The 72,089-nt window shown below is 28.9% G+C and overlaps 6 protein-coding genes across 8 annotated transcripts; 4 read left to right on the forward strand and 2 right to left on the reverse strand.

The window, feature by feature from the left end:
* Positions 1-639: 639 nt before the first annotated feature.
* Positions 640-8,695, reverse strand: LOC114178984 (ASC1-like protein). Its single transcript, XM_028065157.2, has 7 exons — positions 8,386-8,695; positions 8,038-8,267; positions 7,760-7,915; positions 7,212-7,397; positions 1,987-2,171; positions 1,424-1,490; positions 640-984 (listed from the first exon to the last, which is right to left on the reverse strand). Exons 1-6 carry the CDS (start codon positions 8,521-8,523, stop codon positions 1,462-1,464), a joined length of 924 nt encoding a protein of 307 aa, XP_027920958.1. The 5' UTR covers positions 8,524-8,695; the 3' UTR covers positions 640-984; positions 1,424-1,461.
* A 2,917-nt stretch (positions 8,696-11,612) lies between these two features.
* LOC146887896 (uncharacterized) lies at positions 11,613-12,758 on the forward strand. The gene has a single exon (XM_085671224.1). It carries the CDS (start codon positions 11,749-11,751, stop codon positions 12,535-12,537), a length of 789 nt encoding a protein of 262 aa, XP_085527350.1. The 5' UTR covers positions 11,613-11,748; the 3' UTR covers positions 12,538-12,758.
* A 9,815-nt stretch (positions 12,759-22,573) lies between these two features.
* Positions 22,574-29,215, forward strand: LOC114177149 (uncharacterized). The gene is made up of 11 exons (XM_028062404.2): positions 22,574-22,837; positions 23,295-24,644; positions 24,762-24,882; positions 24,989-25,071; positions 25,241-25,488; positions 25,634-25,720; positions 26,742-26,841; positions 27,918-28,137; positions 28,240-28,339; positions 28,662-28,731; positions 28,829-29,215. The coding sequence occupies exons 1-11, from the start codon at positions 22,754-22,756 to the stop codon at positions 28,961-28,963; spliced, it is 2,598 nt and encodes an 865-aa protein (XP_027918205.2). The 5' UTR covers positions 22,574-22,753; the 3' UTR covers positions 28,964-29,215.
* Positions 29,216-34,262: 5,047 nt separating this feature from the next.
* LOC114175400 (uncharacterized) lies at positions 34,263-35,318 on the forward strand. The gene is made up of 2 exons (XM_085670458.1): positions 34,263-34,541; positions 34,746-35,318. Exons 1-2 carry the CDS (start codon positions 34,263-34,265, stop codon positions 35,316-35,318), a joined length of 852 nt encoding a protein of 283 aa, XP_085526584.1.
* Positions 35,319-46,210: 10,892 nt separating this feature from the next.
* On the forward strand, positions 46,211-52,063 carry LOC114178767 (agamous-like MADS-box protein AP1). The gene is made up of 8 exons (XM_028064852.2): positions 46,211-46,652; positions 48,560-48,638; positions 49,717-49,781; positions 49,906-50,005; positions 50,132-50,173; positions 50,322-50,363; positions 51,482-51,585; positions 51,713-52,063. Exons 1-8 carry the CDS (start codon positions 46,468-46,470, stop codon positions 51,804-51,806), a joined length of 711 nt encoding a protein of 236 aa, XP_027920653.2. The 5' UTR covers positions 46,211-46,467; the 3' UTR covers positions 51,807-52,063.
* A 3,710-nt stretch (positions 52,064-55,773) lies between these two features.
* Positions 55,774-59,356, reverse strand: ACR5 (ACT domain repeat 5). 3 transcript variants are annotated; one of them, XM_028064851.2, is made up of 8 exons: positions 59,164-59,356; positions 58,394-58,478; positions 58,249-58,294; positions 58,023-58,137; positions 57,823-57,890; positions 57,139-57,720; positions 56,934-57,038; positions 55,774-56,369 (listed from the first exon to the last, which is right to left on the reverse strand). In XM_028064851.2, the coding sequence occupies exons 2-8, from the start codon at positions 58,456-58,458 to the stop codon at positions 56,028-56,030; spliced, it is 1,323 nt and encodes a 440-aa protein (XP_027920652.1). In that variant the 5' UTR covers positions 58,459-58,478; positions 59,164-59,356; the 3' UTR covers positions 55,774-56,027. The 3 variants fall into 3 exon arrangements, with proteins under 3 accessions (XP_027920652.1, XP_027920649.1, XP_027920650.1); XM_028064848.2 differs by having other exon boundaries at positions 58,924-59,355; XM_028064849.2 differs by lacking the exon at positions 59,164-59,356 and adding an exon at positions 58,647-58,814.
* Positions 59,357-72,089: the final 12,733 nt, after the last annotated feature.

Genomic DNA, 72,089 nt, shown 5'->3' on the forward strand with positions numbered 1-72,089 from the left:
ATCAATAAAAAATCTGAACTCAGATCGTTAGTGCCAAGTCCATGCTCTCTTCTCTCAACAATTTGGTCTTCATTGTCATGTACTGTTTCTTCCGCACAACAAGGCCAAAACTTTCTTCTAGCTTCAGGATTTTATCTCTCATTATCATCTTTGTTCACTGGTCATTTTATCAGAAGTTGAAAAGTAAATTTTAATCTAATTCAATTTTACAAAATTAACTTTTATAATAAAATTTGCATCATTTGTATTTGTATAATGAAAATCATTTTTATATTTTTTAATTGATACGAAATCGGATGATGAGATCTACAGTCCAAAATGAAAGAAAACATAGAACATTTGAAGCACCTGTGATGTTTACCCATATTAGGCTTCGTGAATGAGTTTGTAGATAGACTTGGCACTAACTCTAGAGTTTTTAAGCCCCTGACGCAATATTTTATTCATAACTTAAACTCAATCTTTTGGCTCATTTCCCCTTTCCCTGGCAGTCATAAATGAGAAAAAGCATCTAAACAGTATTATCAGAATAAAGTGGGAAAATAATTTATGACAGGCTTTTACTTTTTATTTAATTGTGAATTAAAGCTGAATTCCGTGAATCAACATAACCCAGAACAAGTTCAGAACCACAGCAACTAACACCAATAATTTTCTTCTCCAATAAATGAAAAGCAAGAGGATAACATCTGTGCAGAAAACATTAATGGACACAATACTTGTAATTTGAACGAGGGACAAATAATCATGAAAGTCAAAATGTCTTAACCAAATGTCAGGCAGTACGACCTAAACTTCAGGATGCGCAGTGTAGACCAAGAGTTTAGAAGAATAAAAATTCCCTCCATGTGTTACCCTTTTTATACCAGGTCCGAAGTCTGTACTCCAATCCGTATAGATACAATCCTCTCAAATTTGAATAAGAGTTGAAAATATTAGCGTTGTGGCCAAAGGCACAGAAAACGGTTGAGGCTAATCACACATCTGCAAGAAATAAAACCAAACACCATCTCACTTAATTTAAGGAAAGTAAGTCGTAGCAACCCTTAAAAGATACAGCACTAGTCTTACATTTTTTTATTGCTCTGTATCTCACCTAACAAAGACGAAATTTAAATTCTCTCTTTTTCCACATGAGACAATGCCAGCAAAATATATAATTAAAGAGTTCATAATATGCAATGAGACCGGCAAAGGCTTTAATCATATTTTCCGTGTAGTTTCCTTCTAAGCTTTTGTTACATTGAACTAGAAGAACAAAAAACTTAGAAGTTGATCCTAGTTTACAATATAATTACGGACAAACGCAACCAACTCTTTCTAATAAAATAAAGTATGGACAGTTTAACATAATCAATATATTTACCACAAAAGATGCATTCATATGTAATGTTGTAAAACAATCGTCATTTCAAAAATTCACCTTTGTCCAAAGATTACATTATGCTTTTGCTTCCCTACTCAATCTTCATGTTCGTCTTCATCTGAATCTGCAGAAACAAAATGTGCAGCAGTTTGCAGATAAACAATTAAGGAAATTTCCTGTTAACCAATACACAAATAATAAAAAATGACAGACTAAAGCCAATACCAGAAAGTAAATCAACTTCTAATTAATTGAACAAAAGACATTCAATTTTTATTCTATAGATCAGATCACAAAGATGTGAAGTCATATTCTTTTTGTCAACTTTAGTTTTGGTAAGCCTCTTTTTTCAGTTATTAATAACTTCAGTGTCCACGTGGAATTAGAAGAAAAAACTATAAACTAAGCAAAAGTCAACTAAATAACATTTCTAATCTAGATTCCAGATTCTGTTCATAATAACTCAAAGCTAGAACTTACGTCTACAATCATAATATATTTCTATAGTTGTTTTTCTCTTCTAGTTAAATGCAAACACTAGGCATGGGGAACAAATTTTTCACAAGGTTGCTCAGTTAATAAAAAGTTTACATTTTGCACACAACACAATTTCAACTTACCAGATCGAACATCTTCACTAACTTTCCCTTTTGCTTGGATTTGTTTAACAAGCATCCGAAATATCAGCACCCACCAATAAATATGCATAACAAGCAAGCAGTACAGAAGACTATTGAACAGATAATAATATATTGGACCATCCACTCGGTGCTTTTCCTTATCCAACGTGAGCAGAACTTCATAACTGAAAAGGGGAAAAAAGCAAATGATCAGAGGATCGGAATGACATAAATAAAAGACAATTGTGTATTACTCCTCAAACTGAATTGTTAAAATTCTTATGAAGACTAACAAATTTCTTTTATAGTGTTTACAAGAGAGATTTACTTCGAAACTTGCCCCAGCAGACAAATTTTATTAACAAGACACCTAAAAACTTAACAATGAAAAAGCTAAACGTTTTTGGATAAATTCAATGTAAAACCCATTAGAACACTGAAAACTAATGACCTGAATATCAAATAAGTAAAAATGAAATGGATGGTATAAAACAGAAGAGCATGAAAAACATTTTCAGAATAAGGATCGTTAAAAATCTATATATTCCTAACGCTATATCTTTTTGCCAATAAAAACACCTACACTATATAGAAACTGAAGTCATTTATATTGAAATTTGAAAATGTTAAAGGGACTCTTGAGCTGGGAGGAGTTAAAAACAACAGTGTAGTGATACGGAGGTAAATCTAATGCAGCAAGATAATACATTTTGTTTCTCTAATTTACTATTATAGCACTGACATTACCCAATCAGATTTTGCCACATTCTTAAACAGTCCAAATGACAACAATACTTTTCCAAAATGTTATAGAACAGGACCAGGGTAAGATTAAAAAGAAAGAGAGAATGTAACAAAGGAAGAATGTGTATTTTCACTGGTAATTGCCAGAAAATACACCCAGGTAATTCCAGGAACCTGATGCTCCTCCCCACCAACTCATTGTCTAAAATCTTTCCTGATTCACTCTTTACACCTTTGACCTTTACAAAGTTATGCTCAAATCAGAAGTTAACTTCTTTCTCACTTGCTAACCCTCAAAATAGGGTGAATTTTACTGTTGCTGGAAACTCTAATCTGTAAACAAATGCCCCCACCTACTTAAAACCTTTAAAGTCCACAAAACTTCAGGCTCAACTTTTCATTGGGTCTTTTAGCCAACAATCTCATCATATGGTTGTAACGTCAAAACTCCCCAGTCACCTTCCCAGAAACCACATCTTCTGTGACAGTTGGCATTGTGTCTCATCTCATCTGCTATTATGTTCTTAGAAAACCCTCAAACGGCTCTTGCAGTAGGATATCTTTGTTGAGTCAGCTTATCTACTTTCTCAATCTTGGAAAGGATTTTTGTTCCTTTCAACAATAGAGGGTCCTTCCATACAATACTCCGAAAAGCGACATTGGTGGAGGCATTATAATTGTTATTGAACCAAAACACAGACCAAGCTAGATGCAGCTACCATTGTCATGGTTTTATACCTGTCGATGAGCTCAAATATATTGACTGAGCACTTTAGTTGGCATATCCATTTGTGGATGGCAAGTAACTCATCTGAAGTAGGGTTTCTGCTTTACTAGTTTGTTCCAAAACCAACTCATAAAAAGTTTATCTTTGTCAATCCAATGATTGACAGAAAATCATGCAAATGAACTCTCTGAAATGAACAGTTTTGCAATATCCTTAGCTGAAAAAGGTGTGCAAGTGTAAATAAATCAACAAATTTACCTAGCCTATCCACCACAATAAAACAGTATCCTTGACCCTGGGTAAGGCCCCCACAAAATCCTTAGAAATGTCAACCCAAACCTTTGTTGGAATAGGTAGGGGTTGCAACAGTCTTGCATAGGTGATGATGTGCTCAATTTATTTTGTTGGCAAACTACACATGATGCTACATAAATTCTTATATCTGACCTTGTGCCTTCCCTAAACATAGACCCTGCCACTCTTTATATATAAGTTCTAAAAATTCTGAGATGCAACCCCCTCCTCATCCACTGCAGCTCATCTTCCGAATAAAGTATTCCACCCCCGGGCTAATGAAAGGGAAGCAAAAGATGCACAATGAGGAGTATCTGCAACTGAATTATACTTACCCAATCTATATTGTATATCAAAATCATAACCAACTAATCAACTTAGTGGCCTTTATAATTTTAGCCTTGGTCATTACTATATATTCAGTAAGAAACTTCAAACTTCTCTGATCTATTCTGATATAAAATGCCCACCCAAAGGATAGTGTGTTTACTTCACAGCCAACACAACAACCATCAATTCCCCCTCAAACTGATTTATGTTGCTTTTTTCAAGATAAGATTTGGTTCCATAATGCTAATAGTCTGATGTAACAAAATTGCAGCCAATCTAACCGCTCCCCCTCCCCCCCTGCAGAGTTAGTTCCCATAAAAAATTGTTACTATAAATCCAGAACTTCCAATAAAGGAAAAGTAGTTATAACAGCCTTAAATTTCCCAAAGGCTAGTTACGCCTCTCAATCCCAGTGGCAATGTCTTTTTACAGAAAGAAGTAAACGTTAGTAGCCCCTTACCATACTCATTGATGTATTTCTTGTAATATAAGATCAAGAAATCACCTTAACTCCTTAAAAAAGGCGACAATCATGCTGCCTCTAATTCATTAGGAACAGTTGTCACACCTTATATGTGATAATGTGACCGAGGGACTACAAGCTACTTATCCAGAGATGCACTTCTTTTGATTAACCTTTAAATGAAGTTGCATTTCTATCGGCAAGAGCAACTTTAAGTGCTTCACATGTTCATCCATTGTATTAATATATGTAGGGATATCATCAAAGAATAAAAGGGCATATTTTCTCAAAACAACACATTGATCAAGAGACGATGTTTGCTCCCCCTAAACCAAATATGAAGTTTTACTGAATAACAATATCCTACATCTCAAGCTTGACCCATCAGCACATCCTCATGTACCTTATTTTAAAACAATCACCCTACACCTCAAAATAAGAAAGGGTATCTATCGCCCATAAATTTAGCTGTAACCAATAAAATTGAGAAAGTTAAGTAGCCCACAATTAACTAATACTGCCACCTTGGTTTTTGTCCCCTTCTTCACTCTCCTTTTATATTAGAATTGAGGTTCTAAATTGCATACCATAACACCTGTTGCGGCAGCAACATTGCTGTTGGAGAGCTACCCGCAACCTTGCATTGCAATGTGGATTAAAATTACATTATCACAGTGCATCCACAATAGAGCTGCAATAGGGCTACTAGCAGAACTATTTGCCCTTCCCCCAAGATTGATTCCAAATGTTATTACATCTGGTCATCCTATGTGAAAGCTAAGTTTTCAATTGATCTTCTATGTCTGTATCTTTCATCCTGGTTTTTGTCCCCTTCTTCACCCTCCTTTTATATTAGAATTGAGGTTCTAATTCCATACCACAACACCTGTTGCGGTAGCAACATTGCTATTGGAGAGCTACCTGCAACTGCAACAGCTTGCATTGCGATGTGGATTTAAATTACAGTATCACAGTGCATCCACAATAGAGCTGCAATAGGGTACAAGCATAATTATTTGCCCTTCCCCCAAGATTGATTCCAAATGTTATTACATCTGGCCATCCTATCTTACTCCCTCAGTGGTGTGCGCTTATTCATCAACTACGAAAGACTCTTCCTCTGACAAAATTTTTATTCTTCTTGATCTTCTCCCTTTCCATTTGAAATTCACATCAAATGCTTACTTATATAGCCCTTTCTCTCTCTTGTTAGCCTATGAATTTAGGTGATGGCCATTGCCTGTTCATGTTTCAAGGTTAGAAGAGATTCAAAAGGATCAGCCATAAAGACTGGTGAGAACTTTTCCAACAAGACAGTCTTAAACTCTTCCCAAGATTGATTTGTTCCCAAGTTTGCTACTGTTGCAACCATGACAGCACATCTCCTTCAAGAAAAACCATCACTGCCCCCACGTTTTCTTCGTCACTAGTTCCCCTTAATAAAAAATACTTTTGCAGTCCATCCCAAAGCATCCCTTCGAAGATTTCCTAGACTTTTCCCCTTTTCCAAATTCGAATTGCTCATTCCATTTGGACTCCACTCCATCTTCTATCCCCATCTCGGCCCTGGGGTCTCATGTACTTAAACCTTTTTCAGACATCACAGACACCAACCTCTCCAGTGTCTAATGCACATAATTCATGTATGAATCTTGCTTCAGATATTGCAACCAACCATTATAGGAACTGACTCCAGCTCATTGCCACTTTCTCCAAAGCCTTCACCCAGGACTCCTTCCATGTACTCCCCATAAATATGCTTCTACTCCCCACACACAACTCCTGGATTCAAAGGACAGATACCAATTTGAAATCACAGAAAAGAACACCCATATAATTCAAGGAACTTGGAGCCTCCATTCAACGTCTAAAACTTTCCTTGGCCATCTCTTTAGACCTTTGGCCTTTACATATCCTGACTACAGCCGACCAAGTCAGCAACTAACTCCTGCTAACCTAACTCTTGTCTAGTTAGAGTTACCTAACAGGTCCTTTTTTTTCTCCGTCTCTTATAAACCTGAGCAGAAGAGCATGTTCTACAAGAGATTGAGGTCAGAGACTCTAGACAATCTAACCATTAACTAAGAAAATGGCTTCATCCCTAAAATAGTACTTAAAATTGTTTTCTTTACACTCATGGTTGATCCTGCAATTGAATACAGGTCTAGCCTAGGTAATTTTGTATTACAGGATAACATGCATGCTTTGACATGGATGGGTACTGCAACTGCTCCACAAATGTATCAGTCAATGAATCATTGTCTACATATTCAAAACAACTCAAGCATATAAGCACTAAATTTGTAACAAAGAAACTCGTATGGAGGAATAGTTAACAGTTAATCTGTAATCCACAAAATCAAAGTGACAAACGAAGGAATGAAAATTAAAAAACAAAAAACAAGTACTTTTGTTTTGTTAAGAATGCATGGAGAGAAATGTATATTTTATATAAGATGAAAACTTTTTGAATTTGAAGAGCAACAGGGGGCCATCATCCTTTAGAGTGTATTTCATTAATTCTTTTTTACTCTTAATAAATATAGGTAGGGACATCAGTTTTTTATTCACCTAGATTTTAGGAACACACATAAGAGGCAGGTGAGGACCACAATATATAACAGAGAGAAGAGAAACAGTGTAAATTGGAAACAAAATAATATGAACCTTGTACTCCAGAGAATCCAGAATGGGTAGTAAATGAGGCGCAATATGATCCAGGATAAAACAAATAGAATAAAAGCAAAGCTAGCCACAGTTTCAGCACCACTGTATTTGGACATTTTCCCTATCTCCAGAAACACATCGCTAGCATCATGAATTGCTAACACAACCGATCCAACACGAGCAAACCTGAATATGTTCAGGAAACATAGAACAGAATCACAATCAAATTTCCAAGGGAAAAATACACTAAAATTAAATAGAACAAGTGTGGGAACTAGCTCCATAATTCTCTCTCTGTCTTGTGTGTGTATGTGAGCTAATGAAAAGGTAGTATAAAATTTTGAAATATTATTTTACCGTTTGTTTTCCCTAAAGACCAGTAAGTCAACAAAATTGATTAGTCAAAGTAAATGTATGAAACAGATGAAAAAATTACATCTTATGATAAGGTGCTTGAATTGAAGTCAATTCAGAGAACTCAAATAAGAAAAAACGAACAAAGACTATTAAATTGGAGGTGAAAAAAAAAACCTTGAATGAAAAGATACCTAAAAATGTAAGACAGCACAATGAGAATTACAGTAGCAACGTGATGACTCATGGAGACCCCAAAGTCGGAGCGCCTGGTTTCCCAAAATATTAAAGCAAAAATGGAGTATGAGTAAAACCCAGCAGCATACATATACACCGCCTTCAATTTCAACCTGAAATGGTAAGAGTTAGAAACAAATAAAGGAAAGAAAAAACACCATTCAACATTGGACATTCAACATTGGAGTAAGTAGAGATGATATGCAGAAATAAACAAACAAGCTAACAATCTTACTTGGTCTTTTGATCTGGCCAGACCTGAGACCCTGGCCCCACCCAAAAGTTTCTCGTGTTGGTAAACCAGGGTTCGTCATACGTAACATAGAGAGCCAGAACCTCAGCAGAAAGATAATAAACACATTTCCAAGCTGATTCCTTGAATTTCCTAATCTTTTTTCTTCTCTCATCTGTGTGCAAGTCGAGATTCTCATTCCCCTTTCCGAAAATCAATCGTCTGGCCAGTTTCTGCGCGCGTATGCGATGAAGAATCAAGCAGAGTGCAGAGAAGGTCAAAGCTGAAATTGATTACAACGGAAACGCGTTGAATAATTGGAAGTCAATGCGGAGAGAAAAAGGTTCGAACCTGGAAGAAGAATCGGTCGAGAAAGAAGCGTATGGATGGGAAGAAAAGAGCGAAAAGGGGGAGAAAGTAGAAATCGCGATATGCAGGGTAAGATTCATGGTGCCAGTCCACGTTTTGGAAGAAAGAACTCATCGTCATCGATGACCCTCAATGCTTCTTCGTTGATCCAATCGGAAACTAAACACCTCCTAATTTTTTTGTTTATTATAGAATCATCAAATAATTCAACACCATCATATAATATATAATACTATTCCCAGTTTCCAAAATAAGTCAATTTTCTATCTTTTTCAACTTCAAATTTTGTTTTGCTTTTCACTATTATATTATCATACTCATTAACAAAACAATAATATCACTACATATTTTCCTTAACTAAATCACAACAACAATCTGTTGCTATTTCAACAAAATAAAATCATTAATTTACACATTAATTTTTATTATAATAATAAAAACTATTCTCTTCCACATGTTTTCCATTAGAGTCTGACCCCAATGGTCCTTTCTGCTAACTCCTCCTCTCTCTCAAATTCTTTGTTCTTGAAAGGGACATAACCAAACTCCCAAGACACTTTGCACTTATTTTTCTGGTTCAGTAATTTTTGGAACCAATGTTTTCTTTTTTTTTCAATTTATTCACAGCAAAATTTTAGAGACAGGGTTATTTTTCAATCCAGGAAATTTTGTTTCCAAATAGCATTTGCAAAAGCTAATTTTTAGATCACTCCAATAGGCCAAACCAAACAATGGTTTAAAGTAATAATGTATTAAAATAATGGTAAAATAATATATTAAGAGAACCACTTCTTACAATAAAATAACTATTTTCAAATTGTTTGAATTAATTTTGTAGATCTTTATTTTGCAACTCATAGTTGACTAATATAAAAAAACCATTAACTATAATTGACTCTGATTTTTTTTAATTTGATTTTAGAGATTATTTACGTGTTGAAATCATTAAAGGATATTTTTAGTGTGGTAGGTGATAGCAGAGAGTATATACTCTATTTTCTTTTTCTTGTTATGTGATATGACTTCAAAACAATCGGAAATTTAAAAAAAATTAATATATTTTAAAATATTGAAATAAATGTTTAACAGTGTACGATGAAAAAAGAAATTGTGTAATCTCATTTAAAGTATTTAGTTGTGATTTTATATATTTAATATATACATCAATGTATAACAATAATGAAGTTAACGTAATAAAAGTAAACAGAGATACCAAAGATTGTTAAAATATATAATATGAAAAATATTTTATTAACTATTAACCACAGTTTTTTTTAATCACATTTTAACAACTTTGTTCAAGCGAAGAATATATATTTAATTCTCATATCACCGACAGTGAAGTCACTGTCAGTAACATGAAATTAGAAAAATATAACAAACATATAAACGTTAAATTAAGATAAATAAACTAATATAGTAGAATTACAAACACACTAGCAAAAATTAACACACACATCTTAGAGCCAAACAAGGGGTCAACATTCTTAAGTTTCATTGAAAACATAAAAAAAAAAAAATAGAAAAAGAAGTGTTATCTCTTCACTTTACCTTCTCTCAAACAAAGGTCATGCTGAATATTGATGAAAGAGCAACAAGTTTAGAAGAAAGAATATATGAAGCCAATGAAGAAGTGGAGGTAATAGTAATTTTTTTTACAATGTAACATTTTCTTACCTTTTTAAAAATACAAAAAGATTTTTATACCTATTGTTACATTACACCCTTCTTGTGTTACTATTGTTGATTTAATAAGCTTCCTATTTTTGTACATGTCATTTTAAAATGTTAATTCTTAGCTTTGATAGTTGTTAATGTGTTTGAATGTTTATATCACAGTTCTAAAAATTTCAAAATAAAATTTTGTAAAATTAAAAAATATATAATTATACAAAATAGACTAAGTTAAATTTGATACCCTATAAATGATTTTTTGAAAAGATGTGAAAATTTAAAGAATAATAAATAGATTATTAGTTATACATAAATCAAATAGATGAATTCAATTTATTTATTTTATTTTTATTTTCATAACATGTTATCAGAATAAAAATATATGATAGAAATTTCCCAATTTAATATACACAAATGACCTTCAATGTAAATATTTCATCCGCATATAACATTCATAATATATAATTTTGTAACTTTCTTACAAGGGTTTGGTTGGGTTTTATTTTTCAATATCTCAAAATCTTAAATAAGCAAAAAAAAAATTAAATTTTTAATATATTTGTTCATAACTTTTTTAATTATAATAGTTAATAATAGCTATTTTTTCTTAACTTTGAAAAAAGAAAAAACACCACCAATAATATTTATTAGAAGACTATAAAAATATTCATCAATATTATCTAACATTAATTATATGAATTACTTCTTTAAGTCTTTCATATATATATATATATATATATATATATATATATATATATATATATATATATATATATATATATATATATATATATATATATATATAATATTCTTTCGATGTTTTATTTTTATAAACATAAGGATTAATTTTAGTAAATTATGTCTAAAATAACTAAGAAAAATGAAAAATTACAAGTGTTCTAATATTGTATCAAGATATAGAAGTTAATGAGAAGTGCGTTTATACTTAAAATTAAGATTTAAATAGTAAAATTGTGAAATTTTATAATTTTACATAATATTCATTAGATCCACACAATTTTAATATTGTAGAATTGATAGGATCCTTGAATAAAACTGTAAATCGTAATTTCTTTTGTTATACCGCCTGATAACTATTTTAGGAGAATATATTCCGTTTAAAGAAAACCTAAATTTAATTAATTTAATACAATAAAAAAAATTATAATTATGTGTACTATTTAATTAAAAATAAATATAATTAAAATTCACTTTATTTTTATGTTTGATCTCATTAAAATTTAGTACAATTAAATATTTATTTTATTGATATTATAAGTTGTAACATTACTTAACATTTTGTTGAAATAAATTTCAATTAAAAAAAATTCAATTAAAACTAATAAATGATATTTTAATTAAAATAAATTTTAAATGTAATTAAAAGTGTTATGATTAAAAGTATAAGAAGTTTACTTTCAAAAGTTGATGAAATATGAACAGGAAAATTAAATTTTAATAATTTATCTTATTGTAAAGTATAAAATTTATTATTTATTTCACGATTACAATTTACTAAATAATTTATCTCTTTATTGTAAAATATAAAATATATTATTTATTTCACCATTTACAGTTTACCCTACAGTAGAAAACATTTACCAAGTTCACAATCAACCCCTACCTTTTCCTTTCGATCCTTTCCGTGTTTCCTCGTCCGAGCAAAAATTCATGGACGATTCACGTGACCACTCCCCCTCACTCGCTTCCGCCGAGTCCCCGCCGCACTTCAACTCCATCGTCATGGTGTCGCTGTCCGACTCCCAAGACTCCGTCCCCCAAGACGTTTTCCACACACCGCCGGAGGCTGCCACCGACGGCAACGACCCTTACACGGTTAATCACGCAGCCGATATTGACGCTGGGACGCAGGGGTCCGTCGATTTATGTGACGGGTTGGGGTTTGTTGATTTGGGTAAGGATTCGGAGTTAGGGTTTTCGGAAGTTCAGCTGACGCGGGAAATGGGCGTCGGTGAATGCTCGCACGGAGAACCAAGAGATGTTGTGGGCGAGATTCGTGATGGCCGGTTTGATGAATTTGCGGTTTCCGATAGGGAAGTGTCTCGTTCGGGGGAGCCACCGGCGAAAAAATCAAAACTTTCGGAGGTCGATCTGGGTGTGGATTCTTCAGAGGGTATGGGGCTGGTTTCTGAAGCAGAAAAAGCTTCAGACTGTTCTGCCAAGATTTTAGAAACCGTCGTTGGGAACGTTGGTTTGAGTGAATCAGAGAAAGTGGTGGAAAGTGAGTCAAGTGATGGTGCTGTGGAAGGTTCTGGAACTGGGAAGAAGAGTGATGTGAAACGTGTGAAAATGAATGTGGTTGAGGTGTTAAGATTTCTTACAGAGTTTAGTAAGGAAGAAGAACCAAATTTTGATAATATGAATTTGTTGGAAGTGGCCAAAGCTTGTGGAATGACTTTTCCTCGCCCAAGGTGGCGGCCGGAAGGCTTTGAGGGATGAGGAAAACTGTGAAAAAGTAATCTTTGATCTTCTGGTTATTTGAAAGTTTTTTCATTTGTGTCTTTTGCACTTCGATGCTTAGTGATGATAGAATTGTAGGGTTCTAATTTCTATCTGTTTTGGAATGTTCTCTGTTTGCCTTTTGTAATTCTGGTCCAAACCTTGGATCAGGATCACCAACCTCTTATCTACATGTATATGTTTTATGCTGTGCTTCGTTATATCTTTAGTTTAATTTCGTTTTCTTGGCTTTTTCAAACAGAAAAATGATAATATATTTTTTTAGAAATTATTATAAAAACTAGCAAATTTATTTTAGACAATAGTTGATAATTAGATCCTTTGTATGATTCTCACAGATATTATCCATACTTATGTTGAATTGTATATTTTAGAATACTAAATAATTGAAACTTTCCTTTCAATTTCTAGTTTTCGTTATGTATATCAGTAAAGAATTTTTATAGGTAATTCATGAAAAGTTTAGATGTTTTATCATAAAGTAGGTGATTTTTGGAGCTAAAAAGTTCAGAATACCAACAATTTCAGATACTTTTGCGATGTAATAGGTAAGTAAAAATGCATGACCCCAACGAGTATTCTTCGTTCATAATTTTTCCAGCTTTGTTTTCACATTTCTGCACCCAAGAAGGATGCAATATAAATGACTGTTCTAAACAAAACCAATCCAATGCAAAAATTTGAAAAACTAACTGTAATGGATCGGTTATTGGATCCAAAACTGAAAACTAGACAAAAATTTTATAGATAATACTTTTGGAAGTAATATTTTGCCAAATAAAATTTTATAGGTTTAATTAGTTGGATGGTAATCACTTTTGTTCAGATGTGTCAGTTTGGTATCTGTTTTAAAAAACATATCAATCAAGTTTCAACTTTTGAAAAAAGTGTCTCAATTAGGTTTATTGCTTACAAAAATTGTTAACGTAATTTTATTCATGATTTTTACCACTAAATTTTAATATAAATATCAATACTTAATTTTGTAAGTCATTTTAAATATTAATATCGTTGAGACATATTTTCAAAAATTGAAATTAATTGACACATTTTTAAAGGTGGGTACTAAAATGACACGTCCGAATAGACGTGGATATCTTCTGACTAATTAAACCAATTTTATATTGGACAATGATACTTTAATCTACTTTTTTTAACCTACCACTTCAATCACCATTAGATCATCACATCATTAAAAAAATAGATGATTTAATGGTGATTAAAGTACTGGGTTAAAAATAGGTAAAAAAATATGGGTTAAAATATCATTTTCCATTATATTACTCCATACCTAACGTGCAAAGTCTCCCTGTTCTACCACAAAATCAAGCTTAATTTCTTCTCTTGAATTTGGATATAAAATGCAGGAACGATATGATTGATATTTTATAAATTATATTTAGAATTTAGATATACATTTTGATGTATTTATTTAAACGTGTGTTTAGTGTATACGATATATTTATATGCACTTCCGTATTAAAAAATTAATGAAAAAAATATAATCCAATCCAAATCAATTTAAATTAGATTGGATTTACAATTTAACTCACATTCATCATATAAAATTATAAGAAAACACAAAAAGTAATTATACTAATTTATTAGGAAAAGTACCATGAGCAATTTAGGACCATCTAAGCATACACTTCCAAAGGATCAAGTCTTGAGCTCCTGCAAATTCTATCATAAAAAAATATTTAGTATTAGATGAAAGGATGTTATTGGAGGTAAGAGCAAAGGTAGAGTTTATGGAATTGTAGACTTGGATGTCAACATTCGGCACAAAGTTTCTCACTTAGTACTCTTTATTAGATGTTACTACTTACTATGGTGTTGAGAATGAACTACTTCGTCAAGAGGTCAAGGAAGCAAAAAAACATACTCATGAGGCTAATCAAAAGTGTGATGTCACAATTCAAAAGTACACATAAGTGGAGGAAACATTAAAATTGATGCAACAACAAATGACCATGATGATGAAGCGAAATCTTCGTCATACTTCAACAGATACGAGTCAAATCCACCCTGACTATGTTGACGCTAATGACTAATCACTTTCTTGAAGTTTACCTTCAATGTAATATAAATTATTTCTTATTTAGATAATTTTGTTAACAATTTTGATACTATATTTACATTCTATCTATTGTACTTATTCTAATTATTTTTATTGTTTTTACAACTATTTCACCTTATCGAGAAAGAACTACAATATTGTTTTGTCATAGAGGATTCTTTTGTTTTGCAATGAAGAATCCACTTGTTTTGGTTACTTAATGTAAATGAAATGTTATGTTGTTCTAATGTGCATATCTACTATTTTTGTTATATAGGGACATTGCACCTTTATTCCAATTTTAATCAGACAAAACTTAAATTATATTAGTAGTTTATTGATCTTTGAAAATGTGATTATGTAGTTGGATATAAATTTTAATTGGTATGAGTTGGTCTAGATTTTGAAATTGAATATATATATATATATATATATATATATATATATATATATATATATATATATATATATTTGTTGAATTAGGTTTGTTCAATTTTAGTTTCGATAGTAAATAAATAATAAAGCATTTCAATATTTTTTTTCCCTAACAAGCGTTAACCCAATCGACACAGCATGATAAATCTATTTAAATTTTAATTGCAAGCAAGGGCTAAGGCTGCATTACATATCATATAACAAAAAAATATATTCTAGTTAAAGTGATGGCTTCGATATGCTACCATAAATCATATATTAAAAAATAAATTATTAATTGTGTAGCGAGGGTTTATCTCACGCTACGTTATAAGAAAATGTCTCATTAACAATAAATTTCAGTGATAAAAAGTTGTTCGTCACTATAGAGACCAATTTAGATATCAATTTACAAAATAAAAAATGATTAGTTACTAAAATAGTCAATATTATGAATAAAAAAATATAATTGGTCTCTAAATTGGTTTCTAAAATTTAGCTACTAAGGTTTTAACTATAAAAGAAAATTGGTCACTCAAAATGAGCTACTAAGGTATTTGCTATCAAAGGAATTGGTTTCTAAATTAGTCTCTAATTAATTATTAACTAATTTAACGATCAATTATAATTTTTTATTTTATAAATTGGTATCTAAATTGGTCACTATAGTAACTAATAAATTTTGGTCAATAAATTTTTTTGTTAATGAGATATTTTCTTGTAGTGCTAGTAAAAATATTATTTTAAAAAGTAAAATATGTGTAAGGGCTAAACCTACGCAGGGGATCGTAGTATTATTATAAATAATATATGTAGTGAGGGCTAAACACTCCTAAGAAATAACAAATTTTTAAAAAATAAAATTTAAATGATGACTTAACCCACATAATAAAATAATTCTTTAAAAAAAATAAAACTTTAGAGGATTTTGTCTTTACTATTACTAATATTTTTTTAAAAATAAAACTTTAGCGAGGGCTTAAGCCTCACTACTACTAATATTTTTCTACAAATAAAAATGTGGATGCTGGAGAATGAAGAAAGGGTCTTACCGTCGCTTTTTGTGAGATGATTGTGTCAACCCTCACTCCACTAAACTAGCCACCATGGTATAAGGATGGACTCATTTTCCACACTAACCGAATACATAAAGACGCATAAAAGTCAATTTTCCACCTTTTGAGAGCATTTTGTTGCTACGTTTTTTTTTTTTGCTTTTCTTGTAATGGATATTCTGATGCAGATTTGGGAAGTTGTTCAAACACAGGAAAGAGTACTAATATTTGTTTTGACAGTAGGTGGCACAACATTTAGTTGGATGTCTTGACTTCAAAAAAGCGTCACACTTTCAACCACAAAAGCATAGTACATGGCTATTTCAGAATCATGTAAGCAAATTATTTAGTTGAAAAGTTTTCTCGAGGAGTTGGGCAAGAAGTAGTGTGACAGTGCTCTCTACTCTGATAGTCAGAGTTCCATTCATCTTGCTAAAAATCTTGTGTTCCATGCATAGACAAAGTACATCCAATTGAGATGCCACTTCATTAGAGGATTAATCAGTATTGGTACTTTGTTCTTAGAGAAGATCCATGGGTTAGAGAATATCCCTGGGTCAAACAATCCTTACCAAGGTGGTTACTAGATATCTCCAAGATATTATGATATAATAATTGATTACATAATATCTTTAAGATACAATACTTGATTATTTGTGTTTAATATATTTGTTTACTTATGGCCTAAGAAGCCTATAAATACATGCTATCATAGTAAGTATGAGGATTTGATAATTACTTTACTCTCATATATTCACTTAGCATTTTTTATTGACTTGAGCGTCAAAGAGTGTTTGTAGGTGGACCTCCCCTAGTGACAATTTAAAGTCCGATTACACGTTAGCCATCAAGTTAGTCCACCTTAGAAACTACTCAGCCAAATCCAATAAGAACAATATTCATATAAACAAACCATTAATATAATACTAAAATTAGAAAATATTCGATAAAAAATTGAATTCTATAATATTTATAAAATATATATTTATATGAAATAAAAATTTATAATATATAAAACAATACTAAAAATAAATATATAAAACGAATGAATTAAAACAATAAAACCTCATTCTGGTTATCAAGAAAATCAACTCGACAATAGACTTATAGTATCTTGAAGTCTCAAGTCTCTTTTTCGTTATCAAGTCTCAACTTTTTCACAAACTTGCAGAGTTGTTTATTTTAAGATTAATCATTAATAAATAATTAAAAAAAATTATTGCTCTTCTCAACTAGATAGTAAGATTTTTTTTCCTAAACTTTAATTATCTTTCTATAGAAAACATAACTTTGAATTATGTTCCAATTAATCTATTATCCACCAAAAGATTAAACTGTAATCTAATTAATAGTTTTGTAGAAAAATTCACTTCTTCGTCAAGATATATGCAAAAAAAACTCTTGAAACTTGAAAATCTAAAAGTACCTAGAAACAAAACTTGGCAAAAGAAATATGTTTATAATTCTAATACAAATCCAAAACAGAATAAAAATAACAACAACACAAATAGAAAGAAAAAACATACTAACAAAAAATGAGGATGAAAAAGTTAGTACACACGGACAACATGAGATTCAAGAGATTTAAGGAATGTAATATGTCCAAACCCTGAAAAAAGGACTCTTAGAAGAGAAGAAAGTTAGGAGAGACAAAAGAAGTCACATAGAGATAAAAGAAAAAAAATAGAATCCAACTTGATTATAGAGAACAAAGATAGCTAATCATTTTCTTTCTTGTAAACAAAATCATAATTTACTAAAAACATATTTTAACTCATTAATTATCATTTTACTATCAATAAAAATTAACATACACTAATAATAATTTAATTAAATTTTATTCCCAAACATAAACTTATAATTAATTTAATAGAGCTAGTAATAAAATATTTTTTAAGCCTTTTTTATCTTAAACATAATTTTATAATTATTTTAATAGAAGTATATTAATTAGTACTAAAAAAAATTTGAGGTCTTTTTTTTCTTAAACATAATTTTAAAATTAATTTAATAGAGAAATATTAGTAGTTAAAAAAAATTGAGGACTTCTTCTCCTTGAGGTCTAAAGCGAGTGTTTTACTTCTTTTATTTTTGAGCCGACTATGATTTCCATAGTGATCGTTTATTTATGTTTTTTTTTTCAGGTTAAAAAAAGACACAAGATGACATGAAAATAAATCTCAACCTTATAGTCATGGTATAAGAGTATATATTATATGAACACTAGAAAAATCATAGAACGAAAATCCTATGATTTTGCAGTATGAAATGCAAAAATGACTGGTGCCACAAGCTTTAAGAGGGTAACATCTTCTTGTACAATACAAAGTGGAGTTGTCAAAAAATGTTACCAAATTGGTAAAACCAACATCCTTAAGTGTTTACTGGCATATAACTCATGGGGTAAAGACCTTTTGAGGGTAAATGTTTTGAGTATGATAAAAAAAATGCAAACAATTGTTAAATGTCTTGTTTTTCTCTATGTATTATACTTTAAAAGTATAATTACATGTTTTATTATCACTAATAATAAAAAGTAATTGTTGCCTTTTAAGAAAGAAACGATGTTACAAGTGAGTGACACAAAGTAAGGTAAGAGGTTGAATATTTTAATAGAATTTTAAAATTATTTCTACAAAAAGAGTGTTGAAAAGTTGCATAAACCAACTTGACATCATTTATCTGGACTTCAATTAACAACTATATTAATTTAACCAAAATATTGCACTCTGGTTTAACCAAAGTGTTATCATCTTCGAATTTTTGTTTAGCATGGGTCTCTGTCATGTTCACTTCTCACACAACTCCCATTTGATATAATAGGCATACTGTCAGCTGAGACCCTTACCAAAAAAATTAAATTAAGTAACAAATTATTTCATCTTGTTTAATCAATCAAGTTTGGTCCACATTTAGAAATATATTTATTCTTATGTTATCAATGATGATAATGGATGTAACATATCTTATTTTAATAGTATATTATTACTGATATAAAACATCTCAAAATTAATTTTCAGAAAGGAGATAATTCAAAGTATATTAGAATAGTCATTTAAAAGACAAAACTATAACAAAACTATAATAATATAACCTTTATACATCTCCTATTATTATAACTAAAGCTTTGATGCAAAACTATACAACTCAAGGTCTTCTAACGTCTAACAATTCATATAGTTGTCTCCCAATCCTCCAGAAGTGTCTCTACATATGCATCTTCATCTACTCACACTAATAAGGTGATCGTTGAAAAATAAAGAAACAAACCCAAACAACACCAACAACATACGAGAGTAAGCTATTTTACAAAAGAAATATCATATATCAACGAACATGTTGTATCACAAAGTAATCTCGACATTTATAAAGATATAAGCCATTCTACCAAAGACCCTTCTAAACTCAATTATCCAAATACGTGCATTTGAGTCAGACTCGTGAAGCCATACACTTATGAAGGTAATACACTGATCTACCGAGCTACCACACGTTAGTTCCTATCACGATCATAAGAACCCTAGATGGTTGTCCTTATGACAAGACCTCCTACCACTCTAACCAACTAATCATTCTCCTCTACATGAATGTGAATGGTTAATAGAGTTCAAAATAACTTCACATGATGGAACAATCCTCACTGCAATGCACACCTAGTGATTTACAAACAAGATAGAATTTCCTCCCTGAAAATCACTACATCATCATCACTTTCATACCATGATTTAACAAATTAATATTCATATAACATATCACACGTTCTCATATGAACTTAAATCATCACACCATAACATACAAAGATACTGTATCTTAATCCAAACTCAACATGCATACTTTACATTTTATATCACTCTCTCTCAAGTATATTGCATAACAACTTAACAACACATGTACAGCTGTTTGAGATTTTTGAGATTTAAAAAAATAAAACTACAGCTTTCATAAAAGTTCAAAAGTTAGGTTCTTACATTTAAATTAAATATAATTTAATCAAGAATACAATGCAAATTATAATAAACTCAATTGAGTAACTTTAAACAAAAATTATGCTTCAAACAAACAATAAAAGTCAAAATTATCAATAATCTAAAATATTGGAATATTACGTGAAAAATTGCTCTAATTATAGACTTCCAATCTCCAATCGAACAAGAATAAAAAACTCATTTAAACAACCTTAAATAAAAATGGTCTAAAAAAAATTTTAACTGAAAACTAATTAAACATAAATATTAAAAATAAACCAAACAAACATAAATTTATAGTTAAACTTAACCACATTTATAGTTACGAAGATTAGTGGATCATAGTTAAAAAGTTATATCAGATGAAAAGTAAAAAAGGATTAATAAATGGTTGTTCGGGATATATACACTTCAGTTCATGTGAACCAAATAACAAGAAAATAAAATCATTTATGATTATAAAAAAAATATAATAAGAAAATAAGTTATTGCAGTGACAAATCAACATAAAATGAAGTAAAATTAAGTTAAATTTATTAAGATTAAAAAAATGAAAGCTAATAAAAAACAAATTGCTTAGTGGTCAAAGTATGTAAAAAATTGATTTTTTTCTTTTTTTAGTTTTAAGCGTCTTACCTGACTTTTTTCTATACCGATTTAAGAAATAGTTTTATGATGCATAATTTTGCGTGAAACTTGGAAAAATAATAGCAGAAGTAAGAAATTAATATTTTTTCATTTAAGCTTATGCACAAAAGAAGTAAAATAATTACCCCTATAGTTTGATATGGTCGCTCATTATGATCTTTGACCATAAATTAATTTTCATAAAAGATAATAGCTAATTAATTATTAGGACATATTTAGATTATACTAGTGATCTTGGACTAAACTGATTTTATCAAACTATTTTATATATTTTTACTAGCGTTTATAAAAAAAGTTTTATAACTTTTATATTTTTATAATTTCTTACAAAAAAAAAACAATGTAATTAATCAATCTTGGTCAAATAGTTAAATGTATGGTATTTTTATATACTTGTCTGACATAAAATGTTTTAAATATTTAGTGTGTTTGATAGTGTTTAGTGTTTAATGAATACACAAAATTGTCTTAAATTAACTAAATGTAATGCTAACTCAAATCAAAATATTAAAAATCTTAATGAGATTACCAAATCTATATTATAAAATTTTGATATAAATTTATAAAATAAGTAAATATAAATATAGAGACTGAAAGATTACTAGAGTAGGAGTAAGTTAGTTAACAGATATATTAATGAAGCTTTAATAAGTCCCATGTTTGAATGGTGACTATCAGAGATAATGAACTGAGAATTTGAAGGAAGAGATTAAGTGAGAAGAAATGGAAAGAATTCATTAAACTTTAATTTGATTATTAAAATTTCTAAAATTATTTAGATTATTTTATATAAAGGAACTTATAGAAAAATAGTTACAAAAAAATATAACATGAAAAACTTCAATTAAATTAAATAATTCAGTGTGTAAATAAAATAATTTATTGATATTATATTATAAAATTTATAATTAATCAATTTTTTAATTTGTGTCATACCATGAAAAATGAATTCTTGCATTATTTATACATCAATTTATTTACTGGTATCCCTATTGATAATATAAAATATAGGATATAATATATAATATATAAAATATAAAATGAAAAATAAATATTATTATAAAAATTTTTAATTAGTATGAATAGTGGATTCTTACATTATTTACAAATCAATTTATCTATTTTCACATCCTTATTAATAATAAAATATAAGATAGTTAGGATATATATATATATATATATATATATATATATATATATATATATATATATATATAAACTTAAAAACACAATATAAAATATAATATATAAAGTACACAATATAAAATAGGAATCATATTTTTTTTAATCTTTCTTAATATTCTTTTAGAGTATTTTGTCCTACTTATCTTCTATGTACTTTCCAAAAGATTGAAATTAGAGAAACTTGACAAGTTAATTTTCTATTTATATTGATGAACAATTTTTTAGTAAAATTCAAAAGTTACTTAACGTTATGTATCCAAATATTTTCTTTGTTTGAGATAGACGTGAAGTGAGCAGAGAAACTCTTAGCATATCCAGACAGATATTGTATACATGTTTAATTAACAAATATTCTATTATATACTTAAGACTAATTAAAAAAGCATATTAATTATTTAAAAAGTAAAATTTATTTTAAACCAATAATTAATAGAAAAGATAATAAAATTAATATGAAATAAAAGTGTCAAGACTCAAGAAAGTATTCTAAGAGGAAATATGAAGATGAAAAAAAAATACAAAAAGATGATCATATATAAAAAAAATAAAAATAAATACTTCATGAATATATGTAATAAATTAACATAAAAGTTGGGAGTATTAATTTAATACAAGTAAAAAGATATTTATTATTAAGAAGAGTAGTGTTTTGTTACATAGATTCTGAGATAGTAAGTCCTCAAGCATATCGTCCGTTAAACTTCTTTTTGTTTTATTTTTATTTATTTATTTTTCTTTTTAGCATTTATTATCAAACTTCAAGGTGTCAAAATTCTTGAGCTTCAAGCATTGGAAACATCGCAGAAAACGAAGCGAGAAAGAGAAAAAAAAAACTGTGTTATCTCTTCACCACCTTATCTCTACTGACCATGGAAAATGCTCATGGTTCTATGAGCAACAAGCTTAATGGAAGCCCTGATGAGGGAATATTTCAAATGAATGAAGAGGTGGAGGTAATATCAAATATTTGATAAAGATGTAAAATTTTTTAATTGAATTTTTTGACCTCCAAAAAAAAAACCATAAAAAAATTGTGTTCTACCCGTTGTTACACTTTGTGCATGTGATTTTTGAGTTGTTAATCTGCACCTTTGATAGCTGTTACTGTGTTTGAATGCTTTTAGCTTCATTAAGCATGCCGCCGCTGTTGTTTTTTTATTAAGTTTTGGTCTTTTCCGGTTGATGAGTTTTGGGCGATTCTCAATGTGGTTCATGCAAAAGGTTTTTTAATTTGTGGTTTTGTTTTTGTGCTTACCGATGCATTGTTCTTCTCTTTGTCCCGCATGCAAAGGGTATTTCAAATGAAGATGGTAATGTTTTCTCTTGTGATCACTTTCTCCGAGAGAGTTGAGTTGTTTTGATCTGAGATTTGCATGTGTAGGGATTGAGGATGTTTTGATGTTTTTTCAGGTGAGGTGTGTAGAGGAGGGGTTTCTAGGATCATGGCACCCTGGGATAGTTCTCAAGTGTGGGAAAGTGAAATGCTTTGTGAGATACAAGAATGTTCTAAAAAGCGACGGTTCGGAATATCTTGTGACTGCAGTGAGGGTTTCAAAAGCATCGGAATCTTCAAAGTATAGCATGCGGGGTTTCATTCGGCCACCGCCACCTCTGATTCAGTTTGGGAGATTTAACCTTAACTATGGTTTGTGCGTGGATGTAAACTGTCAGGGAGCTTGGTGGGAAGGAGTGATATTTGATCACTGCGATGGAATGCTGAGAAGGAGCGTGTTTTTTCCAGATTTGGGTGATGAAATGCTGATTGAAATTCATCAAATGCGGATTACTCAGGACTGGAATGAAGTTACACGACAATGGAAACTACGAAGAAACTGGGTGTTTCTGGAATTGCTGGAGGAGTACCAGGATGGGGCATTTAGTGTTTCAGCTAAACAAATATGGTATGATATACTGGTAAAACTGAGATTTGGAATGAGGGGAGAGTGGGCATATAATGAGAAAGAATTGTACAGAGAAGCTGTGAGAATGATAATTTGTGAGTACTCAAGACTCAGAGTGAACAATGTTTTCTCAGTTTTAGACTTTCCACCAGAACAGGAATCGGTTGAACCAATGGCTAGTATTGACTTGAACATGGCCTTGTCTGAGAGAGATAATTTTGTGCAGAAAGAAGCTGGTCCTCGTGTTCAAGAGCTTTTACCTGAGTTTGAAATAGAAATTGACCTTGAAGGTGCTCCTGAAGTAGTGTCTGGTGAGAGATGTGAAAGCTCAAGGGATTCAAAGGGCAAAATATCTATGAGTCAAAGCAGTGGAATGCCTCCACAAAGATCAACAAAGGTGTCTGCTCCTAGTCTTTTACCTCCGGATAAACCTCTAACTATTTTGTCTTGGTTGATCGACAACAAAATGGTGTTTCCAAGATCTACCGTGTATTATTACAACGAAAAAGCTTGGCACCATGCAACTTCTAGTTGGACTAGAGGGAAAGCAACTCGCAGTGGAATCAAGTGTCACTGTTGTGACATAGTTTACAGCTTTGCTGGGTTTGAGCATCATGCCAGTGGAATCAGTACCTGCACACCATCTGCTTGTATTTTTTTGAGAGATGGTAAATCACTCTTAGAATGCCAAACGGAAATAATGCAAAATCGGCTGACAAGAGAAACTAACGAAAACCCAAGCATTAATTTCCCTCTGGACGAGAATGACTTGATTTGTTCCCTTTGCCTCTATGGTGGTGAACTTATCTTATGTGATCAGTGTCCATCTTCATTTCACATGACGTGTCTTGGGTTGGAGGTAGATTAACCATTCTCCTTCTCAATCATTGTTTTTGTTTTTACTGCTATATGTTACTTCCATTTTGTACTTTCGTATCAATGATTAGTTGTTTCCTCCAACTTGTTCTATGTATAGCATATCCCTGATGGTCAATGGCTTTGCCCACAATGTCGTTGCGGTATTTGTTGCCAAAGCAAACTGGATGAAGATGAGGATGGCCATGCTGCACTTACTTGTGTACAGTGTGAACATAAATGTAAGCAACGCTACCATGAACTTTTACTTTAATATTTCATCCATTTCTTGATATCTTTTGAGTGTGTATTTATAAATCCGGAGTTATATTTGTCAAACTTGTGCAGATCATGTTAGGTGCCTGGAAAATGGAGGCATAGATTTATCAAGATGTTCAGAAAACTGGTTCTGTGGAAAAAGCTGCGAAAAGGTACAACAACTCCATCTCCATTCTTTCTTCGAAAACTGTAGCCATCATTTTTGGAAGCATTATTTTACTTTTGACTGATTCTTTTGAAACAAACCTATATTTAGTGCTTCTGCATATGTGATTATGGTGAAGAGTTACTCATGAGGGTTACTGTGTCTACATTTTGCAGATACACGAGGGCCTTCATGGGCTATTAGGAAAGGCAGTTCCAGTGGGTGTGGACAATCTGACATGGACACTGGTGAAGTTTATTGAGCCTGAGTGTGATGATGTTGTTAGAATTAGAGATGATAGCATAGTAGCAGAAAGTTACAGCAAACTCAATCTTGCCCTTTCGGTCATGCATGAATGTTTTGAGTCCCTAGAGCAAAGTTTATCTAGCAGAGATATCATTGAAGATGTTATATTTGGCAGAAGGTCAAATATTGCTATATATCCTTCAAAATAATAATATTTTGTGCTGATCTTTGTATTTCTGTCATCTACTTTATTTACAACTTTGTGTTTCTAATTTTGCTACATTGTTGTTCTTTTGATATATCTGTACTTTGGAACTTTGTAGGTCAGAGCTAAGGCGATTAAATTTCCAGGGTTTCTATACTGTACTACTTGCGAGAAATGAAGAAGTGGTTTCTGTGGCTACTGTTAGGTGAGCTTAAGATCTTTTCACCATCAAATAATAGCCTTTTTTCTTCTTTTTATCATTATCAGAGTCCATTTATGAGCCAGTTTATTCCATTTATCTATTGAAAAAAAAAATGAAGTGTATTAGATGAAATTCATTTACTGAAAAAAAAAAAGATTGCATTACATTGAATTAAACAATTTAATTATGGATGATATATATTGATGATGAACTGTTCACTATTTTCTAAATTCCAACAAATTTGATGATCAATACTTAATGTTTAAATCATTCTTAATCTATTTGTTTCATGCTTAAATCCTTATTGAAAAATAATTAGTTTTTAACGTGTTTTACCTATGCAATATAAAAATATATTTTTTTTGTCCTAAACATAAGAAACATTGAGATTTATAATTTCTTCATGAAGTTTACGTACAATGTTTTTCTTGCATTCATCTTAAACATTGGTATTTATATTAACTATAGTTTTTTAATAAACATCCTATTATTCTAAAAAGATGTTATTTCTTTGATAAACCTTTATAACAATAATAGCTAGGCAACATTAAGAAAATGCTTCCAAATGGTTGAAAAGTATGAGAAGAATTATTGTCATCTTAGAAGGAGAAGTCTAAAATGTACAACTTAATATTTGTTTTATTTTTCGATGTTTGCATAATATATTTGTCTAAATATGTACACTCAAACTTAAAAACACAAGAACATCGTAGATACAAGGATAATGAAGATGAGATAAAATAAACATAAAATTGTAACAAAAGAAGAGCATATTTTTAGTGTGTATGAATAAAAAGATTTTATTATATATCTTCACAGCAAATACTATAAAAAGGTAATGAAATATGTTATCCAAAATAACTGAGTACCACTGTCTCTACTTTTATAGAATGAAAATTGATGAAAATGTTCATCTGGTCAAAATGGATTAGTAAATTATTTTTATATTGAAATAACTGAAATTAAGATTTGTTTGATGCACCAATTTATGAGCCTAATGATATTTTGTGGCAATATATGTAAGGGTCCACGGGAATAAGGTGGCAGAAGTACCTTTTGTTGGTACAAGATTACACTACCGTCAACATGGATTTTGTCGCATTCTGATGAGTGGTCTTGAACAGGTTTTTTTTTTTTATTGTCTTTTTACCTTCATTTGAACCTTTTTATTAATATATTGTATTGTAACTGCATGCGTCATTTTCTGAAGACACACAAACAAAGATTTTTTTCCTCTTTTGATTAAATCTATTGTCATACCCCGTGTTTTATAAACTATCTTCTCATGATTCTAATTTAAATATTGGGGCAATAATTTATTACCGAATATAGTGTGTAATACGCACACATATGCTTTCTATTATTATAATGAAGTACGTTAATGTTATAAAGAAGGAAAATTATTTTTTGATAAATTTTATTTTGACAAACTGACAAAGTTTCCATAAATAATTACCTTTACCTATAAATCTCTAGATATATTCTTCTTCAAGAACATCATTTAGAAAGGTTTATGACAATGTGTACCACTTCAGCCTAAATGGTTTAGGCAAGTCTCTCTCTTTTACCATTGATTTCATCTTCTCCATGACTGTGCAATTCTTCCTTTTCAGACACACCATTTTGATGCGGAAAATATGCAACTCTAAGTTGTTCCTCTATTCCTTCATTTTAACAAAATTTTGTCGAACCCATTTGAGTTAAATTCTTTGCTTCGATCAATTCTTATAACTTACATGTCTACCACTTTGTTTCTCAACAAGAACATTAATTTTCTTCATTGTTTGTTCAAAATGGTAATTTGTGTTGCTTCCTTAGACGAAATCCTTCACAAGTTTAATTATTTTCTTTCAGGTATGGTAATCATGTCATCATATTCTTTTGATATAGTAACTTCAAAGCTTGGTATTGAAATGACCAAATCTTGGAGCAATTGATGACGTAGAAAATATAACGTCCTTTGAGTCTTTTTTTTTTTAATTTTTTTATTATCCTTCAACTCTTCCTTTGAGTCATCTTCGACAATCTCTCATAAAGAGAGGAAGAAAATGTCTTCATTTTAATGTCCCAATAATCATATTTTGCTCCCATAAATCGTAATCCTGTTTAACATCCTTAAACAAAGCAATTATGCAAGTACTTTGTGAAGGAAAAGCTCATTGAAGTTATGATTTTCTGAGTTGTAGTTTGGTTTGTTCAGTTGCTGATGCAGTTAGGTGTGGGGAGGCTTGTTTTACCTGCTGTTCCTAGTACGCTAAGGACATGGATGGACTCTTTTGGTTTTGAAAAGATGAATCTTTTTGAGAGGTCTAAATTTCTGGACAACACCTTCTTAAATTTTGAGGGTAGCATCATGTGCCATAAGCTGTTGACCAGGATTCCACCTCCATATTCTGGCTTGTTAATACCTAATTTTGAGGGTACATCATCTTCACAATTCACTTTATGATTCCTATTTTTTTTCAAAGTAAAATAAGTTTGTACTGTACAAAGACGATTAACTTTGACATTTCCTTGTGCAGAGTCACAGCCCAGATCTCATGGTTTACCTCATAACACTGTTGACCTCAATCGCTCTATTTCAGTATCAGAAGGAGGGATGGTGTATCAGCAAACGGGAAAGTAAGTCTCCCTTCTTTTTCTTTAATAATATATATATCACTATCATTTTGAAAATAAGAGTATTGACGTATCAAATATTTGTTGTATTTGATGCATGTATGTATCTGTGCGTCATCGACTATGTATATTACTGAGTAACTAAACAATTCAAACCTCATATAAGTATCACCCAATTTGTACCTATAGATGTCATCCTCTATAGTAAAGTTTTATTTATATTTCTTCTGTGTAACTAGAGATTCTATGTTGGGAAGGAGTGAGCATAAGCATGTTGTTGAGAGATTTTATATTGGAAACTGATGACAGTGTTGGTATTTTTCAGTACTGGTGCAGGCAACAACAATGGCAACAACAATGATTGTGTCACTTGTGCTACTTTTCCAATCGACATGGTACTTTCTTTTAACTGTTTTAACGAGTCACACACTTTGTTTCACCCCTGTTGCCTTAATTTTGGTTATGACCCATGATTTATTGGTTCATATATAGGAGAAAGGATCTGCTAGTGATCAACAGTATCTTAATGGAAGCAGCTCACAGTTGGATCATGAAAATGAAGGTGACGAATACAACAGTGAGTATAGTCGAAAGAAAGTAAGGTTTCTGCATAAGGGGAGCTTCTGATTTTCATGCATGGTTTCACAACTGCAAAACTAACTTTCATGAATTTATAAACTCAGAAATGGTAGATTTCAATGAGTTTACATCAAATGTGATGGAGCTACATTCAAACTTTTTCTGCCTGTGAATCTGGTTCATTCTGGAATGCTTTTTTAATTTCTTTTGGTTTTGGATTATGTTGAAGTTGACATGGGTTTTGTTGTTGCGTTCGTATTATGCAACTTTTTTTAATGCTAAAAACTTAAATTAGTACTCCTTTTGCATGTTAGCATGATGACAAAGATTTGTGTTCATTACGTCTTTTGAAACTGTAATATCCACTTTTATTTTCACTAATATCGGATCCTTATTTCATTTCTAAAATTTCTTGTTACTTTTATTTTTTTTCAAAGAGAGAATGATATATTACAAATCGGATGTCTTCTCTAATTTTTATTTGATGAATGGTAGTTGTCTATAGGCTACAACTTAATACCAAATACTCAATTTAATGTTTTTTTTTTATAAAAAACAAATAATTAAATTAATTTTATTTAATTGATTACTAAAACAATGATGAATTATAATTTTTTATTTATAATAATGATTATTTTAATAATTAATAATTTTTAATTTTGTAAATCGGTCATTATATATAAAATGACTAAAATTGGTTTCTAATATAAAATTTTGTTGTAAGTGATATATATATATATATATATATATATATATATATATTTATATATTTTTGTAAGAAATATTTCTAGTATTTTATTTACTATCAGACTTGAATATATAGTTTTATTTACTTGATTATAAATACATATATTTTTATTTTTTAATTATTTAATTGTTTTCTGGTTTCTGTTTTGTCTTTTTTTAATAATAAATTATTTTTCTTAACTTTTTTTAATAATAAATGATTTTTCTTAACAACAAGTAGTTGTTCAGTTTTGTAGGTAACGTTCTAGCTATATCATTTATCTATATATCATTTATCTATAAGCACTTTATAGATGAAGTTTTTACCATCATTTTTTATTGAAAATTTTTTCTGGTATCAACTTAAATTTTTTTTTTATTATTGACGAAATGATAACACATTTCTTAAATCTGACTTAATAAATCATAATTTGTACCTCTTCTTACCCTTTTATATATCCTAAAACATACATTTAACTAGGGATTATAAATAAACCTGTCATGGATATTGTTCGAACTCATGTTTTGACAAGGAATTTCTACATTGATTTGAGTATGAATATGGGTTGAAAGATACTTGACTTTTTAGATTGGTTATGAGGATGGAGATGAAGATGTGATGTACATATCCGGCCTGTCCTAACACCCGTTATAATATCCCTACTTTTAAATAATTATATTATTTATTTTATCCTTATCTTTAAAAGAAAAATTTGAAAATCTTATATGTTTAATGTTTCATATTATATTTAGTTTGAACATTGACAAATAAATGAAGTAGTTTTAAGAAATGTTATAACAAAAGAAAAATAAAAATAATGATAAAAGTAGATCATAAGAACAAAACTAAATTATATATATATATATATATATATATATATATATATATCTATATATATAAGTGATTCTTTTAGACCGTGTTTTTATGGGGTTAAATACTGTATATGAGTGATAGCAAACGATGAATTTACAGAATGTTTGTGTTCTTTTTCAACGATACAAAAGCGATCCAGAGCGATGATTTGCGGGATGAATGGGTTTCTCGCATCCCTCTGATAGGCAAAGATCAGAGAGTGAGTAAGGGTCATTTTACATAATTACCCTCAGTATTTTATTTCAAATAAATTAACATGATTTCAAATAAATTAACATGCTGCTGGGAGTGGAATTCAAATGAAAAGAAGCACAGTCGAGATTCCTGATGCATGAACAGGATAGATTCCTGATGCATGAATAGTGTAGATTCCTGACTTGTTTTGACCGTTGAGCATCGTTGAGCATCTTCAATGCAGCATTGAATTGTCATTAATAAATTCGAATAGTTGGTGTATTATATTTGTATGTATGGACTGGGAAGAACTCTGGGACTCTCGCGAACAGTTTGCACTTCAGCAGGGGTGAGCTTCTTCCCTACCACTCCCATGCATTTTTTCTTTCTTTTTGTTGGTTTGAATACCACTATCATTCATCTTTCCTTTGTTTATCTTTGTTTGAATATTATGCTGCACTTTGTACCTTTCCACCACCACTGGTTGTTGTTGAGAAGAGGGACGATGGCCTGCACGAAGGAGGTTGATGGAGGTTGACGGCTCGTGGAAGAGTTAACAGTGCAGGAGTTCAGTCGTAGTGGTGGATCCACATCTGTTTCTAGAATGGGATCTATTTTTGTGCTTTCAGAATGGAACATGTTAACATTTTTTGTATCCGATTCCAATTTCAAAATGGAACCTGTTAACATTTTCTGGATCCCATTCTAATTTCAGAATGGAATTGTTTACATTTTAGCATTGTTTAACTAGTTCTCTTTTCTTTTGAATCTATTTCACTTCACTGATCTGCTTTGTGTACCAGAAACTCATACTGATACGCATTTTGGTTGGTGAACGGCTTCACGACAGCGGGAGGACGAGGAGCATCCTTGCTGGTGCAACGGTGAGTTGAAGTGGGTTTTGAAGTTTGGACGTGGTGTAGCAGTAATTAAAGTTGGTTTGGAAGTGGTGAACTGGTGCGGGGTGAGTTAAATATTTACTTATATTTGAGTATTTTTTTTGTCTTGGTGTCCAATGCTTGAACGGGTTTGTTGTGGTTGGTGGTTATATAAGAAACACATGTTTTTATAAGAACTGATTCGTTGTGGTTGGTGGTAGCTGTAAGAAACATATGCATTTGATATATGTATATATATAAGAAATGCTTCGTTTTGGTTTGCAGTTAGGTATACGAAAGTTATGCTTTTTTGATATAAGAAATGGTTCATGCTTTTAAATCATATAAGAAATGGTTCGTTGTGATCGACGGATAGTATAAGAAACATGCTTTTAATATATATATATATATATATATATATATATATATATATATATATATATATATATAATAAAATTTGTAATAATTATTTAAAGAAAGTTTATAAATATTAATAATTATGTCATGTAAAGTAAAAAGAAATATTTCAAAGTTGAGTACGGTAGAAGATAAAAACAAAGAATTAAATAGTTGAGTATTGAGTTAGTTGATATTGTATAAAAATAGAATAATTAAGAATTGAAGAAGAAAACCATTACTTTACACAAATATAATAATTAAGAATGGAAGAAGTAAACCAAAGTAATTAATAGAGATCCATGATTGAGGCCATATAAGAAGGGCATACCGTAACCATGATAAGAGCCAAATACGATTTCTCTTCTATCATAATTGATGTGTCATCATTTTTATAGTAACAAGTCCCCTTCTATCTAGATTTTGAATCCTAAGCAAATTTAAATGAATTGGAAGGAGGTGCTTACTTCAATATTGCGTGTGTGGAACTTCATACTTGTAAATTAAGATGTATAAATTATATGTATTATGACTATGTGAAGTATGACTTGTTGTATGCATTTTTCATGTGGGGTTCATAATTTGTTTTTTAACTTGATATGGTATATAACATGTATATTTATATATTATCTTTCTTTATATCTGTTTGTTTGGTAGTTGCTTATAATTTTTATTCGGGTAATTTAGATGGAAGAAGAATTGGATATGTCATTTTTCGATGCTGAAGATTTAGTAGATGATGTTGTGGGTGTCGACTTCAATATAGTTGCACAATTACATCGACAATTACAATTACGCACAGCCATAACTGAGCTAACAATGTTATGCATTGTTGCGCATGCGTTGAATATATTGAACATATATTCTACGTCAAGAAATAGTATTACAGATTTTGTTCCGGACAGAGATCGTCGCCGAGAGCAGCTGATGTCTTACCTAGTACATACAAATAGATGTCGCGACGTTATTCGGATGGGACCAGAGGCATTTATTAACCTATGTCAGCGCTTAAGGGAAACTGGGTTAGTGAAAGATATTGTAAGGTGCACATTGGGGGAACAAGTTGCTAAGTTTCTGCACATCATTGGGCATAATGTCAAGAATCGTAGTGTGTCATTTTTTTTCTATCGTTCTGGCTCGACTGTTAGCAGACATTTTCATAATGTGTTGGATGCAGTCTTAAGTTTGGAATCAGAGTTCTTAATTCAACCGTCCGGCATAGAGGTGCAAGATCATGTCTTGAACAATAGTCGATTCTACCCGTACTTCAAGGTATCATCGGCCATATTACTTTATATTTTTTTTAGAGACTGATTAAAATTGAACAATTTTCATTAACAATTTTAATATAAATGATATAGGATTGCGTGGGGGCCATAGATGGAACTCATGTTCGGGTAAGGGTCCCTAGATCTGAGGCTCCCAGATATCGAGGAAGGAAGGATTGGCCAACTCAAAATGTCTTTGCCGCATGTGATTTTGATATGAAATTCACTTATGTGCTGGCAGGCTAGGAGGGGACAGCATCTGATTCCAGAATATTGAAAGATGCTCTTATTAGAGATGATCCTTTGATCATACCTGAAGGTTAATTTTGTTTTTTTTAATTACATTTAGGTCTTTGGTGAACGATAACTAAATTGTTATCATTACTGTAGGCAAATACTATCTCGGGGATGCTGGTTTTATGCTAAAAAAATCAATTCTGACTCTGTATAGAGGTGTAAGATATCACCTTAAAGAGTATGCACGAAGAGGGCCACAAAATCCACGCGAGCTTTTTAATCTTCGACATTCTTCTTTGAGAAATGTAATTGAGAGAACATTCAGAGTGTTGAAGAAACGATTTCCTATCATAGCAAGTGGAACTGAGCCTCATTACCCTTTGGAGACAATGACAGATATAGTTTTAGCATGTTGCATCCTCCATAATTTCCTACGAGGTTCTGATAATGATGAATATTTAATCGATGAGGTTGATCGTGAATTGATGGAACATGCTAATGAAACAGGAAATGCTCAAGTGGACCGTGATGATGATTATAGGGTTGGTTGTAATATTAGAGATGATTTAGCACAACAAATGTGGTTTGATTACCAAAACAATTAGCTACATGTACTTTACTACGCACGTTTGATATGGATCCATTAAATAAAATATTGTTTGATTATGAACTATTACATTACCATTTTATCATGTGCCTTTGTTTGCTTTAGGTATCAACAGATGAATACGGGTAAGGGAACACTCGCCGGTTCTTCTGTGGTTCCTTGAGAGTTCACCAAATGGACTGAGGAAATGGATGAAAAACTTCTAAATGCCATGATAGATGAAGCACGATTAGGCAACAAGGTTGACGGTAGTTGGATAACCCAAGCATACAATAACATGGTTCTACATCTTCATGAATCGGGGTTTACTACAGTTACAAAAAACAATGTGAAAAATAGACAAAAGGTCTTGAAAGAGAGATGGCGTGATGTGCATGATTTATTCTCTTCACTTAGTGGATTTGCATGGAATTCACTTTCAATGCGCTTTGAAGCAGAGGATGAAGTATGGTCTGATTTGATAAAGGTAATTAAAATTGCATACAATAATGATCAAAAGATTATTATTTATTTATTTATTTATGGTCTTGTACTATAATTTCAGGCAAAGCCCACTGCAGCTAAATGGAAAGTTACTACTATTAGGCACTACGACCTAATGGAGGAATTATGGGGAGCAGATCGAGCCACTGGAAGTGGTGTCCGCATAGCACGTTAAGCACGATATAAGCGTCAACAACAAAGTTTAGAAGTTGATCTTAATGATCAAATGGAATACGTGCCTGATCCACCGTTGTATAAAGGAGGTACTTACCCAACTCCACCATCACCGCCTGCTATGGATGAGTACAGTCCTGGGCCAACTCAATCACAACCATCAGTTCCGTCTTGTGGGACCTCTTCGTCAAGAGGGTCCAAAAGAAAAGCACCAATGGTTGATTTGATGGACTCACAAATCGAGAAACTAACAACAAAGCTAGATGGGTTCATGGATGTCATGGGATCAGGTAACTCACATTTCGAAAACATATCACAGGCAGCACAAAGGCAGGTTGTTGCAATTGAGAAGCGCAATGAAATTCTTATTGAACAAGTTAGCATGATGAGGCGCATGACAAATTTCCAATATTCAGAGAGCGACATATGGGAGATGTTAGCCGCCATGAACATACCTGATGAAAATGTCATGGACCAATGTTATGATTTCCTCTGCGCAAATCCAGGGCATACAAAACGACTAATGGGCCTACCTTCGGGTCTACGATGGAATAAGTTAGTTAAGATGATGAGAGGGACTACTTGACTTAGTTGTTTTTAATTCATGACATTGTTTGCTTAATTTGTGTATGAAAGATTGTTATGATCTTGTATGTTAATGACTATTTTTAAACCTTTATATTTGCAATAGTGCTTTTATTGTGCAAATAGTTTGTATGTTAAATTTAATTAACATTTATGTCTTGAAGTTTTTTTAGCATGGCGTCTTCCTCAACAAGATCCAGAAGCCGTAAGGGAAAAAATCAAGCAACAGACGAATTGAATGAATTGAAATTATTTTCATCTTGTATTATGTGTTTATCATTTTTATTTTAATTGATTCTTATGTGTGTTTAAATAAGATGGATTCCAAAATAATAGAGTTACTTGAGGAAGCAAATGCTCTTGATCGACGAATGCTTGCAGCTACTAACCGCCAACTTGCAGCTATTGAACGACGCAATGCACTACTTAATGACCAATACAACTTAATTCCTAGAACACCTTCAGCTCAATATAGAGGAGACCAAATTTTTGAGCTACTAAGAACCATGAACATTTCAGATGACAACTTATTAAGAGAGTGCTACGACTTTCTTTGTTCACATCCACTTCATACCCGACTTCTGATGGGATGCCTGCAGAAAATCGTTGGAATAGGTTGCAAACTTATATGAGTAGAGAGGCTTGACTTTGATTGTATCACTCATCATATTGTATGTTGTCATGTGTGTACTTTTTTATATATTATGTTATGCTTGGAGTTGACTTTTTATTAATTTTGTGGTTGGAAATGTTTTTTTTTAATTAAAATATTAAATTTTCTAAATCAAATATAATTTAATATTTTTTTTTCAATAAATAAATATTTAAAATATTTTTATTTATGATAATAATATATGAGAAACTAATTATAACTTATCTAAATATCATTTTATTATACCTTTTTAACACCAAGGACAATTAGGTAATTATACATTTTCATCTATTAAATTTAATTTTCTTTTAGTCACATCAGTCAAATCTTTCACAAATTTTCACAAAAATCACTCTCAAATCCACTCCAATATCACCCCCAAATCCATAAAAAAGAACAACATAAATATCACCTTCTAATCAACCCAAATCAATCATCTCCCTCTCCCTCAAATCATCACCCACAAAAGAACACACCCTTAATGAATCTTCTAATAGATAAGATAAGAATAAAGGAAAAAAAAAAAGACAGCGAAAAAGATATATCTATTCATTAATGAAAGGAATTTTATGGAAGATAAAAATAATTAGAATTGATAATCTTACATTTAACATGCATTCATTATTTGACAAGTTGGCACATGTATGACTTATAAACAAATGAATGAAATGCATGATGAAGGAAAGATGAGATAAGATGACTTAATCCACATGTACTACATTTAATACACATGGATTATTTGGAAAAATTTGGCTTACATTTCATTAATGAAAGGAATCTTATCAAAGTCTATGAATACATGGAAGAAATGTAGAAAGAATGAAAGGTGAGTTATATGAGAAAGAAATAAATAAATAAAGAAAGAAGAAAAGATAGAGAGAAAGAGAAAGAGAAAGAGAGAGAGAGAGAGAGAGAGAGAGAGAGAAAGAGAGAGAGAGAGAGAGGGAGAGAAAGAGATAAAGTTGAAGCAACAAATTTGAAAGATATCTTAGTCTTCTAGAAGTATAGTTAGAATGTCTCCACAATTAACACAAGGTAAATGGGAGTGAGGTTAAGCTATTTCTATGTTAACATTGGTAAACTCATGTTTGTCATATTTATCTTTTATTTATTTCAAATTTTATATTATTTTATTTGCTTTCATTCAATTGTTATCTCTTTATTTAATTATATTTATATTATTTAAATCTATATTTAGTCACACAATAGTCCTTTCTAATTATTTTATTTAATTTGATTTATCTCCAGTTATGTTGGTCTTGTTTATTTATTTTATTTAACATAATTTTATCTCCAATTACACATTGGTCCTACTTAATTATTGATAATTTATCTTTGTTTATGCAATTTTTTTATTTATTTGATTTAATTTATATCCAGTTATGTACTGGTCTTATTTATTTATTTTATTTTATTTATATCTAGTTATACACAAGTATTCTTTATTTATTTTATCTTCAGTTATGCATGGGTCATGTCTATTTATTTTATTTAATTTATCTCTATTTACACAATGCTCCTATTTATATATTTAGTAATGTATCTCCATTTACGTACTGGTCCTATTTATTCATTTAACTTCATTTCTACAATTTTGTGCGGATTCTTATATTAATTTATAAATTTATTTTATTATATGTGTTTATAACATTCTAACCTTATATAGTTAATTATTTAAAATTCTAGCTATGATTCTTATTTTGTTTTATGATTATAATTTAAAATATATAAAAATAAAGTAAAAGTAAATATTATTTTATTTAGTGAGTTTGAATAAAAGAAAATTACCTATATGTTTATTGTTATTTTATATACACATATAGTGTATATATATTATTGGTCAAGAATGACATCACTTGATATTTGAATATGTCCAAAAGAGTATGTCAATTAAGAAAGAATCGTAAGTCTAGTTTGAATACGTTGAGATAAAATTAATGTCAAAGTGTTTGTATTTGGGAAGTCACAATTTGATACACTCCAAGATGGAAGACAAGACTATGAGGGGTTTAAGAAAGTTTTACCAAATACTAAAATCCATTTCAATTTTAAAATTTATTAAGAAGTAAATTTTAAATCTAACTTAATCCTATAAAATTGACTTATTAATATATATTATAAATTGGTTTCTAGTCGAGCAGGAAGTCCAACAAAACTGAATTTTCAATTGTGAAAGAGAAAATTTGACTGCACTGAACTTTGATGATATTAAAACTTTTTCAAAATTCCTTTTCTTGGCCATAAAGTTTGAAAATCTTCATTTATTTTATTATTTATTTGTTTAATTCATGGTACACTATTTATATGTATTGATGTGTTCATTTAGTTTTTAGTTATATATCTTCAACTTTCGCTATCCATTTGGTGTGAAAATAATATTGCAAAAGCAAACTCACTCCCTACAAAAATACGATTGCGGTTTATTATTAGCGAATTTCACTGTAATCTTCAAAGAATATTTATGGGTGTAACAATGTTAGATTCCGGTGCGGAGAAAGACCAAGCTATAACATAAATACCCTTTGTCTCGGTTTTTTTTACGATTCCGGTGCAATTCAGATTTAAAATTCCAAAAATGGTGCAGTTTTGAAAAAAATTTCCACATAGAGAAATTTATGGTGATCATAGTGATATGATACGATTTTGTTATAAAGAAGTCGTACAAGATGAAGAGACTTCTATTAAAATTAATTGAAATTGTATCAGTGTAACAAGATTTTGTTATAAAAAATTGAAGATGTCCATCTTGATATGACTTTAATTAAGTTAATAATTTGTGTAAGTAAAACCGTGCCAAAATATATTTTAATTTTGAGAAATTTATGAAAAAGTTGTCTCAATATTATTAATATTAAATTTGTATATTTTTTAAAACTATTTTTAACATTTACAATAAGTATTTTTTGTGAATTTTATTTACGTTCTTTGATCTCTTCTATTATTAATATATGTGTTATCTTTATTTTAGTTAATAGTTAGACTGTGTTTTCAATATTTGTCATGCAAAATTAAAATTAAAATTAAAATCAGCCTGTCGAATACTTTAAAATATGAATACATTCCACTAATTATTTATTAGCTCTAAAAGATCTCATGCTAAAAGATACTTTTGTAAAAATAATTAACATGTAAGAGATGTGAAAACGTATGAGTCAGACGTGAAAACGCAAGCCCCGAAAAGAAAGTGACTTTTGATGTCGATGTGAAAACGAGTGAAATGTTAAGTTCTTGATTTTCAACGAGAGAAGAGTGAAAAGAAAACTTACCATTCTTGGTTTGAACCTCAGAAAGCAAATACACATCTGTTGTGACAATGGATTGCTTTCTTCGTTGCTCGGCTTCTCCTTCCACTTCCAACCAATTCTTCTTTTCAATTATTTATAATATCTTTCTGACTTTATCAATAAAAGTTAATTATATTTTTATCTTTTCTCACTAAAAAATATATTTTATTAATAACCAAATTTAGTGACAAAAAATTATTAATCATTATATTATTAATTTAAATACAAATTTATAAAAAAAAATATTGGTAACTAATATTGTCATTATTATTAACTAGTGTAAACACAGGCGCTATCGCGCCTGTGTGTACGCATTTTTTGAATTATATTAAGAATTGATGATATTGTAATGTTATTAATTTAATAAACAAAATAAAAGTATATTTATAAAAAATAAAATAAAATGTACGAAGAAAATAAGAGAAAAATAACTATTGATGAATAGTAAGAGAAAAAAAGAAAAAAGAGATAAGTAAATAATTTTATAAAAACTTATAAAAATAACCGTTAATTTTTAAAAATTTAATAAATAATTAAATTATAAAGGGTAAAGTTGGAATTATGAAATGTGGACACAAAAGAGGGAATCCCCTTTATATATAGTTATAGATAAAATATTAAAATAAATTTCAAAAATTTAGTTACCAAAATTTTAACTATAAAAAAAATATCACTAAACATTAGTTATTAAAATTTTTGCTACCAAATATTAAATTAGTGTCTGATTAATTAATAACCAAATTAACAACCAATTATAATTTTTTAATTATAATAGTGACTATTTTAGTAATTAATAATTTTTTATTTTGTTAATTGATATATAAATTAGTAATAATTTTAGGGGTCACTAAAATCAATTGTTAATGAGACAATTTCTTGCCGTGTCTCTCTCATATTTATTCACTATCCCACACTCCACACCTCCAAACTAATAAATTGTCGGATTTCAAAATTTAGTAGACTAATATAAAAATTGTTTTCAAATTAAAATGCACCTGATTTCAAAATTTAGTGCAAAATGTGAAGTCCGAATTTAGAAATTATCTGATTTCAAAATACGTTATACAAAAATAAAATCCATTTTTAAATTAAAATACATTGAATTTTGAAATTCAGTAAACAAAATTCGTTTTCAAAAACTATCGAATTTCAAAATTTGATAGTTTATTAGATAATTTATTTTCTGTTACGCTTTTATTTATAGTTTTATTTTAAAATACTTAATAATTATGTTTAAGTTATTTTTTTATTTTTGTGACTGTTTAATTTTTTTAATTTTAAGTATTAAGAAAAATTAAAAAATAAATTAAACTAAAAAAATCTAACATCAAAAGAAATTAAAAAGGACAAAGAAAAGAATTAAAAGTAAAATTAAAAAAAATATAGCCCAGTTACTCCCGAATGGTGGTACTTAGCAGTGCATCACAAGAAATACAGTAAGTAATTAACTAATCGAGTTTGTAATGTTCTACTTTTGTTCAAGACTAGAGAAATGGATGCATGTCCAACTTCTCAAACGAATGGTTAGTTGTAGTTTTTCCCCATTTGATTAAATGACTGTAATAATATCACTACAGAATTAGTGAAAAAGTGAATGACGGTGAAATCTTTTCTCAAATATAGTGCAATGAGATCTGTAGTGACAAACATTGAAAGGAGGTGACCTCTGTTCTAATTTAGTTAGGCAGTGCAATAATTTGATTGATCCAAGTGCAGATTGTTATTTTTGGTTTCGCTTAAAAATATTTTTAGTTTATAAAGTTGTATATAAAAATTAAAATTCGTCTGTGTCAAATTTTTAAATATTTTGGTCACCAAATTTAAATAATAAATAGATATAATTATTTTAATCCAATGATATAAATATTTTTATGTGTTAAATGACTTTTCAAACTAATATTTGAATTGAAACGTGTCAAATAATATAAATAGTTTAAATGTCAGCTTTAATCGTTATTTGACATAAGAAAATAATACAGTTGAGTTAGGAAAAATTATATATATTTATTAAAATTTGAAAACAAAACTATATCACAATTTTAAATGAATTAATTTCAATTCGTATCAAAGTTTATTAACTAAAAATATATTTAACTCGTGAAAAGTTATTTTCATTATAATAGATTTTGAAGTAAACCAAGTCATGTTTGAACTTTTTTTTAAAACCAAGTTATCAGAGAAACTTAAAGTTATTTTTGATCAATCAATGTTTGGATTAAGCAAGTGAACATTTATGCAAAAAGAAAGAAAACTTCCAATTTGAGAGGTTGGAGATATTAAATATATGAAACTATGAATATAATATTTGTTTCTGCATTTGAACTTTTGTGGATTAACCATAATTTTTGTTTGCTTTTTTTTAATGACGAGTATTTGGTTGTTATTGTATTTGATCGCAACTTTTTGTTCTATTAATAGGATGATCACGAGGGTATCCAAAATCTATAAGATCACAACTTTATTGATGATTGATGAATCTCTAATTGTATATCTTTATGTTGTTTTTAGTGTTTAATTTCTTGTTTTTATGATAGATTTGGTTTATAGAGTAAAATTCCTTGTGTTTTACAATTTTGGGGCACTAAATTGTTTTTAGCTATAATTTTAGTTTAACTCTAGTTTTGGTTAATTTCTAGTTTAGTAAATAATAAAAATTCGATTTGGATCTTAGTTTTAGTTCTAGAGTAGATTTTCTTTTGCTCTTTGATTCATTTTTCTTTCTTCGTTGTGCTTCATACATTTTAGTTTTATCTCTCAATTTTAAAATGCATTTCCACTTCTTAATAAGTGTTTTTAGGTCTTATTATTGATCGTAAGATTTATTAGAGAGAATTCATTGATATCATTGGACAAACTGAAGGAAAAAAGAAGAGGATGAATAAAGAAGATGAATCATATTACGATATTTATTGACAGATTTTCTCGTCAATAATTATCGATAGTTGTTATTGATAAATTTTATTAACTGATTTTTTTGTCAGTGATTGTCGATGGAATTTCTGTTTTGTCAATGAAATTTGTTAATCAAAATTTTATTGATAAATTTTTATCCTCAGTAAGTTACTGCTAATTTTAATTTATTTATGAATTTTAAGTATTACTAATGAATTTTTACAATTGATAATATTAATTTTTTTTAGTGAAGGTATCACATTCTTTACATTTAATTTTTGGTGTAATTAGTTGAAGTGAAATGGTCTACGGAACCTACGGTTATGTTTAATTGCTTGCGTTGAAAATTTAACATTTGAAAAATATACAAAATCACACTTTTAAAGTCTAATTGAATTGATAATAAAGTATAACAAATAATAATTGATCAAATAATAAAGCATATAAATAATATAAAATAATATAAATATAAATAACAAAATATTATATTTAATTTTGTAAAATAGAATAATGATGTTAAATTTTAATTATATTTTTAAAAACTTAAATTTATAATAATACATATGTTTTACTTTTTAATAGTTTTGTGGGTTTCATGAATATAAATGTAATAACCGTACAAGAGAAAGAGAAATGAAAAGAATTAAAGTATGGGCACAATTTAAAGTACCTATAATGATTTTTTTTTTTTTAAATAGCTGTAATATACTGTTTTTGAAAAACTATAGTTGAACGTCAAAATGACAATTTTTTTTTTTTTTATATCCGTAGTGTAAAAATTCATTTTAATTATAAAAATATTGATTTTCAATGTCATAAACGTGTTCTGAATAACACATTTAATTTTAAAAACTATATTTGTAACCAAGATTAAAATTCACAAGAAACTTTTTTTCCCCAATCAAATAATAGGTAACACACATACCATCTTAGCAAATTGGACTTTCAACAATGGTTAAATAGACTTGCAAATAGTAGCAAATTAGACTTTCAAAAATGGTTAAATAGACTTACAAATCGTAGCAAATTGGACGGTCAATGACAATCGTCATTCAAAGCAGAAAAAAAAAATTCATGAAATAACAACGATTATTTTAAACAATATTAAAAATGAATTTTTTTAGTAAATTTCATATTTATTTTTTTGAAAACCCACAATTCCTGCATAAATTTTCAGAATTCAATTTAGAGTTACATTTTCTAATTATCTAAGAGATGCATACCTATATTTATATAAAAACTACTGAAAATGTATACAAGAATGTTATATATGTCACAAGGGCTTGAGAAACCAACCACAATTTATCAACTCCATTGGAAATAAAGATTCCACTAATAGTACCATTAAACACGCCCATTTTCTGATCAAATAATAGCTAGAAAATCAAAACATAATGGTTTAATTATGTACTTTCAAACACATGTGTGTGGACATGTCACTCATGTTCAAACCGATGAACATACATGTGATTTTAGTAGAAAGTTACATTCCTATGAAACATAACAAAATATTTAATTGCTACTTTTTGCTTCTCTTATCCTATATATAAAGAAAATGATATAAGTAAAAAAAATCTAATCTGGAGCACGGGGGAGAATACCTCTTGCGAAGAGTGCGTAGGGTTTCCTAGGGGCACTAGTTGAAGAAGGGCATCGTGCTGTGAGGAAGAGACTCATGGTGAGGGTTTTTTGTAATGTTATTTCTCATTTGTCCCACTTTTAGCAACGGTTTTCTCTATAATCATCATTATTGTTTCATTTGTCTCATTTTTAATGATAGTTATTTAAATAATCGTTGTTAAAAAGTTTGCAAAAATTGCAAAATTATCACCATTATTTTTGACAACTTTGATTTTTTAACTATTGTTATTTGATGCTGTAGAGGCCCTTTTTTTCACTATAATCACTGATAAATATTACTAGAGCATATTTTTGAGAAATCACAAGTGGGTGATTCAGTATATAAGTGTTATTTAAAGATAAACATGTGGTTGATCCACTATTTAGTTCACAAATGAATGACTTATGCAAATTGACTATTTTTTGGAAGGTAAAGTTATTTTTGGTGACATAGTACAAATATTAAATTATTATACACATAGTGAGATTTCATGTTTTATTAATAACCCAAATCATGTAGATAAAAGTATAAGGTAATAAAAATTGATGAGATTTACTAACCATTCGAGATTGTGAAAAGTCTCAAGTCTTGAGAGGTTTTCAGAAATTACCATAATTGTAATCAAGGTTTTGTTTTTTTTATTAACCAAAATATATATTAATAATAAAGCACTCGATGTGCTATAACCTTTTATAGAATATATATATATATATATATATATATATATATATATATATATATATATTCTATATATACAAAAGTTTGTTCAGAAAAATGTCAAGATGTAGCATTACATATCAAAATCCCGGTGTTACCCCTATAAATTTCCTCAAACAAAATATTAAGTGCTATGTGATTATAACTAGAATGAATACTTCATTGATAGAGTTATATTGCTTTTGTCTCGACTATTCTATTGAGCTATCATAAACTATTAGGCAAGACATATGTTAGCCTTTGGTGTTAGTACTTAGATATAATATTATAAAAGGTCTCTATATCTATGTAAAAAATGTTGAATTGATAAAATGAATGAGATAAATCTTATTGATATAGAATGTACTAAAATGATTATTTATCCTATATATTTATTGATTTTAGTTAACTTGTGCATTATTTGTGTTATATATTTTTTATTTATTATGATTATATTGACATGGAAAAAAAAATTAACGACTATATTGAAAATTCCATGTTGACTAGAGATAAGGTCAATATACAATATAAAATAAGTATGTGCAAACCTTACGTACAAGTTAATTTTGTAAAGTTGATTTAAGCTTTAAAGTTTACTTCTTAACATGATATTAAGGTTGTGCATGTGAGTCTATCCTAACAAAATATGTTGTTTGTTGGATCTCTTGTTACATCTGTTATTGGACTACTCATTGATGTCTAGTTGCAAGTTTCACATCAACTAATGATAAGAGACAAATTTGACATCATATAATTAAATACAAAACCCACTTTATAAATCAGTTTTTGAAAGTTAAATTAAACTTAAAGTTAATTTCTTAACACAATATTTTAATTTGTTCTGTATAACTATCACACGTTCAATATCTTCTGATAAGTTAAAATAAAACCGTTTAAATTTCCTGAAGGAACCAGCTTGAATTACCGATATTCATCATTTTTTTTCATTCGATATTACAATTTAATTAACCCAGTTCATCAAACTTCTCGGTGGAATAGGCGAGTCCAATCTATTTATTAAACACAGAATATAGCAGTATAAAGCGAAAGTACAGTCACATGCTTCAGATTTTAAGCACAGGTGGCCGTGATTACGTACGGAGAGTTCCAATAGTAAAGTTTTAAGAAAATATTGAAGGTAGCATATATTTTCATTAGAGCACCAAGTTTTTTTACCTAAAGAAAGAGGAATATGTATGTACATATTTGGGGAGTGTAAAGCCTGAGGTACATTGAGACATTAATGGGAAGGGAGTGAATAGTTAAAAAAATGGTTTGAATGTGGAAAAAGTAGCAATGGAAGAAGAAGAAGGGGAAGGGGAAGGAGAAAGAGATGTGAACAACATGTGGAAGGGGAAAAGTTAAACCTAAAAAAACCATTTTGAATATATGTTGGATGAAGGGCTGAACCAGAGTCAAAAACTCGTGGGTCGTGGCGCCGTCAATGAAAGGATGCACGTAATGTTCTGGTCCGTACGACATGGACACTGTTTAAACCATCAGACACATGAAAGTTGAATCCAGTGAGATAGAGAATCCATAGTCCCCAATGCAAAAACAAAACCCAAAAAGCAAAAGAGATATCATTGTGACCAACATGGTAACTACCCGACCAATCACTGCTCGACAGCACAACGTTAGAAAAACTGCCATGGTTTTTTGATACCAGAAACCAAAACCGCTTGTCTCGAAACGCCAATGTTTGTGATTACGAATGATAATAATAATAACAGAGTGATAGATGGATATATAGAATGATAGATAGAGATAATAGCATTAGCATAGCAAAGTGGCACTACTACACACTGCGGCTTCTCCTCCATTCTTGTCCAGAAGAAGAAAGATCCGTAAATTAACATTCTCTCCCTCCATTGGCTATAATAGCAAGCTTTTTAAGCATATTTCTGGGGTTTGTTCCCTTTTCCTTGTTTGGGGTTTTCTTGGGAAAAAAAGGGAAAGAAGTAATTAGGTATAATATAATTAAAGCAAAAAAGAAGACAGTAACATGGGAAGGGGTAGGGTTCAGCTGAAGAGGATAGAGAACAAGATCAATCGCCAGGTAACCTTCTCCAAAAGGAGAGCTGGGTTACTCAAGAAAGCACACGAGATCTCTGTGCTCTGTGACGCTGAAGTCGCTTTGATTGTCTTCTCCCACAAAGGAAAGCTCTTTGAATATGCCACCGATTCTTGGTAATACTATATATACTATGCATAGATCTCTCTATAACCCTCCTTCTACCTCCCTTTTTACTGCATATATCGTATAATTTCCACAGATCTCTCTCTTACACACCATACTTACTGTGTCTTCGTCTCCACAAAGGGAGATCTATCACTATATCACTTCTCTTTTCTTCAAAACTAAATCTTAACTTGCTTTTTCTTTAACTTTTCAGTTAAAGGTTTCGTTTTGGGCTCAAAAGCTAGAGGAAAAACTGTCTTTCCTCTTGTTTTCGGGCAGATCAAACAGATTTTTCTGATGTTGTGCTTGTGCACAAACAAGGGTATCTGGTGTTTTAAAGCGATTTTAAAGAAAGATGCAGAAGAAAGAAAACGTGTCTGATTATTATTATTATTATTATTATGAACTATGAACTATGAACGTTCGTACTTCCCTTAGTATGTGTCTTTTTCTAACTATGGATGTGCATATTTTTCACTCACCCTAAACCTGGGAAAATTTTATGAACAAGATAAGTAGATTGTGTTGGGTGCTTGAGTGGTCTTCTTGATGTTTATTCAAAGATTCTTCACAGATACTACGTTGGAAAACTAGTGTGGTTCAACTTTTTTGTACATGAATTTTTTTGTTTGAAAAATCTTGATGTGAGGTGTTTACTCTTCTGGAAACTTGGTCAGGAGTGACAGTATTTGGTTACTTGTCAAGCTCATTTTGGAGCTCAGGTCCTTTCGGTGCAGGACCTAGAAGAAGCAGTTGCTGTTCCAGCTTTCAAAATTCGTACTTTTCATTTTCCATTTAAGAAAATGATGGCTCTTTGCTTCTTTTGTGATAGAGAGTATGCTGTGCTTAAAGCTGGTTGATTAACACGTATTTACACATAGAGCTAGGTGTCAAGATCATTTTGAAGCTCAAGTCCTTTCACACACATATCATAACATGGAACCAAGAATGTTGCATGCTTTTCTGTTTAATCTCAGACTAATATTATTCTGCTCCCTTTTCAGTTGATGGGTTCAGTTTCCTAGATCAACCGTGTGGTGTGAATAAATTACGGAATTCAACTTCTAATTTCTTTCTGTTTTCATTGGCCGATACCAGATCTTCATATTTATTATACCATACCTGCCACCACTGAAACGTAACATTCAACATTAGCCAATTCTTTCTTTGCATTCATTTTTCTAAAATACAGTACAATATTCATCGTAATATTACTGGAACAGAACAATGTTAAATAACACAATTTGTTAACTTGTACAGTAAAAGCTGGGACATAACAATATATATTTCAAATTTAAGAGAACAATATTTTTCTCCAAAAATTGTATTCTCCTTGTTTGAATCATCTTCATATTTCCAAAAATAAATGCATAAATTACCTCTTTCTGTTTTTATGTTGAATGGCATTCTGATGTTCATATTTACTAATTGTAAGTAGGGAAACTGTAACTATGTAAGGATTATATATATTACGTGTGTGTATATATAATATATAAATATTATATATATATATAATATAATATACAAATTATAAAATTCAGATTTTCTGTTAAGGGGTGTTCAGATTATTTAGACTTCATTTTTTCATTTTAATAATTGTTTGAGTTTTGTTTTTATCAATGATTTAGTGTAATGGACGTATATGTATCAGCGAATACATATTCAACATCAGACTAGAGTGAAAAACATAACAGGCATTTTTTGATAGTTTATGAGTGAAGAACATGTTTTGTTAACATTTGTTTTTCTGCACCTTGTTCTAATTACTAGCTGTTCCTCCCTTATCATACTAGACTTGAATTCCTTTTATTTCCATGACTGTGTAATAATCTTTAGCTGTTTTTTTTATTAATTAAGTGATAGTTGAGAGAACTAATATATTTTTTTTTCCCTCTTTTTGACAATTATAAAACAGCATGGAGAAGATACTGGAACGCTATGAAAGGTATGCCTATGCTGAGAGACAACTTGTTGCCAATGATTCTGAATCACAGGTTTGTTATTTGTTCCACAATATATATATATATATATATATATATATATATATATATATATATATATATATATATAATTTTTTTTTTCTGATTTAAAAAAAAAAAAGAAACAATATCCTTGGACATGTTTTTAAAATTCTTTAGGAACATTATTGACAGAAAACCTACCATTTAAAAGTTAATAAAAATATTGAAAGGTCTTTCTTTTTAAAATAAGATGCAGGAAATATTATTTAGATGTGGTAAAAGGACCATAAATCATTGAAAATGTCTTGATTGTTTCATATTTTGACAAATATGGGGAAGATATAGATCCAAAAGTGGTGATATTTCTGTCAATAAGTAATTGTAGAAATGAATATAAAATCTAAACTTTTTGAAAAACATATTATTTGTAGAAAAGGTAATTTTTATGAGATTGTTGGTACTGAAATTAAAAAATCTTATCATGTAAAATTGATAACTCTTGGTAGACCAAGCAAATTCTACTCCAAATTAGATTTACGCAATTTAAAATGTATGGAGATAATTTTAATTTCATGTTATTTGTTTATCGGCTTTTCATGTTATAAAGTTAAAATGAAAACAATTCAATTCATAGAAATATGAAACTGGAAAATGATATATCAATAACATATTCAATTATATATATTATAAAACTTGAATTGTTTTCAAATGTATACATTGCTTATTAAACAGATATAAAAAAAATTCAACAATTAATAGATCCATAAAAATATTTTTTTCCAAAAAGAGAACTAATAGTTTTGTTCACTTATAATCAATAATGTCTCAATAACTATATACATTAGTTTTGTTAAAAACAGCATTAACACAGTACTTTAATTACTAATTTTATTTCTTATAAAAAAGATTTAAATAATTAATAAACTATAAATACAATTATAAGTACTGAATAATGATTTTAATCAATTTACAAATATCTTACTTCAAAGATTCTGCCCCACATTTGCAGTTTTCAAATATGTAAAGTGATATAATTAATCTAACTGATATACAGAGATTCTTGTCCCAATCCATGTAAAGAATGTGAACAGTTAGATATGTGTTTGTGCAGGGAAATTGGACCATTGAGTATACCAGACTCAAGGCAAAGATCGACCTTTTGCAGAGAAACCATAGGTATATCATACAAGATTCTTGTACTTTGTTGCCTTTAATTTGATTTGTCTTATTAGAAGAAGAAAACAAAAACTTTGTTGAAATTTCTCAATTATTATTTCATGGAAACCCTTTCTACACACAGGCACTATATGGGAGAAGATTTAGGTTCAATGAGTCTGAAAGAGCTTCAGAGTCTGGAGCAGCAGTTAGATACTGCTCTCAAACAAATTCGTACCCGCAGAGTATATAAAACATACAACTAACTACTCATACTTTACTTCAATTTTTTCTGTTTAACTCATGTGCTTCATTGGTACTGAACACTGATTATGCATAGTAACTATGTATTATTATGGATTTTATAACAGAACCAACTCATGTACGAATCGATCTCGGAGCTTCAGAAGAAGGTACTTACTAAAATCTTGTCACATCTTTACGTAGGTCTCTGTGTCCTAAAAGGTTGTAACGGTTGCATATAAGTTTCAGAGACCAATCTTGTTGATTATGCGTGTCCCTCTGGACAACCTGACATGTGCTCTACTTGTACTTTGACAGGAGAAAGTGATACAGGAGCAGAATAACATGCTTGCAAAGAAGGTCATGAACAATAATATTACTCAGATTTATTCTTTTTGCATTAGTTTTTTATTGTGTCATTGTGTTAATGCTGCAAAAAATTATCTAGTACTGTTATGTGTAAATTGGAAAATAAGTCTTATAAGTTTGAAGGTTATTAGTTTAAACAGTCTAAGTATATTTTTTAAGTAAGATTTAGTAAACATGGAGTGAAGAGAGATAGATGAAACATATTAAACTTTCATTTTTTATTTGAGATTAGAAAAAAAAAAAAACTATTTTTTATTGGATCTACTACTTTATGTCCCGAATTAGAATAACGTGGAAGAGAAATAATCTCTTTTTATTTTTTTCTAAAAGATTATGATACATTTTTAAATAAGATAAAATAATTTTATTTTAAAAGATATTAGATACAAAATTATATTTGTAATTTATGAAATGATTGTTTATGAAGTTTATCCATTTCACTTTCTAACACATTTCCATTTTCTTCCATTTCTACCGTTTAAAAGATCATTTTTTTTTATTTGTTTCCTTATCGTCATATTTCAATGATTTTTTTTTTACTATCACATCCTAAAACTTATCAAATAATGAAAAAAATTGTCCATTATTTTCTTCTTTAATATTCAAATTAACACACTTTTGCAATATGCTTGTAATATGATCTACACTTGTAGAAATTTGTAGTTGATTTGTACTAAATTGTAACTAAACCAACTTCATTAATTGTTAAGTTTGACATTATAACATCAAAGAATGCAGGATTGTATCTGTTCACTACATCTAAACAACGAGATATTTGTATGTGTGTGTATACTGTAAAATTACATTCTCATTTCCTTCATATTTTTCTCAACACATACACTTCTGCCTCTTATCATGATGTTGCAAAGTTTTCATCTGCTCGTGAAATTATGAGGAAAATGAAATCAATCACCTCCTTTGTTGATTTTGACCAAGTGGAGTTTGATGATTGCTATACTAAACAAAATAAATGTTATATATATATATATATATATATATATATATATATATATAGCCCTATTTATTTCATGGAAGATAGATTCATATTCTTCATCTATGTAAGGTATAACTGTAACATATGCTGAAGTATCTGTGTGAATTGATATCAGATAAAAGAGAAAGAAAAGGTTGCATCACAGCATGCACAATGGGAGCATCCAAACCATGGAGTTAATGCATCTTTCTTGCTACCTCAGCCACTTCTGAACATGGGGTGAACTTTCCATAACAACATATATAATACATTAAGTTGCATCTTTGTTATAGTTCATATTTTAACTAGGGTTTCTTCTTCACTAGTATTAACTGATAGTTAATGTTTTATTTTTTTTTTTTTGCAGTGGCAATTATCGTGAGGAAGCACCAGAAGTAGGGAGGAATGAACTTGACCTCACTCTGGAACCATTGTATTCCTGCCACCTTGGATGCTTTTGAAAACATTCTAAAACATGGATGATAATTATAACTATGTGGTAAGGCATTGGACAACATGTTTGGGGGCTTATGTTTGATGTCTCTATGTTTTTGTGGTTTTTCCTAATCTGAAGACATTAATATATATTGTGTGTTGTAAGTCTATAACTTGGTTTCAAGACCATGCTTTCTTAAGTCAAACCTTATATAGTTAAGTTGCTCCAAGGGACAAGTCTTATGTATAATGAAATTTGAACTTAAGACTTTGTCTTTTCCAACTGGGTATCATTTCTTTAAAGAGAGTACTTATTTTTTTACTATATCATTGTTAACCATATTGATCTAGATAAGGTGCATGCATGTTCAGTTTTTTTATTAAAAAATAAAGTAAATATTCAGTTTTTTAAAATTTATGATTTATAATTGAGTATCAGAATGTTGTTGTGAATTTTTAATTTGTTCAAGTACAGTAACTACAATGTTCAGATTTATGGAAAGTTTTTTGCCTCTTAAATTGCGAGACAATGGTAAATTCATCATTGATTAAGACATAAATTATTTTTATTGATGCATTCCTCTTTTAATTGTGATTTTTGAATAAATTTAAGTTTCCTATAATTTTTGTGTGCAAAATCAATGTTATTGTTACATTTTTATTATATATTCAATTTTCACTAGTCTTTTTGGTTCAATTTTTTAATTTTTTTTCATCTTAGTCCAACTTATTTTAAGATGAACTGTCAGGAATCGACTTTGAAGGTTTCTTGATTTGGACTCTAGGTTTAAATTATGCATTAGGGATCTTTCAACTCAACTTTTCAAATGTACAAAATATGCATGTACAGTACTTTCATCTTTTTAGCTGTCAGCTCCTTTATGCTTTTTATTAGTAAAATTAAATATATTTCAACTTTTATAAACCAAAACCTAATAAAAAGCTATTATTTTTTATTTAATTTTTTCTAAACTATGTTGTATTTTAAAATAAAAGTATATTTTATTGATGTTGAGTAAGTGTGTAAAGTAAAAATTGGAGTCTACATATATTATCATCCTTTTTTCCTATCTTTCACTAGGCAAACAAATGTAATGGGTCTATGAATATATTTTTCCATGAAAAAATGAGAAGTGAATTTATATTTAAAGTGTGTGAATTAAAGTATTTTTATCATTGAATAACTAATAAATTAGTATATTTCATGATATATTTTGAATTGAAATAAGAACTAATATATTTATATTTTAACTTATTTTAACAAGTTATTCAATTTAAAAGAAACCTTACTCCTCTAACTCTTTGTGTAGAATGAAGGGAATAAAGATGAATTAAATAAAAGAAAAAGAAATAACAACCAAATTTTCACTCTCTATACAAGAAAAAAAACAGATGGGGGAAATTTTGGAGTAGGTGATAAAGTATGAGATTCTTTTTGTTGCTTTAATTATTTTGAAAATCATAATAACGCAATAATAATAAATAAATGTATGTTTGAAAAAGTTGATATAATTAAAAAACATTTATTTGATTAAAACATTTTTTATTTATTAATTAGTATTAAAAGCAATATATAAATATGTTTTGCCTTCTATTGTTATTTATTCAAAGAAATAGTCTCTTTATACTTTACCTTTCTATATTTTTACTTATGTAACTATTCTTCAATATTTCACTTTTCATCCAAGTCTCACTCAGTCTTTGTGGAGACAGACCCTAGCATACTCTTGCTCTTAAACACTCATTAATGGCGTATGAACCTCTCTAACTTCTTCTCCTTCCATTAACACAACACATGTATGTAGATTTGGTCCTTCTTCTTCCTCATGTTTGGTCTGATAAGTTTTTATTTTTTTTTGTGATTATAAAGAACGTGGACTAATTATTTTCATTCAACATTTGGGTACAAGGTGCACAATGCATCCCTTTGTTCCCTCAAACATAATAGTTTGTGTTATTATACATTTTTAAATAAGTCTAATTAATCCCGTCAATAATTATCACTTTATATATTATGAATTGAAAATATAAATTAGAATTTTAAAAAGAAAATATTATCTCACAAGCAATTAGCATGTATAGCCAATCAAATGCCTACCAAAAATAATGAAATAAAAGAAATATAAGAAAAAAACTCTAGGTCCTTTGACAAGGCAATTCAATAGATTAGATTAGGATCATAATACCGTATAATTTATAATTATATGCCTAAACAAAGTAAATAATAAACCAATATTGTAAGGTAACAAAATATTGTATTAATAATTTACTTCTTTTATTAAAATAAAATAGATACAATTTTATTCCTTTTATTTTTATTTAACCAAACAATGTACTTAATTTTTTTATATACTTTTTAATATATTATTCTTACTCTTTAATTTCTCTCAAATTCATGAAACAGTAAAAACTTTTTGAAAAGTCAATCTTGATTTAAGTGAAAACCTTGATTTGGTTTTGAGCATTTAGGAGTAGTAGGAACTTGGACCATCCTCCTAGTAACTGAACCACCCTTTTTCTTAGGACACTCGGAAGGTCAGACCTATGGTTTAGACTCTGGAAAATGACGCATGGAGCTTGGAAAAGACCAAAACAGTTAATTATGTCTACTTTCCACACACGCATGCAAATCTTCAAATCTTCGAAGCTATTTATATTACAAAGACCACTCCTTAGATTACTAGGTTAAGTTTGATCCTTTTATCAGTTTAGTTTATTGACAAAAGTTTAAAATTTACTTTTTAATCATTTAATCTTATCAACTGTTAAAGATCACTTTAGAACAATATTTTCTAAAATAATTACCTACAATATTATAATTAAAAACAAAAAAACTTGCTTTTTCTTTTCTTTTTTCCCTACCTGAACACATTTTGATATCCTTTGAAATAGAAAAATGACAGAAGAAAAAGAAAATAAAAAGGGAAGAAGGGAAGTTGGAGAAGAGAAATGGACTTTTTTTGGTCTGTATATATATATTGATATTTGGTTAGTACTTAGGGAATCACACATGAATGAAAAATGTATGCTGTCTAAATGTGATCCCATTAGTTTGTGTCAATCACCATTGATGAACTAAACTAAGTTAATTGCTGCTTATCAAGCAAATGAGCAATTTAAGTGCTATTTTACTTATGAAACTTTAAAAGTAGATTCTTCTTGACATTGATTCCAATGTTATCTCTGGACATGTGTAAAGAACAGCTGGTGGTTCTTAACTGCAAAGGTTATTTGTTGCTTACTGTTGGAATTATCAATTTTGTCTTCCCTTTGGGAGTTTGTGTCAGGTCCATTCCAAGTGATAAATTGTTGGAACGTTTCATTTACTTATAGGAATCAATCCTAGACTCTCTTTTTTTCATTGATTTTTGTGGATCAAAAGAGTACTATTTTCGAAAACAATTAATATGCAGAAAGAACTTTGGCCTATTGTAAACAAAGGAACTTCCTTGATTCCATGTTCAAAATTAAATAAGATATAAAGTCGTCATTGATTTAACATGTAAATATGACTTTTCTTTTATATTAGCGTCTTGGGGTGGGGGAATAAGGTTCAAAATGAAGAAAGTACGTAAATATGACAAAAATGGAAGAAAAAACAATTAAGATAATTGAATTTTAGAAAGATTAAGGTAGTAAAATAAGATAAAACAAAAATGTTTTTAAAGGTTTATATTTCAGTCTCCAGTTTCATTGTTTTAGGTTTTGATTTCTACCACCATCAACATGCCACCGCATGGAACCTAAAAGAAGCAACCAAGAGTATCCTTGTTTGTTACAGTATAAAAGACTGAAACTAAAATAAAATAGAAATATTTCAAAACATTACTAACATAAAAATTATATAGGTTAAAAATTATGCTGAATTCAATTTTATAAAGTATAAGGATTAAAAAGAAAATCGAGGTAACCATAGGAACTACAGTTATGTCTAAAAACCAAGACTAAATCATACTTGGGAAATTCTATATACATATAACTAATTCAATGGCGTTTCAGAGTTGAAGCTTCTTACGTTTTCATCGTTATAATTCATGAGTGATAGTGACAAAGCTATAAAGCTAAGTAACTGACGTTGAGGGGGTATTTACAAGGCAACTTTTATGTAAGGGTTCAATGCTTTACTTGCTAAACTACGGTCAAACTTGTTCTAAGGTGAAACTTTTGGACAGTCTACTAAAGTTTGCATCTTCATCATTTTTTTTTTTCCTGTACAAAATGAAAGGAAGCATGTTTGATTCAAAATCTCAGGAATAAGACTTAATCATGCCGAAGTTAACAAGGGATCTGGATTTGAAAAGACCACCAAAAAGGAATCTGGTTGGAGAATCTTGAGGAGCAGGTTTCAACTCTTCAGGTTTTCCCTTTACTTTGAGTATAGTATTGCCAATTGCTTGGCGAATAGATTCTATGGTTTTGGACTCAACTGGGCAACCTGAAGCTCCTCCAACATAGAAGGTGTTAACAGCTTTGCCTCCTTTGGTTGTCACCTCTGCCCTTGTTACTGTGAGGCTGTTCTCTCGGATGATACGTGTGACATCAGATAACAATCCAACTCTGTCTGTTGCGCATAGTTCTAGCTTCAAACCCTGAAGGAGCAAGAAACAAATTATTAGTCTTTGCTTGCTAAACAAAACTAACCAAAACAAAAGTGAAAAGATAAACATGCCAAAAATGCATGATTCACATTTGCATAATAAAGGGTAGTGGACTTTCTGGATTAGAATATAAAATTAGTAAAGTCATACAGAAAATGACAATAAGGTGGAGGAAGAAACAATTGCTTAAAAATTGTTTACATTATGCGTTGTGAAGTCATAGAAAATCTGGGTTATAGAGTTGCCTACAACCAGAAAGTTATCTAACTTCATTCATAGTAGTAGTGAATGCATGACTAATGCCGTGTAACTAAACATAATTGGCGATCACTGTCATGGGTGGAAGGATTAGTGCGTCAGAAAGATGTAAACAAAACGATAATGGTCACCTCCACCAAATTTTAAAGAATAAAAATAAATCACAGTTGATGGAAAAGTGATGTTGTTAATGATATACTAACAAACACAAGAATTGAAAGAATGGTTTTATAGGCATGTTTCTGAGCAAAAGTCAAAAGTAAGAGATGATAAGTTCAGTAGTTATTCAGTGTTCACCTCTGATACTCTTCTTTTAATAGCAGCTTCAAGACATTGTATCACTCTTTGTCTCTCTGCATCTGATTTTACAGGGGATCCGTCTATGTGCTTGATGTAATATTCCTAAATTTAAATCCACAGAATATTTACTTCAGCCTTTGAGGATTATAATGTCACTCTTTCTCTCTCTCTCTCTCACACACACACACACAACAAGCGATACCTGATAAGCATCTGGCCCTTTAGAATCAATACTTGCATGGAAAACCACATATTGCATGTCTGTCAAAGTGAAAACTATGTCAAAGAGAAGTTTTGCCCTGTCCTTACATTGGATAGTAACTACAGAGTAATCGCTATCAGACCAATTCACCACAGTCACTTTTGGTCTATTTTTCTCATCATCATCAACTCGTTCATAATCCCTATCAGAAAACATCATCTGGTGAAGCCTTCTCTCCGTATGGTTAACTTCTTTAGTGACTACACTGCTAGATCCCCTGATTTTGTTGCCACCACCCAACACATTGCACAAAAGCTCCTTAATTAGAGAGAGCCTCTGAGGATCAGTGATAGCAGAACCTGTTTCTTCATCAGTTACGTGCATCACAGCTGCTGCACGGGTATTGTGAGTCCACACCTCTGCATTCACTATGTTACACTTGAGATTGGTTAGAACAGCACTCACTTCTGAAAGCAGCCCCGGTCTATCACTTCCCAATAGCTCTACTGCAGTGTGCTCCATAGTTTGTGTGACCCCAACAGATCTCATGGAAGACATAAAGCAAGACTCCGGGCCAAGAGACTACAACAATAATTTGCAGTAACCCTCCAAGTCAATGAGTTTATACATAAAAAGTAAAAAGAAAACAAAAACTTATGTTGAATAACAGCAAAGCAGACTAACCTTTCGAATGTACTCCAGAATACCTTCATCTGTAACCTTCTTTCCATCATGGTCAGTGACATTAAAAACTGGCAAAACATATTAGAAACACCGACCATTAATTTCACCGCAAAATATGAGTTCATTGTGTACACATGCATGCACTCTGACCCGCATTATATACAGTATCACAGAAATTAATGCAAAGAAAAAATTGTTACCATCCATGAACCATCCTCCATCTGAGGATATATAAGCTTTTGTTATTGTGAGGTTTAGATCAGTGAGAATTTGTACAACTTCAAGAAGTATTCCATGCTTGTTTGCACTATCAACCTGCAAAGGTAAATTCAATTCCATCACCCAAATAGAAGAGTCGTCAAGATAAGGAAAACGGTGAATCGCAGAGAAAGAATCCCCAAAAAAGAAGACAGAACATATTCATACCCGTATAACAGTGGCATTCTGGCATGATTCATTATCAATTACAACTCTGACAAGACAAGACAAGACATTAATGGACAAAGGTAAGAAGAGGAAGAAGTAATTTTTAAGGAAAGAAAGGTTTTATCTCATCAAATAGGTACCATACCTGGGCGGATTCATTCTTCTGAAGAGTTTTTCATATTCATCGTTCATGTAGAGAGAGAAGTTCATGTTGACCCCCGAAATGAAAGCTGCACGAAAATTGGTATCCCAGATTAATCGGCATAGAGAAAGTGGAATTGAAAAGGGAAAGAGAATAACAAGAAGAAAACAACCAAAAACTCAAAAGAATGGATTGCAGGACTCAATAGTTAACTAATGAAGCAATATGGGAAACTGAGAAAAGAAACACTAATCACCACAAAACGATGAAGCTATGGAGACACCCACAAGCCAAATCAGAGTAAAGGAAAAATCTTTTCACCAACAAAAGAAAAGGGTGTAGGAAAAATCAATCAAAATCAAAAAAATTCCCCCAAAACCATGATCGAGAAAGATAAGAATTCACAATCCCTGCATCAATTTCTGATAGACTATACTGGAATTAACAAAATATAGAGGGCCAGGTTAAAATTAATAAAGAAAAGAAGAAAATATCATAAATTTAAGAAGAAAACAAAATGGAATGTCACCTACCCATTGCAGGAGGTGAGTTTTCGTGCCACACCTTGGTTCTCTCAAGATGATAAGCTTTGAGGATGTGTTACAAAGGAACAGAACATAGGTGTACGAATAGTTTATGTACACAGAGTCATACACCAACACCTCAACCACAACCAATTTGATCTTCTAATGTTGCTTTTAGTCACGCATAAAATAACTAATTAATTTAATTTTTTTTCTTAAATAAAAAAGATAAATGTTCTGAATCAGAACCTTCCCGACATATGCTTCAACACCTGCAACGCCCTTCTAAAAAGAAAAGGCAGACTTTTATTTTCTCCCTTTGTGTCTCTCTTCCCTCACCCGCTGCCATCTCTCAAATTCGCATTTCCCCTAACCTAGAAAAAGAAAAGGAGGCGCATGTTAGAGAGAGTGGTTCGTGAGCGACGAGAAGAGCCAAGGTAGGTGACATGTTCTAAGGTGCGCACGTGGGTGTTCAATAACAATAATGGAAAGAATTAACAACGTGTGTTCCAAGCTTACAGGGGAAAGGTGGATACTGAATTCTGAATAGTGTAGGAGCATCTCCAAGTTTGTTTGGTATACCCAATAGTTAGGCCAAATTTTTTTAACCTAAACAATGCTAATACAAATGAGATTATAAGAAGAAATAAGATTATTCTTTTTCCGTAAATAGTAATATTTTTTAACAAATTACTTAAAGGAATCTTGCCAGTTCATTTTCCACAATAGATCCATTCTATGTAATAAGAGGAAAATCAATTTTTGGGGAACCAAATTTTCAACTAAATGTAGTATTTTGTAGGACAAAAGCTTATCTGTAATTCAGTTTCTGAGAATAGAATTCTGAAAAAGTTTTGTATGTTTTCTTTATTCTGTTAGGGATGGGTAGAAAATTTCACTGCTACAGGTTGGAATTTAGTTCCTGAAAAGCCAAATTCAAACCTCTATGTACTGTTACCGAAATTCAGTTTTGGGATGGTTGAATTCTGAAAGGAAGTTTTGATTTTTTTTATTTTTTATTTTTTTTATGTTTTGTAGTAAAGAGAGGAAAGGAAAAATGAGAAAAAAAAGTTAAAAATAAAATATTGTTTTTGTAAGAAATGAATTGAAAATTTTAATTAAAATCAGGAAGAATAAACTTTAAATGACTTGAGTGAGGAAAGATCATTACATTTATTTAATATAAAACTTAAATTTAATGTTTGGTTCTAGCTAAGAAAGACTTGGATTTGTTTTCTTCTTCTGATAAGAATGCTCAAGCATGCTTCCTAATTAAAATTTAGACTAAACTGATTTTAAAAAGTTATAAAAAAAAGTTAATTTAAAATCTGATAACTGATTAAAATAAAAATAAATAAATTCGTTTTTTTAAGAAATTATCGATAATTTAATTTGTATGAAATACTTCCAGTTTATTCCCTTACAATTTTAATTCGTAATGTTTTATTTCTTTATTAATATACCTCTTAGTGCTTTGTTAATTTTGTTGGCTAGTGCAATATAAAAACAAACTTTTAAGTTTTGGACACACCAATTTGAATATATATATATATATATATATATATATATATATTTATTTATTTATTTATTGTAAGTTTGACAAATGATTCTTTTTTAAACATAATTATTTCTTCCCAAAAATATGCCAGAAACAAATTTAATTTCCTATAAATTATATTTTTTTTTATAAATTTGTGGTAGAAGAGTAAGTTAGTATCTTTATCAGATGAATGACATCAAATAAGAGTTTTACATCAGGCTAATCATTTTTTTTAGATGTGAAGACAGAAAAATTGATTATAAAAAAAAAATACAAATTGATAATTATGAATAAAAAACTACAAAATTGATCTAAATCAAACCACATAAGTTTAGATGGGTTGTGATTGGTATGTATATTACTTCATCTTTAAATTGGACCAAATCAGCCTGCATATAATTTTTATGTTTGGTTAAAATATATTTTTAACCAAAAAAAATCGAATCAAATTGCACTACAAATAATCCTATCCGTGACTATTAAAACTAGATTCTTTTATAGAGTGTCTCCACTGTAAAGCTCTTAGTTAAAATCTTTATAAAATAATTTTCTTTGAAACATGCTATGTAGTATGATGAAACTTGTACTTACAATCTTAAGATTTTTTTTAAGACTCCGAATCTTAAAAAGTATAAAATATTTAGTTATATAAAACTAATGAAGCACAAAAAAGAGCATGAGTTTTATAAAACCTTATCTTAAAGAAAAACTTATTCAAGTGTGTTAAAAATAAAATGAATGATAAAATTCATTTAAAATAAAATAAGAAATCATATAAAGGTTTTATTAGGTTAGGTAAATGACCTAACAGTGAAAAGAGAACTTGTTTGTATCTACATTTGAGCAACATTCTTTCTCTCCGTAAATATATTTATTTTTTTTTATTGTTTTATGGTTGGGTCGAAGGAAAAAAAAAACTAATGAAGGTGAGAACCATCCTTCCTGCACCCCTCTTTATTTCTGCACCCGTAAGTTTTGAAATGCCTCATTTACCCTTCAATTTTTCTTAAATGCCCTTTTACCCCAAAACCCTATTGTCTCCATTTTTGTCTTTCAAAGTCACGCAGCCCATTTGGATTCTTCTCTTTGAAGGAAGAAGGAGCCTTTCTCCTTGCACCTCCATTACTTTTATAGTGTTAACATCTGATATTATACTTTAAAAAAAAAATCATTACGGATGTCGTCTGATAAATGCATATAAATAAATTTTTGTTTTATTTTTTAATTTATTTTTATCTTATATTATAAAATACATAAAGATTTTATTTTATTTTTAAAATTAAAATATAAATAAATTTTAACAAAATTAAAAGTATAAAATAAAATTAAAAAATAATATATATATATATATATATATATATATATATTTCCAAAATTAATATTTTAATTTATTTATTTCAAAATATTATTTATGTTGTTTATATCACATAAAAATAAATTATATACATATATATTAATATTTTATTTTATTCTTAAAATATATTAAACAAATTAAAAAATTAACATAAATGGAATTACAACTAAAAATGGCAAAAATACTTATACTAGCGGATATCCTCAAATAAAATCCGTCATATAGTTGGTATTTATGAGTAATGAGTATTATAAACAAGTTAGGTATTGATATCATACTATATGTACCTGTGTATACTCATTACTTGCAAAAAATTAAAATTAAAATTTAATTTATATTTAATTGAATTTCTATTTTGCTTTATGTTTTGTAATTTTATTTTAAAAATTTATAAAATATATATTTTTTTAGATATTAGCAGATATTCACGAGTACTTGTAAGTTTTAAAATAGTTGCAAATATATTTTAAATAGATATCGGATTAAATAGATGGATAGTAGGTGAATTTTTTACTGAGTCACGTTGCACATAAGCACTATTTGTACCCGACCTGACCCATTATCATCCCTAGTCACCACTTCTCCCACAATCCTTGTAGAACCTACCAGAAACCTGCAAGCCATGAAATAAACTTGTACCTCTTCTCATTGCTAGAATGAACAAAGACTTGAAATTGTGAGTTATGACTTTCGTTTAGTTGCATATGAGTAATACAATATAGAAAAACAAAGAAGAAGCACATATATGCAGTGACCACTAAGGAGAGATGAGGCACGAAGCAATGTTCAAAGCACATAGGGCAATACCATTTCATTATTCTTTATTTTAAGGATTAAGTATGTTTTTAGTCCCTGAACTTTTATCTAAAATTTGGAATTCGTCTTTGTCTAAAACTTTTATAAATTTTGGTCACTAAACTTTAAAAATGAATGAATATAGTCATGTTAACTCAATTACGTTAACTTTTTTTGACATGTCAAACACATCTTTCAAAAGATATTAAATCTGAAATGTGTCAAACGATATAAACAACTTCAATACTAACATGAAACGCGTTCAACACATCAAAAAAATTTAACTTAATTTGGTTAAAAAGACTATATTCATTTATTTTTAAAGTTTATGAACAAAAATGTATCGAAATTTTGGTTAGGAACAAATTTCAATTTTAGGTCAAAGTTCAGGGACTAAAAACATAATTAACCCTTATTTTAATTTGTTTTCAAAAGGGTAAATGAGACATTTCAAGTTATGAGATGCAGGAAGGAAAAAGGGGTGCAGAAAGAAAAGGCCTGTAGGTGTGTAGATAGTTTGGCCCAATTGTTCATAGCTTTTACTATTTGCAGCAGCATCTTAGCTATTTAGTATAAAACAAAAATCTGCTTATTATTTCTATTCGAAGCACCTTTTTTACTAATCCACACTGTAGTTACAACACCTATATTTTAACCGCATCCACAGCATACATTTTTTCTAATCAAGATCCAATTAAACTATTCTTAATTATCTAATTATTAAGATAATCATTATCTATACAGTCTTTTATTTATTTTATTCCAGTAATATACGTAAATTAAATTACTAACAATTTAATTATATATAATCGTTTAATTAAAAAAAGCCATTATATAACCTGTAAATATTGACCAAGGCAAATTAATTAACTGTAGTTACATGTGTTAATTTCTTCATGCCAAACACTTTTATTTTAAATTATTTATGCGCTTGTATTTACTTTTTTATTGTATTAAAAATAATGAAATTAATAATTAATTTTTTATTATTATAATTATAAAATTAAATATTTATAATTTAATTATAAAGAGTCTTTAATTTTTTAATTAAAAAATTATTAAGTCTATAACAAATCAACTACTAATGAATTTACCATTTCACCCATTCTTATTATGTTGACACGTGTCCGATGTTTAGGTTTTTCGGTCTTTTTGTAGCATATAACAATATTTTTGTTTTTTCTGTCACTTCTTTACTTATATTATAGCAATAATTTCACACTTAGTAGGTTGTAGGATTTATGAGTTGTAACTGTTATTACTTTTTAATGTAGGTGCATGGCCTCATCATTAGTGCATGAAATTACTATTATTAGCACAAGTGTATCAATAATTCTCGAGGTATAATTTGTAGTGTTAATACTTTGAAGGAAATGTTTTAATTGAAGTTAAAGATTGACAGATAATACTATATCCTTAGACAGTGAAAGTTTGACAAGATCATTTAGTTACAATAATGAATGACATGAAAGTTTGATATGAATGACAGTAATTGGATTTTTGTTGTTGTTAAAGCAATGAATTCATACTTTATGTTTTTTCCTCATGGTCTATATTTTTTTTAATTACTTTATATTATGACAAAGTAATTCGTTCACCTTTTATTTAATTGATTGCCCTCCACAATGATCATAACTCACCTTAGTATAAGATGCCATTTCTGTTTCATTGAATGTATCTTTAGAATTCGAAGATTTGAGGTCATAGAATTTCAAAATGCTCATAGCTAGAGAAGTATTTGGTTAATGAGGTTTTAGTCGTATATTGTAAAATACTATCTTCAATTATCCTATAATGTTCTTTGGAAGGATTAGAGTAGTAGAAAATAGTTTAATTCTTTACTATTGTTATTCTAAATTTAATGTAAGATGTGACATATTACTTATTACCAATACAATGTTGCAGGATTAGATGAAACTATCTTGGTAATGACAGTGTCAACAAATTCTGGATTAAATGAAACCAAACACATTGATGGTGCCCATGCAAGTGTCAACAAATTCTCAATGTTGCAGAAAATGCCTTCATTCAGAGCAAAATAGTTGCAATTGAATATTATTCTCTTACCTCCTAGATGCAAATAAAACTATCATTCTATTTATGTTTTAGTTCTTTTTCTTTTGCGAGTTTGAATTGACATGACAACTAAAATTTTACTTTAATTAAACTTTGTATTTGGCATCTACTATTTGCAGTACATTGTGGATTTCCAATGACAAATGTGAAAGAGATTTGTATTTGGTCGTTATGTCTATAAACCATCTAAAAAATCTATGATGATGGTATAATTTGTAGTCCTTGAGTTATTCACATGCTTTTCTTATTTTATTTAATGACCTTTAGGATTAATGGAAATCAAATTAGAAATTTATGGAAAAGGCAATTTATAAGCATGTATGGGATGAACAAATCAACAATTTATTTCTTGAGAAATGGATTATCTTTGATGTGTGATAGGATTATGCCACCTAAGTCAAAGTGTTCTTTGGAAATTAGATCTTTTGAAAATATTTTTTATTTTTATAGTTATTATCTTATTATTAGTTACATTTAAAGTAATGTTTAATTAGGTGATAACTATTATGCTAATAATTCGTTTTTTGTATTATTATTATAGAATCTCACATTAGTATGTTGCTGAAATATGGATACTTGAAAAATATTTTAAGGAAGTTTTTAATTTTTCATACATATAATTATTTTTTCTAAACATATACCAAATTCATTTTGATTTTGATTCATCTTCAATTTCTTATTTAATTTATAGCTTTCCATTCAACACTACTGTTGTAGTTATGTAATTGTGGTTGTAGCTATTGTGTAAAATACATTTTTGTCTGTAGTGAAGTAAGGTTGAAGTAAAGAATTACTTAGAATAAAATTGTTCACTGTACATTGATATATAAGGCTATTTTTTATGTTTGAACTTAGTTGATTGTACATTTACATGATTAGCATTGAATTTGAATCAACAGATGCTAAATAAATGTATCATTAAGTTCCTATTTGAATTTTCAATAATTGTGCGACATTAAACATAATAAAGTTTTATCTTTTGAAACCTTTCGTATAGTTAAAATCTTTAAAACCTTTCATAGTGTACCTTTCATATTATTATCTGTTTTCTATTATTATCATTATTATTGTTATTATTATTATTATTATTATTTAAGTGTATGTCATTTATTGTTCTGATTTCTTTTCTTATAATTAGTGTACAGGTGTTGCACAATTTTTCTTGTAGTTGTTTGTCTTTTACACTTTGTCTATGAACCTCACTTTTACATTATGTTAAAAATATGATATTTTCTAGGGTAATCAACATATGCATATATATTTAGCCGATGTATGTTTGTGTGCCACTTAATATTGATGTTAACGGTTGAGTTTAATCCTTTTATTTTTAAATTATTATGAAATTGGCAAACTAATCTATAGATATTATTTTAGGTGATACCCTCATTTCCAGTGATACTAGCAACATTGCTTATGGTACAATTTGAGGTATGCATTTATTCATATTTAAGGTCATTCCCATATTTAAAAAGCCTACTCTTTTGAAGCATAGATGCCAGAACCTAAGAGTTGAGTTGTATCTGTTTCTTAACATTATGATTAATTAGATTCTCCCTCGATCTTCTTCATATTTGGTGAGAGTCTTAAATGACCATGACATGGTTTCTAAGCTAAAATTAATTGATAGTAATGGACTTCATCATAACAAAAGCAAGTTATAGCAATTTGATTTTCTATGTCCTTCTTCATATGTTGATATTGTTATAGATTAGACTCATTGTTTGGTTTAAATTTTTAGGTTGGACGGACTACAATAGCATAAGCATCGATAAGAGGGCTTCCCATAATTCTCAAATAAGATGGTGAAGAAGTTTGATAGCATAAAGGAAGTTGCTTTTTTGTTCTCAATTAACTTAAGATATGACAATATCCAACAATTTGTGAACTACATTTCTTTTATCTAAAAAGCATGTAATTAGTGTTGGGATAAATTTATATATGTTTTAAACCCTATGCTTATTTTATCAGTATATATAATATATAATTGTTTTCAATATTGTCCAATATTTAGTTTGAAAAGAATATTTTCCATTATCAGTTATTTTATGTGTTTAGAATTGTATGTCCTTTGAAAAAAAAGACATTGACTGAAGATTGAGGCTTTGTACATCTACGACCTATTGTAGAAGTTGTAATTGTTATTGATACACTATGATCAATATTCTTTCAATATTCAAGGGGAAATACTTCTATAGTTGCAGATTTTCAATCTATTGTTGTTGACATTTTGTGTGCTTATTCTTCTTTTTCATCAAGGAACTAAATTACTATCAGCCTTTCTCTTTATAGTTTAACATTGGTAACCTACTGTTGTTATTCAGTGGCCTGTTACATGATAGTTTGACCTTTTTTCTCATTAGATGTTCAACTTTTTATTTTCTGTTGATAGATGAAGGTTTAATAAAACAATTGTATCTCTTATAGTATTCAACTTATGATTTTCTATTGACAAAAGACATCTTATATACAATATAGCGTGATGTAACAATTAATTACATATGGTCACTAAAGTGGTTTTGAACAACTATCCTTTCTTTGCTCTCAATAATCTTTTAGCAGTATAAAAATTAACTACTATTCATATATGCTTCATTAATTTCTTTCATATTATGCTTGAAGGTTTAATGCCACTGACTTCTTGGTAAAACAGAAAGGTAAAAGACTATTGATGGTTGAAGATTCTATGAACCAGAACTAATTTGAGTTAGTCCATTCTATGCGTACTACAATAAAGCTTGAAAAATAAGAATAGAATGTATGAGATACACAGACACAAAATAACAAAAGGAATGGCTACTTTGTATTTAAATTTGTGGTAACAATTTATGTTGTATATTTAGTTTCTTCCAACTTATATATGATAATATTATGATATGCTTTTATATTATTGTTTCCTTAGAATTCTTTTGTCTATTCAATTTCTTAATAAATTTGTCTCTTCAAGGTCCAATTGACTTGAATCAAAATTATTGGCGAGTATAAATCTAGATGATCCTGTAGTTTTTTATTTCCTCTTCCTTAAAATGAATTACATTTTCTTAGAAGTTAAAACTTTGTAATTTCCTATTAAGAACAAATTCTCTGCCTTTTATTTTTACTTTGCCTTTAGTTTTAAAGGAAATATATTTACCGATGATTTTGAAACATTTGATATATCTTTTTACATGAAGTTTCTACATATCTATTGCACTAGCAATACTTGATCATTTATCCCGAAGTAAAAATGATATAATTTAAGTTGGTGCTCCCTTTGTTTGTGGTGTAGTTAATTTTTGTTGTTTTTTTAAGTGTAGTGAACTTGGTTTCAGTCATCTTTTAATATTATGTTAAAAATCTCACCATCTTTTAACATTATGTTAGGAATCTCATGTATTTTTATGTGGTTAGATTTTAATCAATTTAATATTCAATTGATTACTCTTACTATGTTGATTTAGTACATAATAAAATAATTTTATTTTGCAAAAAAGTATAAATTTATAATTAGTATTTTCATGTATATGTTCACATGGTTTTTTCAACACAAGTGTATTTAAAAGTAATAAAATGATAGAATCATAGATGTAAATTTTATGTATAAATTCATTTTCCAAGTTTCTTATCCAGGAGATACAAAAGTTGTTTTAAACTTTTTATTTTAAATTTAAAAGTTTCCAAGTTAACGTTTAATCTTTAAAAATATCACGTCAACTAAAAATATAATTAAAATATAAATTAATAAAATTTTGTATTATATAAGACTAAAATTAATTTAATAAAATTTAATTAAATTCAAAATTTATTTTGTAAAAATAACACTCTACAAAACGGCCTATTAAATAAATAAATAAATATATATATATATATATATATATATATATATATATATATATGATAACATTTGTAATAAATATAATGTTGATATTTTTAGAATAAAATCGTGCCTATTTTCTATTAATTTTTATTTACTTTTTATGTTCTTTGGGTTTCGTTAACTTTTCGATTTTTAGATAATTTATTCTATAACTTTTTTGTGATGTCTAACATTTTCATTATTAAAAATATTTAATATTTATTTTTTCAACTTTGACCTGAAAAAGTACACAAACAAACAGGTGCGTTTGCAAAATTTATACAATTTCATTGTTTTTATTGTCTAATAATTTCATTATTAAAATATTTATTATTTGTTATATATTGGTGCCTACACAGTATTTGAACAATTAAGTATGCAGAATAATATGTATTGTAGTGATTTTGTGTAAATACAAATTTTGTCTTAGGTTAAAAACTATGAGTACAAATAGTGTGTTAGTAGTTACCATATTTGGTAATCGGTAACCAATTTCATCAAATTGAGATTGAAAGAATATATGACATATTTTTATTGTTACATATAACTAGGATTAAGTGTTTAAAAAAATCTCATATTTATAAGATTCTTTTTTCTTATAATTAACTCTACATTTTCTAAAATAAAATATTATAGTAGAATATAATGATTTGACTGTTATGTGTAAATGAGATATATAAGATTGAAAAACTAATTTAGAAATATAACAAAAACGCCTTGACAATAGCCTATAATGAATATATAAAATATTTTAATATATCTTTTTTAAATAGTTGATTAACTTATTTATCATTATTACATTAACATGACTTTTATTTTCTTACATTATCTATATATATTATATATTATATATAAAACTAATTTAGAACTTATATCAATAACTATAAAAAAAATTATACCACGCCAAAAGATCCGTGTGTATGCATAAATTACATTGGACAATATATTCACTTATATTCTACATTTATAACTCACATATGTCCATCCTAATATGATATAGAGACGTATTTAACTCAATTCTTATATTATATATTATGAATCAAAGTTTTAACCTTGTTACTTAAACTTTTTTTAATAGATATTAAATGTACAATAATTTAAGTTTAATTTCATTTTTTTTTATGCTTTCATTTGACCAATTCTTTTCGATATTTCATTGACAAATTTTAACCTATTCGTATTATATTTATTTTGTACGGAATTTATATTTACTATTACTTATCATATATTTTTAAGTATATATAATTATAATATTTGATACAATCATACAAATAAATTATTAATTTAAATATAATAATAAATGTATTATTTTTTATTACAAATTAAAAAAAAGAGGATTTTATGAGAAAGTAAATTGACATAAAATGGTGAAAAGTTTTTATCATTTTTCAATTTTTTTTTTAATTTAAAAAAAAATAATTAGCATACAATTATATCCATTAATAAATTTATTTACTTTCTAATAATCTAAATGCATAATTAAAGATTTTGTACTTATTTCTTTTATTTTTATCTATATTCAAGCTAAATTTTATTTATTTATTTAACTGAACTATATTATTTTATATAAATGTTTGGTTGTTCTTGAATATGTAATAAACTGTAATTTTTTTATTATTATTATTAACAAAATTCACTCTAACAAACTTTTTCTTTAAAAAATACAAATTAAATAGTTAAATGACACCTAACTATTCACTTTTATTTTATATGGGATTTATAGTATATTTAGATTAGTATTTTTTACCTGATGATATTTTAATTAATTGTGTTTATTCTACGAATCTTATTATTATTTAAATTAATATTAACATTAGTTATATTAGTATTAGTAGTATTAATATTATTATTATTGATTATTTATATTATTATTATTATTAATATTAGTATTATTATTATTATTAGCATCGATATTAACAATAATAATAATAGTATTATTATTATTATTATTAATCAATCATTCCTATCATATATATATATATATATATATATATATATATATATATTAGCATATATATATATATATATATATATATATATATATATATATATATATATATATATATATATAAATGAGCAAGAAAAAAAAGAAATCAAGGAATTTTATTTAATATAATATTTAATTAAAATGTCTAATGAGAAATTTAGTCATAACATTACTAATAAATTACTATGTCAATTTTATAATTTATTACAAATAAATTCATATTTAAATGTTATTTTTTTATCTTAGTATTTATTATTAAAAAAATAATAATATCTTTGATTCATCATATCTCAATATCTTTCGGTAGTTTTGTCTTACTGTTTTGTTTATCTGTTTATGATATATGCATATGTTTTTATTTATAAATTTTAAGGTTTTTATTTTGCATATTTGCATATTTTCTCTATGTGTCTATATTGTTATTTGAATTAACATTAGAATTAGTAATAGTAATATTAGTCTTAATAGTTATAATATTAATAATAATTTTAAGTAATAGTAATTATTATAAAAATAATAATAATTTAATATAATTTATTTTTTTATTAAAATTTATTAAATAATAGTTTTTAAAATATAATATTTTTAATTAATTTAAAAATTATTTTATATAATTTTACTATAAAGGATATTTTAATAATTTTCAAATTTTATTTTCATTACTTTTTATTTAATTTATCATATCAGTCAAATCATTTACTAACTTTTATAAAATTTATCTTTAAATTTACTCACTTTATCTTCTAAATCCACTTAAAGAAACACAAAAAAATAGTTATAAATTTTATATGTGCAGTCCGATGTTACTATGAGAGATTTTCCCACAAGTATGTAATCTATAACAATATATAAAGAGATCCCTCTTTTGTGTCTATATTTGAAAATACCAATTTTACCCTTTAAAATATAATTATTTATTAAATTTTTTAAAATTTACTGTTACTTTTATAAATTTTTTTTATAAAATCGTTTATCTATTCTTTTTTTTTCTATTTATCAACAGTTATTCTCCCATATTTTATGATATATTTCATTTTATTTTTAATAAATATAATTTTTTATATATTAACTTAATAACATTACATTATCATCATCAACTAACATAATATCAGGTATATTTAAAAAATGCGTACACACAGGCGTTTTCGCACCTACGTGTACGCTAGTATTAACTTAATAATATGTTAGAAGTGAGATTTAAAACTAATTCAACCCTACAAAATTAACGATTTGTCCCAGTTATATATATTATGAAATTGTTTTATGGTATTTCCAACCATATTAAATCAGATCCAAATTCTTTTTTCCTCTCTTTGAATGTAAATATAGTCAAAAAATTATTTTTCATTTGAAAGATAATCCAAGAAAAAACCAGTGGTGGTGTCGTATTGTGACACTAGGAGAGATAAGAAAATATGGTAAGTATCTTCCATGCATAATGCATGTAGAAATGGATGTTGATGCCTTGCATGCTCCTTTTTCAATAAGAGTTTGAGAAATTGACAAGAGACATTACAATGGTAACGGACCCATGGAGACATACTATTGATGAAGATCACATGCATTCATTCAGAACTTTACTGTCAAAGCC

This window comes from Vigna unguiculata, chromosome 3, assembly GCF_037176805.1.
Source record: "Vigna unguiculata cultivar grain cowpea cultivar isolate G323 ecotype 2 chromosome 3, ASM3717680v1, whole genome shotgun sequence".
NCBI lineage: Eukaryota > Viridiplantae > Streptophyta > Magnoliopsida > Fabales > Fabaceae > Vigna > Vigna unguiculata.

Bases quoted from the DNA above. Each gene is read 5' to 3' on its own strand.
- LOC114178984 (XM_028065157.2), bottom strand. From the start codon at position 8,523: ATGACGATGAGTTCTTTCTTCCAAAACGTGGACTGGCACCATGAATCT. The intron at 7,916-8,037 runs GTAAGATTGTTA...TTACCATTTCAG, and splicing joins TGGCCAGATCAAAAGACCAA to GTTGAAATTGAAGGCGGTGT. The intron at 7,398-7,759 runs GTATCTTTTCAT...GAACATATTCAG, and splicing joins GTGCTGTCTTACATTTTTAG to GTTTGCTCGTGTTGGATCGG.
- ACR5 (XM_028064848.2), bottom strand. The intron at 58,138-58,248 runs GTATGAATATGT...TTACCTTTGCAG, and splicing joins AGAATGCCACTGTTATACGG to GTTGATAGTGCAAACAAGCA. The intron at 57,891-58,022 runs GTAACAATTTTT...ATGTTTTGCCAG, and splicing joins TGGAGGATGGTTCATGGATG to TTTTTAATGTCACTGACCAT.
- LOC114178767 (XM_028064852.2), top strand. From the start codon at position 46,468: ATGGGAAGGGGTAGGGTTCAGCTGAAGAGGATAGAGAACAAGATCAAT. The intron at 48,639-49,716 runs GTTTGTTATTTG...GTGTTTGTGCAG, and splicing joins CCAATGATTCTGAATCACAG to GGAAATTGGACCATTGAGTA. The intron at 50,006-50,131 runs GTATATAAAACA...ATTTTATAACAG, and splicing joins AACAAATTCGTACCCGCAGA to AACCAACTCATGTACGAATC.
- LOC114177149 (XM_028062404.2), top strand. From the start codon at position 22,754: ATGGAAAATGCTCATGGTTCTATGAGCAACAAGCTTAATGGAAGCCCT. The intron at 25,489-25,633 runs GTCAAATATTGC...GGAACTTTGTAG, and splicing joins GATGTTATATTTGGCAGAAG to GTCAGAGCTAAGGCGATTAA. The intron at 28,732-28,828 runs GTACTTTCTTTT...GTTCATATATAG, and splicing joins CTACTTTTCCAATCGACATG to GAGAAAGGATCTGCTAGTGA.
- LOC146887896 (XM_085671224.1), top strand. From the start codon at position 11,749: ATGGACGATTCACGTGACCACTCCCCCTCACTCGCTTCCGCCGAGTCC.
- LOC114175400 (XM_085670458.1), top strand. From the start codon at position 34,263: ATGGATGAAAAACTTCTAAATGCCATGATAGATGAAGCACGATTAGGC. The intron at 34,542-34,745 runs GTAATTAAAATT...GCACGATATAAG, and splicing joins TATGGTCTGATTTGATAAAG to CGTCAACAACAAAGTTTAGA.